Consider the following 72,089-nt stretch of genomic DNA (forward strand, 5'->3'; position numbering starts at 1 on the left):
TTAAGCTGTCTCCTTATGGGCTTCTATGGGGGAGAAAACGCTTAACGTGATATTATTCACTTTATCTGTGGAATAAGGGCTCGTTCTTTTGACAGTAGTTAGTGTTTGTTAGAAGTAAGGTTTGACATAAATTTGGGGTTTCCTGGTCGTTTTTTAAGCCACGTTAAGCGTTTTTCACGTTAAGTGTTTTAGAACGTCCCTATCTTCGCTGTACCAGTAGCGGACGGCCGGAAGTAGTTAAGGCTGTTTTGTAGAACCCGGAAGAATGTTGCGCATAACGTCTATTGATTACAATGAGACATTCGTTTCATTAAATTATACTGTTTTATAAAACGGTTAGTTCCATTCCTCAATTCTGATTGGTCAGCAGCTGTGTCGTATTCATGATGCGGCACTGCAATGACCGCTTCACTCGACGGTTTTGTGTATCATTGAACCCCCTTAGCAACCACCCTTAGCAACATAAACACAGCTGCAGCAGTTAGGGACTACGTTTTACAGCAGAAGGCAGTTAATGATTTTACTTTATGAAAATATACAACTTAATATATATAAATTAATATATATTTTTGATTTTAATATTTTTATTGTGTGGTAACCGTTTTATAAAAGCAATAAGGTACTTGAGGCCGTGCTGTATCGTGAATAAATCACGGCTGAAGGGGTTGCAGGCACTCCGCTTCGCACGGCCTCTCGTACCTTATTGCTTAATTAAACCCTGGCCATTTGCATGTGCAATAGGCTAGAATATACTCTTAAAATATTATAATTAAGCAATAAGGTACGAGAGGCCGTGCTGTATAGTGAATAAATCACGGCTAAAGGGCGTTGTTAGGAATGTTGTTAAAAATATTAAAATCAAAAATATATATTAATTTATATATATTAAGTTGTACGTTTTCATAAAGTAAAATCATTAACTGCCTTCCGCTGTAAAAAGTAGTCCCTAACTGCTGCAGCTGTGTTTACGTTGCTAAGGGTGGTTGCTAAGGGGGTTCAATGATACACAAAACCGTTGAGTGAAGCGGTCACAGCAATGCCGTATCATGAATATGACACAGCTGCTGACCAATCAGAATTGAGGAATGGAACTAACCGTTTTATAAATGTGTTTAAATCAATAGTTTACATCTTAGTTTTAGTATCCCTCCAAGAAACCTTGATTACCATCATAAGTGAAACAAATTACCTTTCTTGTGGTCGTCTAATAAATATCTGCGTTACTCAACTATTTTGCGGTCGTAGAACTCTCCGCTGCTGTATGTGGTGGCGAGGGTGGAGGAACAGACCTCCAGGTACCAGGGCTTGTTGCCATTTTCCGTGCTGCTGCTGACAGAGATGGTGTAGATGCTGTTGGTGTAGCCGTCGCAGGAGCAGTGATCGCCCTGACGGCCCCCGTTACCAGACGCCCAAACAAAGATGGAGCCGAGACCCTTACGGCCCTGCAGAGACACATGAAGGAACTGTTAGGTTACACAAGAATAAATGAAAACATGCAACAATCCTACAGTGATTGTTTAGAATAGATTATTTAGTATTAATATATATGCATTAATATTTTCAATTCAAGCCACTCCCGGTGCAAATTTGGGCCTTTTGCATGCGCAATAGGCTAGAATATACTCTCAAAATATTATAACTTTAATCTTGTAATTTCTACAAATTAATTTTTGTAATTTTGGCTCTATTCTCAAAATATTCCGAGATTAATATATATGCATTAATATATGTGCATATTAATATATGCATTAATGTTAAAAAATACATTTTTATTTTATATTTCCAGTTTTATTTTAATTTTACATTGAAGCAACAAGTTTTACATTTTAGATGTTTTTTGCATTTGTATGTGCTTTTCTCATTAATAGATTTAGCTTTTAATATTTCCATTTAGCTTTAATTTATTTTATTTCAGTTTTAGTTTTAGTAATTTTAGCACTTCCATTTTTATCTATTATTCTGTCTTATTATTTTTTTACCTATTATTCTATTTATCTAATATTCTATCTTATTATTTAAGTTTCGTTAACATTTTTCCCCAATTACTAAAAATAACAATAACAACACTGCCTCTAGAAGACAAATAACTTTTGCAAAATAATTTTTTGAAAATTTTTTGACTTTAATGTCGTAATTTTGACTTCATTGTTGAAATATTTCTACTTTATTCTCGTAATATTTTGACTTTTTCCCCGTAATTTCGACTTTTTTACTAAAAATATTCAGATTAATATATATGCATTAACATATATGCATATTAATATGCATTAATATTTTCAATTAGCTTTTATTTTTAAATTTCGAGTTTTTCATTTTTTAGTTTTTTTTTTTTGCATTTTTAATGTGCTTTTGTCATGAATACATTTAGTTTTCAATATTTCCATTTTGCTTTATTTTATTTTAGTTGTAATTTTAGTACTTTTAGCACTTCCCTTTATTATTTTATTTTTATTAAAACATTTTTTACTTTTCTAAAACATTTCAAAATGTTTAATTTTATTGTTTTCCCAATTACTAAAAATAACAATAACAACACCGCCTCTAGAGAACAAATCACTTTTGCAAAAAAAAAGAGAGACAAGATTAACCACAAAATATGTGACCCTGGACCACAAAACCAGTCATAAGGTTAAATTTTACAAAACTGAGATATATACATCATATGAAAGCTCAATAAATAAGCTTTCTATTGATGTATGGTTTGTTAGGATAGGACAATATTTGGCTGAGATACATCTATTTGAAAATCTGGAATCTGAGGGTGCAAAAAAATCTAAATACTGAGAAAATCACCTTTAAAGTTGTCCAAATTAAGTTCTTAACAATGCATATTACTAATCAAAAATTACATTTTGATAGGTTTACAGTAGGAATTTTACAAAAAATCTTCATGGAACATGATCTTTACTTAATTTCCTAATGATTTTTGACATAAAAGAAAAATCAATAATTTTGACCCATACAATGTATTTTTGGCTATTGCTACAAATATACCCCAGCGACTTAAGACTGGTTTTGTGGTCCAGGGTCACATATTCCTAAAAAACTTACAATTATTATTTAAAAATACATTATGTAAATATTTAAGCCACTAGATTTAGAAATACACAAAAACATATACTTTAGTACATGATTAGACTGTATTTTAAAGCAATTAATGTTGAATTTCCTACTAAAATAACAATATGATGAAATTTTCACCGTTACAGTGGTAAAAATGACTCACATAATGATTTAAGACTTATTATATTGCTCAGACCTAAACAAAACCATCATAAAATACTAGTCCAGATCAGCTTTAGGCAACATCTTTGACCTTCTCTTCAAACGTTGTGGTTTTCAGCCCTGACAATAACAGTTACTCAATGAGAAATTCCCGTTTGTGTGCGAGTGTGAGACAACAACCTTTTTAATTCCCAGTTCAAAGGCTTGTTTGGCCAGAGGCCCCGGCCCGTCCACGGTCTTCCCGTCATCGTCGGGGCCCCAGCTGGCACTGTAAATGTCGATGTAGTCTGGCCTTATTCCCAGAGACTTGGCCTCCACCACATCAGTCACGTCTCCATCAAGCATTCGGACACCTATGAGAAAAGTTCATCCAGAAAAACGAACAAATACAGTCATTGTGTAATCAAGCCAATGTCGTTCCAAACCTGTATTACTTTCTTTTCTCTGTGAAACTCATAATGAGATGCTAGGAATAATGTCCAAGCTCGCATGCAACATAAACAGATGGTGATTTTCATTGCCAAGATCCAAAATGCACCAGGAAAGTGTCATAAAAGTAGTCTGGTTGACTTGTGCACCCATGATCCAAATGTCACTGAGCTATTTGATAGTTTTGAATGAACTGAATTCCCAGACTAACTTCTGACAAAGATAAATTCCATTTCGAACCAATGGTGTTTGGGACCAGTGACTTTAAGCATGGTGTGACTCATCTAAAAATGTTTTTTTATATATGCAATAGAGCAAATGGAGACCGACACACTAACTCCAGACACAATCATATGCCATATGCTCACTAACGCACACAACATCTGCAATTAAAGTCTATTGTACTCTGGTGCAATAAGATGTTTCCAAATGTCTTCACAATCTGCTGTCTTTCTCCTCGCTCCATTATTGAACTACAGCTTCATTTCCTTTTCTGGCTTTTTATTCTAAAAGAAGAAAGCCTTGGTGTTTTTTTTCATGACTTGAGAGAATAGGTGGTACAAAAACTAGTATCTCTGCAAGTCATTAAGCTGTAAATGTCATCCAAAGCCTCTTACAGTAAACTTTCTACTTATTATATTTGTGAGGTTTATTTTTAATATTTACCAGCAATTTCTGAGTAGAACTTGTTTCAAAGTAATTACAACGAAATGGCAAGTAACTATTGAAGCTTTTTCCACCATGGGTTAAAAATAACAATGCATTTTTTTTCTTACAATTCAGACTTTTTCGCTTGAGTTTTAATCTTACAATTCAGTTTTTTGTTTGCAATTTTGAGTTTTCAATATAACATTTAGCTTTTTTGCTCACAATTCTGAGTTTTTATATCATAATTCAGACTTTTTTTACTTGCAATTGTTTTTGTTTGCAATTTTGAGTTTTTCTCTTACAATTCACTATTTTGCTTGAAATTTGGAGTTTTTTTCTCATAATTCAGACTTTTTTTGCTTGCAATTCTGAGTTTGTGTCTCACAATTATCATTTTTCCTCACAATTTTGAGTTTTTGTCTCACAATTCAAACTTTTTTGCTTGCAGTTCTGAGTTTTTGTCTCACAATTCATACATTTTTACTTGCAATTATTTTTGTTTGCAATTTTGAGTTTTTCTCTTATAATTCACTATTTTTCTCATAATTCAGACTTTTTTGCTTGCAATTCTGAGTTTGTCTCTCACAATTACCTTTTTTCCTCACAATTCTGAGTTTTTGTCTCACAATTCAAACTTTTTTGCTTGCAGTTCTGAGTTTTTGTCTCACAATTCATACATTTTTACTTGCAATTATTTTTGTTTGCAATTTTGAGTTTTTCTCTTATAATTCACTATTTTTCTCATAATTCAGACTTTTTTGCTTGCAATTCTGAGTTTGTCTCTCACAATTACCTTTTTTCCTCACAATTCTGAGTTTTTGTCCCACAATTCAGAGTTTTTTGCTTGCAGTTCTGAGTTTTTGTCTCACAATTCAGAGTTTTTTGCTTGCAATTGTTTTTGTTTGCAATTTTGAGTTTTTCTCTTATAATTCACTATTTTGCTTGCAATTCTGAGTTTTTTCTCATAATTCAGACTTTTTTTGCTTGCAATTCTGAGTTTGTCTCTCACAATTACCTTTTTTCCTCACAATTCTGAGTTTTTTGCTTGCAATTCTGAGTTTGTGTCTCACAATTCAAACTTTTTTGCTTGCAGTTCTGAGTTTTTGTCTCACAATTCATACATTTTTACTTGCAATTATTTTTGTTTGCAATTTTGAGTTTTTCTCTTATAATTCACTATTTTTCTCATAATTCAGACTTTTTTGCTTGCAATTCTGAGTTTGTCTCTCACAATTACCTTTTTTCCTCACAATTCTGAGTTTTTGTCCCACAATTCAGAGTTTTTTGCTTGCAGTTCTGAGTTTTTGTCTCACAATTCAGAGTTTTTTGCTTGCAATTGTTTTTGTTTGCAATTTTGAGTTTTTCTCTTATAATTCACTATTTTGCTTGCAATTCTGAGTTTTTTCTCATAATTCAGACTTTTTTTGCTTGCAATTCTGAGTTTGTCTCTCACAATTACCTTTTTTCCTCACAATTCTGAGTTTTTTGCTTGCAATTCTGAGTTTGTGTCTCACAATTCAAACTTTTTTGCTTGCAGTTCTGAGTTTTTGTCTCACAATTCATACATTTTTACTTGCAATTATTTTTGTTTGCAATTTTGAGTTTTTCTCTTATAATTCACTATTTTTCTCATAATTCAGACTTTTTTGCTTGCAATTCTGAGTTTGTCTCTCACAATTACCTTTTTTCCTCACAATTCTGAGTTTTTGTCTCACAATTCAAACCTTTTTGCTTGCAGTTCTGAGTTTTTATCTCACAATTTAGACTTTTTTGCTCACAATGCTGAGTTCTTACAATTCAATATTTTGCTTGCAATTCTGAGTTTTATCTCACAATTCATACTTCTTTGCTTGCAATTCCAAGTTTTTATCTAACAATTCATTTTTGCTCGCAAAAAAAAACAGAAGTGTGAGATATAAACCAAGAATTAGATGTTAACTTGCAATTGTGAGTTTATAATTTACAATTTAGAGAAATAAATTGTATTGTGAGAAGAAAAGTCTGAATTGTTAGATAAAAAGTCAAAAATACCTTTTATTTTGCAGCAGAAAAAAATACTTAGAATTCTAGGTTTATATAAGTTATAGTAGAATTCTGAGTTTATATCTTCAAAATTGAGAGGAAACAACCTGAATTGTAAATAACAGAATTCCAAGAAAAAAGTCACAATTACCTTTCAATTATGAATTAAATGTGATATTCTAGTAAAGGCTAAAATATCATTTTTTATAAAACATACTCCAATAATGTCTGTTTATTTTTTACGTTGTAGTTTTACATGCCAATTGCACAATGGTAACAGATAGGGTTCAAACCTATAACCTTTCAGCTACCAGCCAAGAACTTTGTTGGACTTCTGAAATGAGCAGCTTCATTCGGATAAGCGGTTTCTGCCTTAATATAATAACAAACATGTGTGTGTTTGTTTTCCTATGCGCTCATGAGACTTGAAAAGAGCCTGATTGTATAGCGTGAGGATGTGTGTGCGTGTGCGTTATTAGTTCTAACACCATATGCTCAACACGCCGAACGTGACAGAATTTTTCTTCCTTAAAACACCTCTGAGGAAACGCAGCAGGCTCAACACTTCTCTATCATTCCTCTCACTTCTAACAAGCTGCATTACACCTCAAATTGATTCCTCCACTTCTCAAACAGCACCGAGTAAACACTTTTCTGTACCGCAGAGCAGAAGAACTAATCATTTCTACATTTCTAACTGCAGTGAAAGGACGTCAAGTTCTACATAGCAGCCAAAGCGAGGCCGCTTAGATTAGAAATGTCATTAGAAGGCGATGAAGTCATTGGCTTGAATCTGACACGTATTAGCTTTGGCGGCGTTTCAGTGATTAAGCAGGGAAGGAAAAAAAACGTCAACTGCTGAGCCAAAAGACCTAAAGCACGCCTTTCATTGTGCTAATCTGTCTATATCTGGCTTGGAAAAATGACCGACTCTCTTTCAAACATCACTCCGCAAATCTTAAGAGGAATATTTGGCTGACAGGACTTTGCAATTGAGATATATTACAAGATGTGCAGCCAGCATTTCGATGAGGATCAAGTCAATCATCTGTCCAGTTCAAAATGTGCTTATTAATGGCGTTTAACCCTAAAATCCTCAGAGCATGCAGCTTAGTTAGGATATTCGAGTATCACGTTAACCTCCAACTTCAAAATCATCCGACATCATTGTTTTACCTTTTTTGTAAAAAACGTTTGACTTTCTTTGCATGTCCGCATTGAAAACACTGGGTCGAAACTTCCGCCGTAACGCGTGAGATCAACTGGTGTAAGACGAGCATTTGTGGTTAAAAAGTATATACATTTTTATTGTTTTAAGAAAATGACCAATCATTCACTAGATAAGACCCTTATTTTTTTTTTAACTCAGATTGGATTTAACTAAAAGAAGATTACAGTGCCTTGCAAAAGTATTCATTTTTTTTTTCACATTTTGTTTTGTTGCAGCATTATGTTAAACTGCTTTAAATTACTTTTTTTCCCACATCAATCTACATCTCATACACCATAATGACAAAGCACAAAACAGGTTTGTAACAACTTTGCAAATTTATTAGAAATAAAAAACTGAAAAGATCCTGTTGCATAAGTATTCATACCCTTTTCTAGGACACTCGAAATTTAGCTCAGGAGCATTCATATTGCTTCTAGATGTTACTACACTTCGAGTGGAGTTAAACTGTGGCAAATTCATTTGAAGGAGTCTGATTTAGAAAGGCACACAGCTCTCAGAAAACAGCTGAAAATGCATATCAGAGCAAAAACCAAGTCCTGAGGTCAAGATAACTGCCTGTAGAGCTCAGTGACAGACTTGTGTTAAGGCAATGATCTAGGGAAGAGTTCAGAAAAAAATCTGCTGCATTGAAGGTTCACAGAAGCATGTAGCCTCCATTATCCATAATGGAAGACGACTGGAACGACTAGGACTCTAGAAAATGTCTGCCAGCCCCCATCCAAGCTGACAGAGCTTGAGAGGTGAAAAGGTGAGGCAAAGAATGGCAGATAATTGGCAAATGCAGATGTGCAAAGCTTGTCACATCATACCCAAAAAGACTTGAGGCTGTAAAGCTGCTTCAACTATGTACAGAGTTAAGGGTATGAATACTTATGCAATGTACTTATTTCAGTGTTTTATTTTTAATATATTTGTAAAATTTGCAAATCTCTTTTTTGCTTTGTCATTATTATGGTCTATGGAGTATAAATTGATGCGGGGGAAAACTAATTTAAAGCAGTTTAACATAATGCTGCAACAAAACAAAATGTGAAACAAATGAAGGGGTATGAATACTTTTGCAAGGCACTGTATATGCACCTAGGATGCGTTGAGGGTGATTATATCATGGGCTTACATATATTTTTGAGTGAACTAGCCCTTTAAACCCATTGGTCACTAGTGAAGTCCACTATCTGGAGAAAAATCCTGGAATGTTTTCCTCAAAAACCTCAATTACTTTGTGACTGAAGACAGAAAGTCAAGAACATTTTGGATCACATGGGGATGATTAAATTATGAGGAAATTTTTATTCTGGAAGTGAACTACTTTTAAAAAAATCTAAAACTAAATCTGGTCTCACTGCATTAAAAAAAGTTGTATTAGAGTTAACTGAAAAGAGGAGTTCAGCATATCACAGTCTATCAAAACAAGCTTTAGAGGTAATGGACTATGGCAAAAAGGGCCTAAAGGACGATCTGCACCCATTAACAAAAACTTTTGGAAATGCATTCGTAAATACAAAACTTATTCTCTAGCTCCAGCTATGATTCTTGTATTACTCCATTCTAAATGCTGGTTTTGCGTTCAATAAATGATTTTTCCACATGCACCTTGTAGGTTCTGTGCACTTGCACCAGAATGACTCTAATTTCTGGATTACGGACTTTAAAGGAAAAGTTCACTAAACATTAAAGATGTTCATGTCTTTCTTTCTTCAGTCGTAAAGAAATTATGTTTTTTGAGGAAAACATTTCAGGATTTTTCTCCATATAATGGACTTCTATGGTGCCCCGAGTTTGAACTTCCAAAATGCAGTATTAAATTTAACTTCAAAGTACTCTTAATGATCCCAGCCGAGGAAGAAGGGTTTTTTTTCTAAAAAAAAAAAAAAAAAAGAATTACAATTTATATACTTTTTACTTTAAATGCTCATCTTGTCTAGCTCTGTGTGTATTCCGGTTCATGATAGTTAGGGTAGGTCAAAAAAGTACCATCTCTTTTTTCTCCAACTTCAAAATCATCCTACATTGCTGTTTTACCTTTTTTGTAAAGGGCGTTTGATCTTCTTTGCATATTCATTTTGTAAACACTGGGTTGGGTACTTCTGCAGCGATGTAGGGCGATTTTGAAGTTGTAGGTGAAAATTAGTTTTTCGACATACCTTAACTGTCTTGAACTGAAATACAGAGAGTTCACGCAGAGCTACACAAGACAAACATTTGAGGTTAAAAAGTATATAAACTGTAATTTTATTAAAGAAAATAACAGATCGTTTTACTAGATAAGCCCCTTTTTTCTCAGCTAGGGTCGTTCAGAGCCCTTTGAAACTGCATTTTGGAAGTTAAAACTTGGGGGCACCATAGAAGTCCACTATTAGAGAAAAATAATTTCTTAATGACTGAGGAAAGAAAAACATAAAACATGATCTTGGAAGACAAGGGGGTGAGTAAATAATCTGTACATTTTTGTTCTGGAAGTGAACTTCTCCTTTAACCAGGATCCAACGAAATGAGAAGAAATAGTCCTTTAAAGGGGTCATCGGATGCCCATTTTCCACAAGTTGATATGATTCTTTAGCGTCTTAATGAGAAGTCTATAATATACTTTGGTTAAAATTTCTCAATGGTAGTGTAAAAAACACTCTTTTTACCTTGTCAAAATCCATCCTTTTTAGAGCAAGCTATTCTGTGGCATGTTCCTTTAAATGCTAATGAGCTCTGCTCGCCCTGCCCCTCTCCGCCGTGGGATGACAAGCCGTAATGTTTATTTTAGTCGCATTTAGCCACGTTTAGCTGAGAAGCTTGCTCACTAGCACATTATTAAGAAAGGCCATTTGCAAAGATGCATTAAAACCCTTATACCCACTTCTGCTGCGGGTGAAGCTGTATCACAAATGTGACCCTGGACCACAAAACCAGGGGTATATTTGTAGCAATAGCCAAAAATACATTGTATGGGTCAAAATTATAGATTTTTTTTTTATGCCAAAAATCGTTAGGAAATTAAGTAAAGATCATGTTCCATGAAGATTTTTTGTAAAATTCCTACTATAAATATATCAAAATGTATTTTTATTAGTAATATGCATTGTTAAGAACTTAATTTGGACAACTTTAAAGGTGATTTTTTTCAGTATTTTGATTTTTTGCACCCTTAGATTTCAGATTTTTTAAATAGTTGTATCTCGGCCAAATATTGTCCTATCCTAACAAACCATACATCAATAGAAAGCTTATTTATTCGGCTTTCATATGATATATACACCTCAGTTTTGTAAAATGTAACCTCATGACTGGTTTTGTGGTCCAGGGTCACAAATGATTTGCATGAACATAGACGCATATGTAGATCGGGATCAGCGCTTTCCTTTCAAAAATGACAGTAACGTTAATCCTCTGCGTCTTCAGCGGCTCAGATTTTGAAAGTAAATGACGGCTGCTATGTTCACCCAACATCCAACATCAGAACCCCTCAATCGCTCAATCTGAGACATTTTTGTCTTCTCCTGCACCTGAGTCGACATAATGGCAATCGAAATCAGACTGTTTCAGCTCGGTAAGGGCAGGTCTAAGGTAAAGCGCTCATGTCAATCAACTATCGTGGGAGCGGCCTCTCAACAAGAAGCTGAGAATGACCTGATTTTAATAAGGGGATATCACTTTTAAAGATTAAAAAAATACCACTGGGTGGATTTTTATCATTGTAGGGTTGTGGTGCACACAAACTGCCAACACACATTAATGTTTGTAAAAATGTAAAAGTGAGTTTTGCATCCGATGACCTCTTTAACAGTCCAAATTAATGCTTAGACAACAACAAACAACACAATTAGCTGTTTTGCTTAATTTTTTAGCACTAGCAAAAAAAACACCTGTTGTGGGAGTGGGTCCACAAACATTATGTAGTATTAAATTATTTAAAAAAGGCTCTGAAACTCTGGTGCAGAAGTCAAATTTCACAACTTTCCTTCAAACTGCTGCCATAGTCTTCAGTGCCAACAAGTAAAATGGATGAAAGGAAATGAATGCAACTCTCACTTGGCTCCTAAACAGACTTGCATATGCTGCCCTATCTTGTACTAAACTTTCTGCATTTGGCATATGGTGCAACTGGAACAACACGGACAGAAACCCCGCCAAGTCCGAGTAAAGGATGCATTTGTCAGTCCCGCCACCTGCGAGTACAATAAAGAAATATTCGGGTCTTTCAGCGCAGCTGCGGGCCTGAACAAAACGGCCCCAGGTGGCTGATGGCATATCATGAAATCCGCTTTTTGATTAAAACTGATCGGCCTTTTCATAGGATTAATTGCTTATGAGCGCATGAATGTCGGGCGGTTCGCTGTCCACTAAATTAATGAACTCTCCGAGCAGAGGCGGACAGGAGCGCGGGCATCTCGTCGCTTTAATCCTGTGCACACATGCGGAATAATCCTGTCTCATCTGCTCCGACTGAGTCTGAAACCTGTTGCTTGATCAGGGTTTAGCCACTTGTGGCAATTGGTCAGTTTTGCAGATCCATGTGTGTGCTGATAGCCTGCTGAGGCGGGTCTGAAACTGAAATAGCATCTGACATTTCTGAAAAAATAAGGCGAGTGGGAAAGCAAGCAGACTGTAAACGTACCTCCTATGCGGGCGTTGTAGGCTATACCCACAATGCAGTGTGAGTTGTTGGCTACAGCTGCGACTTCACCGGCACATCGCGTCCCGTGCCTGGAAAGAAAAGAAAAGCAATCTTAAATCACACAAAGAATTGATATCTGAGATTTTGTGTGTTAGTGTCTGTTTGAGCTCAAGTTGGATCCGAATTGTGAACAATGTGAGTCTTGCTTCTCTTTTTATCTCCTTGTTTTAGTTTGTCCTTTCCACATCGCAAACTAATACTGTAAAAAGGCCAAAAATACACTAGGACACTGCCTCTAATTCAAGCCATAGTAATGTGTCATTGCCTATGGCCTGTATACTTTCAAAAGCTTTTTAATGTCTTTGAAAATCTCTTATTCTCACTGTATTTATTTGATTAAAAATAAATGCTGTTTTATTAATTATATATTATTACAATTTACAATCACGGTTTTTAGAGTTATGTAAAGCCAAAATCTTAAAAAAATTTTTTTTTAAATAAAACATTTACAAACATATTTAATTTTGCGAAGACAACAACAAACTAAAACTGATATAAAAATAAAAATTACGTTTTTGAATAGCACGAAGTCTCTTCTGCTCACCAAGCCAGCATTTATTTGATCCAAAGAACACCAAAAACAGTAACACTTTTCGAAATATAAATCAAATATATTTAAAATAACTGCTTTCTATTTGAATATATCGTAAAATGCAATTCATTGTTGTGATCACAGTATAATTAAAAACTTTCTCACATTATGAAATAATTTGGTGATATCACCCATCCCTAATATATTAAATATTTTATACATGAATGTTGTTTTATGTATTTCTTGTTTTTAAAAAGAAGTCTCTTATGCTCATCAATTATGCTGCATTTTACAATACAATAAATATTCAACAAACAGTTCATTTTGTAAAAAATAAGTAATAATGTAAATTATTATTGCAAACTAAAACAATTGTTTTACATATTTAAATGTAATTTATTTCTGTGATGCAAAGCTAAATTTTCAGCATCATTACTCCAGTCTTCAGTGTCACATGATCCTTCAGAAATCATTCTAAGATACTGATTTGCTGTTCAAGAAACATTTTACTATTATTATTATTATTATTATTATTATTATTATTATTATTATTATTATTAGCATTATTTAGGATTTTTGATTTATAAAAAATATAAAAAGCTACATATTTTATAGAGATTATAGAAATTAATAAGAAATTAAGTATACTTTTATTTAGCAAAGAAGTTTTAAATTGAACAAAAGTGATGATAAAAACATTTATAATGTTACAAAAGACTTCCATTTCAGATTAATACTGTTCTTCTGAACTTTCTATTAATCAAAGAAACCTGACAAATTTCTACTCAGCTGTTCCAACATAATAATAAATAATAATAATAATAATAATAATAATAATAATAATAATAATAATAATAATAATAATTATTATTATTCTTTAAGCCGCAAACCAGAATATTAGAATGATTTCTGAAGGATCATGTGATTAGACTAATGATGCTAAAAAATTCTGCTTTGAAATCACAGGAATAATTACATTTATTTTACAGTTATTTTTTTATATTAAAAAATATTTTAAAATTTAATTTTTTGCTGTAATTTGGGTCAAATAAATGCAGGCTTGGTGACTTAGAGACCTCTTTAAAAAACATAAAAAAATGGTACTGTATAATTTATTTATAAAAAATTTAAATGGAAGATATAAAGATAAAAAAAAACCTCAAAATATTAGATATTCCAAAATATATAAAAGTATTTTTATAAAATATATAAAATAACAATTTTTACATCATTACTTTGAAGTAAACTTTCTCACATCATAAAATAATTTGGTCATATCACATATTTAAATGTCATTTATTCCTGTGATGCAAAGCTGAATATTCAGCATCATTACTCAAGTCTTCAGTGTCACATGATTATGAAAGTAAATGGGCTGAACTTATGATTGCATGTTGGTAACTAAAAGCAACAAATTTCTGGACTTTAAAAGCACATTTTTTAAAACAGATATGCGAGTCAATACTTGCACCACAGTAACAGCGGATACAGGAGCACAGGATCGCTGCCGGCTGCATTAGAAGAGCATTAATTGCATTTTTATCTTGTGCATTGTTCACTCGCTCTCAGACGCTCGGTGCACTTCTTTACCAAAGTCTCTTTCAATCGTTTGTTTCCCCTCTGTCCTCACTCAATTAAGTTTATGCTCCAGGAGGCATGTTCCAGACTTCAGAAATGAATTGAACGTCGCATTGTTTTCCGGTTTCAAATGTCCTGATGAGTATTAACAAAACAGCGCTTTGAAGTTTTGCCTGAGCTCTTGGCAGAGTTCATTGGTAAACATGCAGCGTGAGCGGAGAACAAGCATTAAATCAGGTGCTTATCAAAGACAGAGACGTTTTCAATTAAATCCACACCAGCCTCAATCCCACAGGATTGGATTGGTTTCAGTGCTTCGCCACAAAAGAAAGCCTCTTCATTCTGTTGACACGCCAAACGAGTCCGACGTTACACCTTTATTTGCATGACTCCAAATATCACAGCTCTTGAAAATGCCAGTTTCAAAACATTGCTCTATTTATCATAGATCTATGTAGTGCAAAATAGCCAGCACCCTAATACACAATCAGAGTTTAAAGTACGTTTAAAGGAGACCTATTATGCAAAAATTTTGAACACAGTTGTGTGGCCACAGTGTGAAAACAACCAGCCTGTAATGTTAAGTCAAGACACTGCAGGTGAACAGGGTAAAAATAAAATAATAATAATAATAATAATAATAGTTATAGACTTACTTACCAAGTTAATTGATTATATTGATAATTGCAAACATTTTTTGTATTACACGTTTTCTAAAATGTTAGGTTTAAATATGCAAATTAAGCATTATTTAATGAAATATGTGCTAATTTGCATACATTTCTAGTACAAAAATCTAAACACTGGATACATTTTCAAAATTTTTGTTTAGATTTTTTTTTTACATATTAGAGTCAAATGATTTTACAGAGGGGATCTCATTTACTTTATAATTAAAAAAAAAAAACTTAAAGACATAAAACAATGTATTTTTTTTACAATTTTGAGGGGAATAAAATGTTGTATAATATCAAGCAAATTATATACAGTATATGAACAAATCCCTCAGTAAAAACCTTCAGAATATAGACAGGAACAAAAATGTAAAGTTTGATGTGCATAAGTGCTACTGAAGTGAAGATTTATGGCTCAGTGTAGAAGAGAAAACTCATTTTGAGAAAACAGCCTTTAAAAATATGTATTGTAATTGGAATCTATTGACACAAATAGATCAAGCGCTATAAAAGAAACACTTAACAGTGTCTTTTGGGTGTTTTATTTCCACTAGTCTGAAAAAAAAAACCACTTTATGAAACACCAAAAAAAAAAAATCTCAAACTTAACAGGTGCATGAAAAAAAAAAACAGTTTTTGCCTGCAGTGTCTCCCCTTAAAAAATCCAGCCACTCATTTTTTTTATAATCCCAATAAATCATAAACAGTCTCTCTGAACACTCTTTGATCAAAACCAATGCACTGTGTGCAAACAACAAAGTAAGCGTCATGCGTTTGTTTTCCAAATTGCCTTTCTGAAAGCGCTTCTTGGCACTCTGTAAGACTAAAACTGCTAAAACTACCATTGTTTCTGCTCGTTTTAACTTATGCTGTCTTCACATGCTACAAGAATGATCGTAAATTGGAATGTGGTAGTTAAAAATTGCATATGAAAGCAATGTGAAGTCGTCCGCTTGAAGTTGTCGAGCTCATAATCTCAAGTGGGACTTAAAAAGTTTGTGATAGCACACAAAGGCACCATGAGACCATCTATGCCATTATTTTTATCGGGCCTTGCTCCCCGTCTGTGTAATTAATAAACACGCATTTATTATGCACAGTACTATCAGATGACTGACTTTATACGTTTTTGTTTTTTGCAAGCGGCAACCTCCTGCTCTCTCTGAGATAAACTGCAATTTATCGACTGGCCGCTAGAGACAAGCTCTAAAAGGGAGTCAATCCTATAGACCCCTCATGTTAAAATGCCCTACTTTACAGCAGAAAATTTTTTTTACAGCCTGGTACAAAAAGTGGTTTTGGTCTATATAGCTAATTTTGCCCTTTCTGTCAACTGGAGGGGGGTGAATTTTTTTATAACTCATCCGGTTAAGTTATATTAAGCCGTAAAGTTCTGCATAATTAAGGGCGTGGCCACTTGAGTGACAGGGGGATTGCCATGCTGTCACCACGGTCACACTTGGTGGGCGTGGTTTCTGCAACCAGCTCCACCCACATCCCGCCTCTTTGCCCATTTTCAATTATTCGGGAGTGATGACGCGATTCCAAGATGGCGATGGCCGACTCCCGCCCACTATGAGCTTCAAAAACATTCTTTAGAAAACTACAGGTGACGTCACAGACACTACATCTATATTTTTTACAGTATATGGTTTTTGCTGGTATAGAGACGGAGTGCATTTAGGCCACGCCCGTGTAACGGAGGCCAGCTAGTAGGTGCTGTGCAGGTAAACCTCACTCCCCGATCTCAAGAGACGCACTAGCGACCGATTTCTGACTTATAGCAGCTTTTAGACATTATTCTGTGTTTTTTTTTTTTTTTATGAGACAAGGTGTACAGTAAACAAGCTAAAAAAACACAGAACTTCATTTTTATAAGCTGTCAATCTAAAAAAAACGAGTGTTTAAGGACACAAATAGTTGTAGATGTCAGGGTATTTCACATTGGGCCATTCAGTTGGATCATTTCTCCAACAAAAGGAAGGTAAGGAAAAGGTGCACTGACATAGATTAATAAAATTTCATTTTCAATAAGAAGCCATCAACTGAAAACTGCAGTGATTCGTACATATAGGTATGTTTTTTAAGTTTTGCAGAAATGTACACTGTAAAAAAATTTGCTGTAGTTCTGCAGCTGGTTGCCAGTAACTTACTGTAGATTTTTAATTTATGTTATTTACTGGCAACAGTTTGTTCAAAGTTAAATGAACATTAAACATTAACAAGTCTTTGTCTTTACAGAATAAAACTATAAAATAACAACCTACTGCAAAGCATTCTGGGAACCAGAAACCTTCATCAACCTTTTTCTGTTTTTTTTCTTCAGATTTTGTTTCCCAGAATGCTTTGCATGAGGCTGTTATTTTAGTTTTATTCTGTAAAGATAAAGACTTGTTAATGTTTAATGTTCAATTAACTTTGAACAAACTGTTGCCAGTAAATAGCATAAATTAAAATCTACAGTAAGTTACTGGCAACCAGCTGCCAGTAATACTGTAATTTCTACAGATTTTGTTTACAGTGTAGAGGCACGTTTTTTCAATGAGCCTATGTTGTCGTATTTGGAGACATCTTTATCGTTTGGTTTCTGCGTAGACTTGCATTCACCTCTCTCGTTATTTGTTGATCTTCTTCTGCATAGGTGGTGTATAGCCACACTATTACATCATAAAGTGTCACATTCCACAACCTGTCATTTTGGCAGATTGGCTTCAATATAAGCTGTTTTTAGACAAACGAGAGAGTTTTGCGAGCTCAAACGGATGTTTTTTTAGTACTCTTATATGTCAAAATATCAAAGGAATTTTGGTTTCTCAGTGTATCACCCCTTTAAAGGGATAGTTCACCCAAAAATGAAAATTTGATGTTTATCTGCTTACACCCAGGGCATCCAAGATGTAGGTGACTTTGTTTCTTCAGCCAAACACAAACAAAGATTTTTAACGAAAACCGGTGCAGTCTGTCAGCCAAATAATGTGAGTGGATGGGCACCAGACCTTTAAAAGTAAAAAAAAAAAACATGTACAGACAAATCCAAATTACACCCTGCGGCTCGTGACGATACATTGATGTCCTAAGACATGAAACGATCGGTTTTTGTGAGAAACTGTACAGTATTTATATCATTTTTTACCTTTGATACACAGCCACGTCCATCTGTCCTGAGCACGAGTTTAGCATCATGCATGTTATGTGTACATGCTCTGGCGTAGAATACGCAAACACCGGAAGCGATCTGTCGCGTGTATAGGACACTCATTGTTTACACAGTGCACAGAGATTGTGGGTATAGCGGCTATTCAAAATGGTAATTACTTGCACTTATCCTGATTGTTCAAACCGATTTAAAGCTAAAAGATTATGTTTGCTTGCGCAAACTCATCAGGGACTTTTCACCGATTTCCCCTTACGGCGTTTGCGTATTCTACGCCAGAGCGCGTTCACGTGTAACGAACTGGATGAAAAGCTCATGCTCATGACAGATGGACGTGGCTGTGTATCAAAGGTAAAAAATTATATAAATACTGATCAGTTTCGATCGTTTCATGTCTTAGGACATCAGTGTATCGTCACGAGCCACAGGGTGTAATTTGGATTTGTCTGTGCATGTTTTTGTTTATTTTTAAAGGTCTGGTGCCCATTCACTTCCATTATTTGGCTGACAGACTGCACCGGTTTTTGTTAAAAATCTTTGTTTGTGTTTGGCTGAAGAAACAAAGTCACCTACATCTTGGATGTCCTGGGGGTAAGCAGATAAACAACAAATTTTCATTTTTGGGTGAACTATCCCTTTAACACTGACTACGTTTACATGGACATCAGTAATCTAATTAATGACCTTATTCTGAATAAGACAATAATATGATTAAGCTGTTTACATGAGTTGCTTTTAGAATATTCCTTTCATGTTCCCGTTTTACATGTTATAGTACATAGATCGGTTAATGACACGCATCATTAACACGCGACGCTATCAGTTCATCTTCGTTATAGACTTTTGGATGTTTCGGTTTTAATTTGACAAAAGCATGAAGTGGCTCTGGACATATGCAACACATTTTTGTGCATGCTGTGCTGCTCCAAAGCGTCTGCTCCATACAGCGAGCGTTTCAGAGCCAGACAGTTTTTAGGAAAAAAATCACACGCAAGCACAGTCACCGAAAGCCAGTTTAGTTTGACTTTTTTTGTTTGTTTTCATTTTGAAAACCCTGTTATCTTTGCCGTTTACGTCACATTACGCCTTGGAGGCTTTCTTTTATTTATTTATTTTTTATTAATTAATTTGATTGCGCGCCCTGTAATAAATGGTTTAGTCGGCATATACCTAACACAGCATGTGATGGAGTCCATGCCTCGTCTTATTAGTTTTTGTTAATAAATGCTATATAAGCTAGTTTTATTTGATTGTTGTTATGCTGTTTAATTAAAAATAACAAATCCATCTTTTAAGAATTTGTTTTAATCTTAAAATTGATAGGTGTAGCCTATATGTAAGCAAAAGATCATGAATTCGTAAAAGTGAAAAGCATCCTAAGCATCCTAAGACGTTCCAATAGCGGAAATCCCGTTCACAAAATTAAAATCACAAATAATAGCCTACTAATGAAAAAGAACGGGTTGAATGTTAAATACGTTTCCATAAAACTATAAATTATGATAACAGACAAACTATTTATCAGCAATGAGCATTGATTAATCCCATGTTGTAGCAAAAAAAATAATAAATAAAAATGAAACCAAAGCATATGCACGTGCAACCAACTGAGAGCGTTATGCCGCGTTCCAGGAAACCCGTGTTTTTCCAAACTTCTACCCGTGAAAGTGCTACAAAGTCCTGAGTCGTGGTTTGAAGACGTGATTTACGAGCTCAAAAACCTGTCTGGAACGCAGCATTAGTGTGTATCCTCTGGTGAAAAGTCCTACGCAAGGGGAATAGTGTGATTAAGGTGTGTACATGTCTTCCATAATGCGACTAAAATAGGAATACTCCACCTGTCTTAATTCGATTTGTGTTTACTCCGATTATGACTTTAGTCGGATTAAATTAATCAAAAATATCAGTTTACATGGTTGCTTCTTAATCAGAGTATTGTCTTAATCGCGTTAAAATCGGAGTATTGTTGTCCATGTAAACGTACTCACTGTTAACAACTACCCAGAACACCCATAGCAAGACTGATACACCTAACAAACTTTAAAGTTTAAACTACACATTGCTTATGACCTTCAAAATTCAAATCAATCTTCAAGCTATTTCAGCTTGCAGGTGAGACTCTGTGAAGCCAACATCCGCTGCAGCCGCTTGCACAGAAATTAAGCATATCTGCACCTTTACAGATCAAAAATAACACTGAGATGTTCAGAACTCACTTTCTTCCACACAAGATCATTATGAAATCTCACCGGGTTTATAAAATAATCTCACTGCTCACAGGATGTGACTGCTTTCACTTACCCACCGCATGATCACTCAGCAACAAACAAGGTGTTTTTAACACAAGTGAAGTTTTTGAGGACATCGGGACTCACTTGTTTTCATTGCTGGAGTCGTATCGTGGGGTCGGGTCGTAGTCGTTTCCATTCACATCGTAGCTCGCCAGCTGGTCCTAAATGATGGACAAAACACACTGAATAGTTAAGAATTAAATAAATATTTTTGTTTCTTCACTTCCATGCTAAGCAATGATATTATAATTAATTCTGTGTCAAGTTTAGAGCTACAAAACGATTAATCGATTTAAAATAAAAGTTTATGTTTGCATACTATGTATGTGTGTGTACTGTGTGTATTTATTATGTATAGAAATACACACATATATGTATGTAAACACTAGTATATAATTTAAAAACAATACAGAAATAAAATAGCATAATTTGGTTTATGAAAATCAATTAATTAGACATAATTTTTATTATTAAAATCTAATGAAAATTAATAGAAAACACATAAATAATTTGCTAAAAATAGAACTGAATTTCAAAGGGCCTTAAAAATGAAAGTTTAAGTAAACTTTTAATAAATTGCTGTTAAATTGTGTACATTTCATGATGATTTTAATTCATTAGACATGCTTTTTTATTTATATTTTTTAACTCAACCATTAAAACGGAGCATGAAAAAATTAAATAGAAAAAGTTAAATTTAGTTTTAAACCTTAAACTAATATTTGTTTTATATTAAGTTTTAATAATTTTGTTAAATTATAGCCTCAAGAAAATCTTTGTTAAATTTATTTTTGAGTATTAAAATAACTAAACTTAAAACTTATAATAATTAAACTAAAACTGTTCCTTAGTTAACATTAGTTAACCACATTAGTTAACATGAACTAATAATGAACTGCACTTATACAGCATTTATTAACCTTTGTTAATATTAATTTCAACATTTACTAATCCATTATTAAAATTTTGTTAACATTAGTTAACGCAGTGTGAACTAACATGAACAAACAATGAACAATTGTATTTCCGTTAACTAATGTTAATAAAGATTAGTAAATACAGTAACAAATGTATTGCTCATGGTTAGTTCATGTTAGTTAATACATTAACTAATGTTTAACTAATGAACCTTATTGTAAAGTGTTACCACTGAAATTTAAAAAAATCAATAAAAATATCAATAAATGTGACCCTTGGCCACAAAACCAGTCATAAGGGTCAATTTTATGACACTGAGATTTATTAAATAATTTGAAAGCTGAATAAATAAGCTTTCCATTAATGCATAGTTTGTCAAAATAACGTTTGGCAGAGATACAACTATTTGAAAATCTGGAATATGAGGATGAAAAAAAAAAATCAAAATATTCAGAAAATCGCCTTTAAAGTTGTCCAAATAAAAGTTCTTAGCCATGCATATCACTAATCAAAAATTACATTTCAATATATTTACGCTAGAAAATTTACTAAATATCTTCATGGAACACGATCTTTACTTAATATCCTAATGATTTTTGGTATAAAAGAAAAATCAATCATTTTGACCCATGCAATATATTTTTGGCTATTGCTACAAGTACACCCGTGCTACTTAAGACTAGTTTTGTGGTCCAGGGTCAAAAATATTAATGATACTAAAATAATCCATAACAATAAGATGCATTTACAGCTATATTACATGATCTGTAACAGGAGCTCAACATAATCTTACATAATTCTGTGCCAGATCCGGATGGTTCCTCTCAATACCGTCGTCCAAGATGGTGACGACTACATTTCGACCGGTGTAGCCTCTCTGCCAGGCCGCAAGGATATTCATTTCTGAACGGCAGCGGCTGTTTTTATCACTACAGTGCTGGAAAACAGTAAGTCGTCATCAACATCAATGCTGAACGTACCTTCACTTGCAATCACTTTCAGGCACACGCATTTGACTTTGAAAACAGGAAACACTGGAAGACAGTCGGGCCGTAACGATATTCTCGGCTCTCCAGAAACACAAGTCCTTATTACTTCAGTAACCCTATGACTTAATCTGTCTGTGAGGAAATATTTCACAACTAGACCACGTGAACCTGTAAATTAAACGGGACGATTCATGTTTATTCAGCGGCAGAGGTTTGCGTGTCCTTGAGGGTCTCATTTGTGATTCTTTTCAACGCCGTCTTTGAGGACACGATCAACAAAGACGTCCCAGTGTGAAGTCAACTTCAGAGGACGGATTGAAAACAGTCTCAGATTCCTTTGTGCCGGAATATTAATCATACGAGTGCAAATAAACACAGAATATGCCTTAATAATGTCTGAAAACATCAGCTCTAATGGATTAACCATTAATCGTATAGTGTTTGATACTGATATATGGAGAACAAAAGGATTTGCATAAAACTGACAAGGTCTACAGTTCTTCAAAGACACTTTGGGAGGAAAAAATAAAAAAAATAAAAAGAGCAACATATTTTTTTCAGGGATCAAGACGACTCTTCAATCAGTAATCAATGTGAAGCTTGTTGAAATAGGAGCAGAAGCATTTCAAGAAGCAGCGCAAACATAAACAATCATTATAGAGTGAATTCATGAAGCTGTTTTTGCCTGAAAGTGTGTATGTGTGTTTATTTGTCCTTTTAGGACTTGACTTGGAAAGCTCACAAAAGATTTATATTCAGTAAACAGACCGTTCTGCCTGTGCTTTCTTATTTTATGAATCATTTAACCCCCATTTTGGTTTCTGCGATCATCATACAGCAGATGCAATTTAAAATATGGCATAAACAAATCGCTGAATCTGAGTTTGAGTCGATTCACTGAATCAGAACAGATTCACAGATTTTCTTCTCATTTTTCAACCTGTTTGCTCTCAGTAAACCAGAAGCACAGAATTAAGACAAGTAACGGGAAAAGGAAGAATTCAGGAGGCTGTGTGTACATTTAAACACTTTAACTCATCTACTCACTGGTGGACTTTTACAGAGTAGCACTATTATCAGTTTATCACTTTTATTACTTTTACAGTATGAAAACTGTAGAAGAAGAACTGTAGAGTTTATGTCTCGCAATTTTGAGTTTATATCTCATTATTCTGTTTGAATCAATTATGTGTATCTCTCATAATTTTGAGTTTACTGTATATTTCAAATGTGAGTTTAGTTCTAATAATTCTGAGTTTATATCTCACAGTTTGGAGGTTATATCTCGCCATTCTGAGTTCATATTTCATTTCTGTGTTTAGCTCATAATTTGAGTTTATATCTTGTAATTCTGACTTTATATCAATTCTGAGTTTATCCCACAGTTTATATCTCGCAATTCTGAGTTTACATCTCAATTCTGAGTTTACATCTCAATTCTGAGTTTATCTCATAATTCTAAGTTTATATCTCATGATTCAGAGTTTATATCTCGCAATTCTGAGTTTATATCTCAATTCTGAGTGTATCTCAGACATACTAGACAAAATGACTAGTAACATGGGCACTATCTTCTCTAATACATTAGAAGCTGTTGCCCCCATCAAGCTAAAAATGGTTAGAGAAAAACATACTGTGCCATGGTACAACAGAAATACCCATTCTCTAAAAAAAAAAACTTGTAATCTTGAGCGTAAATGGAGAAAAACTAACTTAGAAGTTTTTAGAATTGCATGGAAAAACAGTATGTCCAGCTGCTAGAGCCGAGTACATCCACCAACTCATAGAAAAAAAAAAAAAAAAACAATCCAAGGTTTTTATTTAGCACAGTGGCTAGATTAACAAATAACCAAACACCACCTGACCTAAATATTCCTGCACAGTTTAATGGTAATGACTTTATGAATTTCTTTACTGATAAAATACTACTTCAGCATTATTCATTACACCCAAAGAAAAACTGCTGTGCTTTACAACTATAGAGCAGGACAAATTAAATAAACTTATCACCACATCTAAACCAACAACATGCCTATTAGATCCTGTACCCACTAAATTACTAAAAGAGTTGTTACCTGTAGCAGAAGTAATAATAAGCTTCTTAATATTGTTAACTCATCGTTATCTCTAGGTCATGTCCCAAAACCATTCAAACTGGCGGTTATTAAACCTCTTATTAAGAAACCACAGCTAGACCCTAGTGAATTGGCAAATTACAGACCCATTTCTAATCGTCCATTTATTCTTGCAAAATAATAATCTCTTTGAAGAATTTCAGTTTCAGGCCCCATCATAGCACAGAAACTGCACTTGTAAAAATCACAAACGACTTGCTACTTGCGGCAGATCAAGGCTGCGTCTCATTGCTAGTTTTACTTGATCTTAGTGCTGCGTTCGACACTATAGATCATGACATACTCATAGATCGATTACAAAGCTATACAGGTATTCAAGGGCAGGCTTTAAGATGGTTCAGATCATACCTGTCCGATTGCTACCACTTTGTTTATTTAAACGGGGAGTCATCGCAGTTATCACCAGTAAAGTATGGAGTGCCACAAGGATCTGTCCTAGGTCCTCTGCTATTTTGAATTTACATGTTACCCCTTGGTAATATTATTAGGAAATATGGGATTAGTTTCCATTGTTATGCTGATGATACTCAACTATATGTTTCAACAAGACCAGATGAAATTTCTAACTTAGCAAAGTTAACAGAGTGTGTTAAAAATGTGAAAGATAAGACCGAGATATTACTTATTGGACCAAAAAACAGTACACGGAATCTCTTAAACTGCAATTTGCAACTAGACGGATGTACTCTTATTTCCTCTACAGTCAAAAATCTGGGTGTTATATTAGACAGCAACCTGTCTTTTAAAAATCATATTTCTCATGTTACAAAAACAGCATTCTTCCATCTTAGAAACATTGCTAAGCTACGGAACATGTTACCTGTCTCTGATGCAGAAAAGTTAGTTCATGCATTCATGACGTCTAGACTGGACTATTGTAATGCACTACTAGGTGGTTGTCCAGCTTCTTCAATAAATAAGCTACAGGTAGTCCAAAATTTCCATCCCCTGGTAACTAGGAATTACACAAGATTCAGTCTGGATTCAGAATACCCAAGAAGAGATGATGCCAACCCCCCAGAGGACCGCCGATGATGCCAGCCTTGAAACAACATACAGCACTACACAATTTTTCTACAAGTTTGATTGCAACATATAATCATAACTATTAGTGTTCATCAGTGGTGTTTTTGATTACACCATTACCGTTTTTAATATTTATACCATATGTACATCAACTTAACATACAGTAGTCACCACTAATAAGCCACTAAATATATTGTAGTAGCCTACATTTTTTGTACAGCTGCTTTGCAACGATTTGTATTGTGAAAAGCACTATACAAATAAACTTGAGTTGAATTGAATCTCATAATTCTAAGTTTATATCTCATGATTCAGAGTTTATATCTCGCAATTCTGAGATTATATCTCGCAATTTTGAATTTATATCTCACAATTCTGAGTTTCTCATAATTCTAAGTTTATATCTCACGATTCAGAGTTTATATCTCGCAATTCTGATTTTATGTTTCGCAATTCTGAGTTTACATCTCAATTCTGAGTTTATCTCATAATTCTAAGCTTATATCTCACGATTCAGAGTTTACATCTCAGTTCTGAGTTGACATCTCATAATTATAAATTTATATCTCACAATTTTGAGTTTATATCTCACAATTCTGATTTTACATCTTAATTCTGAGTTAATCTCATAATTCTAAGTTTATATCTCATGATTCAGTTTATATCTCGCAATTCTGAGTTTATCTCATAATTCTAAGTTTATATCTCATGATTCAGAGTTTATATCTCGCAATTCTGAGTTTATATCTCAGTTCTAAGTTGACATCTCATAATTATAAATTTATATCTTACAATTTTGAGTTTATATCTTGTAATTCTAAATTTATATCCCAACTGTAATTTTTTTAAAAATTCTGAGTTTATATCTCGCAATTCTGAATTTACATCTCAATTCTGAATTTACGTCTCAATTCTGAGTTTACATCTCAATTCTGTGATTATATCTCGCAATTTTGAATTTATATCTCACAATTCTGAGTCAACATCTCAATTCTGAGTTTCTCATAATTCTAAGTTTATATCTCACGATTCAGAGTTTATATCTCGCAATTCTGATTTTATATTTCGCAATTCTGAGTTTACATCTCAATTCTGAGTTTATCTCATAATTCTAAGCTTATATCTCACGATTCAGAGTTTACATCTCAGTTCTGAGTTGACATCTCAATTCTGAATTTACATCTCAATTCTGAGTTTACATCTCAATTCTGAGTTTATATCTAAATTCTGAGTTTACATCTAAATTCTGAGTTTATATCTAAATTCTGAGTTTATATCTAAATTCTGAGTTTACATTTCAATTCTGAATTTGCATCTCAACTCTGAGTTTACATTTCAATTCTGAGTTTACATTTCAATTCTGAGTGTACATCTCAATTCTGAATTTACATCTCAATTCTGAATTTGCATCTTAATTCTGAGTTTACATTTCAATTCTGAGTTTACATTTCAATTCTGAGTTTACATCTCAATTCTGAGTTTACATCTCAATTCTGAGTTTACATTTCAATTCTGAATTTACATTTCAATTCTGAATTTACATCTCAATTCTGAGTGTACATCTCAATTCTGAATTTACATCTCAATTCTGAATTTGCATCTTAATTCTGAGTTTACATCTCAATTCTGAGTTTACATTTCAATTCTGAGTTTACATCTCAATTCTGAGTTTACATCTCAATTCTGAATTTACATCTCAATTCTGAATTTGCATCTTAATTCTGAGTTTACATTTCAATTCTGAGTTTACATTTCAATTCTGAGTTTACATCTCAATTCTGAGTTTACATCTCAATTCTGAGTTTACATTTCAGTTCTGAGTTTATATTTCAATTCTGAGTTTACATCTAAATTCTGAGTTTACATCTAAATTCTGAGTTTACATTTCAATTCTGAATTTACATCTCAATTCTGAGTTTATATCTAAATTCTGAGTTTACATTTCAATTCTGAATTTGCATCTCAATTCTGAGTTTACATTTCAATTCTGAGTTTATATCTAAATTCTGAGTTTACATTTCAATTCTGAATTTACATCTCAATTCTGAGTTTACATTTCAATTCTGAATTTACATCTCAATTCTGAGTTTATCTCATAATTCTAAGTTTATATCTCATGATTCAGAGTTTATATCTCGCAATTCTGAGTTTATATCTTAATTCTGAGTTTATCTCATAATTCTAAGTTTATATCTCATGACAATTTCGAGTTTATATCTCAATTCTGAGTTTATCTCATAATTCTAAGCTTATATCTCTCGATTCTGAGTTTACATGTCAATTCTGAATTTACATCTCAATTCTGAGTTTATCTCATAATTCTAAGCTTATATCTCATGATTCAGTTTATATCTCGCAATTCTGAGTTTACATCTTAATTCTGAGTTCATCTCATAATTCTAAGCTTATATCTCACGATTCAGAGTTTATATCTTGCAATTCTGAGTTGACATCTCATAATTATAAATTGATAACTCACAATTCTAAATTGATATCCCCACTGTAATTTTTTTTAATTCTGAGTTTATATCTCACAAAATTTTGAGTTTATATCTTGCAATTCTGAATTGACATCTCATTCCTAAGTTTACACATCTTAATTCTGAGTTTACATCTCAATTCTAAGTTTACATCTCAATTCTGAGTTTACATCTCAATTCTGAATTTACTTCTCAATTCTGAGTTTATATCTCAATTATGAGCTTCTCATAGTTCTGAGTTTATATCTCACAATTTTTTTCTCTGAATTCTGAGAAAGTCTGAATTGGGAGATATAAACTCAGAATCGCAAGGTGATATAAAAATCAGAACAGTTGCAATTACTTTTTTACAAATCAAAGAACTTATTTTTTGAACATTTTTTGAAAGAGATTTCAGAAGCAGTTGTCTGGTGATGTCAAAGTCATGCAACCGTGGAGTAGTTTGTTTATAACCCAACTTTAGCTTCTTACTTCTGATGATTGAATTTAGGCTTTAGAAGTCATGAAAGTTGTGTTCATTTATGAAGATTTTCTTGAAGAATCATAAACTGTGGTTGGTCACAGAGCTTGTTTTCTAAATAACACTGTCCTGTTGAGGGAATTCTTGATGCTTGAACAACTATGTAAAATGATGCTTATGACTGTAATTTGGCCTGAAGGATGTCAGTGTTAGCGTTATTGTTCGTTAATTTCCTCTCAACATCACTGAACCTACAATATAAATTCATTTGTAATTCAATAGCATCAAGCTTGTTAGGGAAACAAACTGGTGCACATACACTGCTTTCACAGAGTTCGGTTTTTATGAGGCAAGGGCAATGGAAACAGCCCTGCTATAAAACAAATAAAACAACAGGAGCTTCACAAACGAGCAGGTTTAATGAAGCGCAAATCAGTAGACCCTTCCTCCAAGAGTCACTGACAGCGATTCATTTGCTAAATAACTTCATTAGCAGAATAAATACAGGAATGAATGTGTGAAATATCTACTAACAATGTACCACATGTTGGACCATTTGGGATCGTTGAAGTGGATGTAGCTCGGGTCGCTCCTGGCGTGGCGTTTGACTCGCGTCTTCACCACCTGCTGCTGCGCCCAGTCAACCTGCACAAAGAGCCCAGGTTACACTGACTCACATCAAAGTCTAAACAGTTTCAGCTCACTTTCATGCACATAAACCCGGCTGTGAAAAACGCGGCCTGTATTTAGTCATGCTCTAGCTTTTCCATTACGTGAGGCTTATAAAGGCATTGGATTTTGAGGAGAAACAAATGGAAATATGGTAGTCTGAGACATGCTTAATCCAGGAAAAAATATAGTCACACCACCCAAAATATTGAAAGATTTTCTTAATAAACCCAAGACCAATTTTAAGTCTGTCCACTTAGAAAATTTGTAGCACACCTCAAGAATTTATGATTCGGAGAATCATCATACACTAATGTTTTTTTAATTATTTTTTTATGCTCATTTATTTGATTAAAAATACAGTAAAAACAGCAAAATTATGAAAAATTATTACAATTTGAAATAATAGTTTTCTACTTGAATAGGTTTTAAAATGTAATTTATTCCTGTGATCAAAGCAAAATTTTCAGCATCATTACTCTAGTCTTCAGTGTCACGTGATCCTTCAGAAATCATTTTAATATGCTGATTTGCTGGACAAGAAACATTTCTTCTTATTATTAATGTTAAAACAGTTGTGCTGCTTCTTATTTTTGTATAAACCATGATTTTGTTATTATTAGAAAGTTCAAAAGAATAGTATTGTCACACCCCCAGACTTTCTTGTTGGTTTTTCCCATTTTCCCCCGCAGTTCTGAGTGTTTTTGGTTTCTCCCTTATTGTCTGCACCTGTGTTTGTAATTAGTCTGTCTATTTAAGGTGTGTGTTTTCCCAGTACTCTTGTCGGTCTTTAATGTTATATGGATGTTTTCCCCTGGTGTTCCTGTGTCTGCCTGTATTCCGTTGGATTTATTAAATATACGTCTTTTATTTACGTCGTTGTTCGTGTGTTCCTGCCTGCATCGTGACAAGTATTTAGTTTAATCAGACTTTTGTAGCAATGTAACAGTCAATTTGGATCACTTTTTAATGCATTGCATGAATAGAAGTATTATTTTCTAAAAAAAAAAAAAAAAACACTAACCCCAAACTTTTTAACAGCAGTGTACAATGAATACTTCTCTAGCTATTTCTTCACAATTACTACATTTGCTTAGTGGAAACATATTTCACATTGCATACTTAATATAAAACTAACAATGAATCCGTGTGTCTGAAAAATGTGCATGTTATATCGATGAATGCAGCACTGAGCACAAGATCTCTGTATCCTTCACTTGAAATGCATCGCCTGTTGTAAATAAGAGATGCGCACTAGTCTTCTAATTAGAAAAGTCACCCAGCCATGCCTGTAGATTTATCTGTCCTGCGGTAATGCCCGAATTTGTGGTTCCCCTCTGAAAAGCTTAAGTTTAGAATCACTAGCGCACTACGCTTTCTTGCTTTCATTAAAAAGGTCCAGAGGGAAATGTAATGAAAATCACATACTGCAATAATTACGTCTTTCTGTGTAACAGTCCCAGTGCTATAAATGCATGGATTGGGTTGGGTATCAAGTATGCATTCTTATTCCAAAGAGGTTCTATGAAATTAAACAAAAAACAAAAAAAGCAAAAAACATGACATTTGGTTCCATTAATAATTCTTGAATGTTTGAATCTGAAAAACTCCTGAACCACTAATGAATCTCCTGAGAGTTGTTTGGAAGCTGAATTTAATGTAATGAGAGTGAAAGACTGGGTGCCACAAAGAAAATAAACATATAACACATCTAAACACAGTGCATGACCAACTACAACTGACCATTTCTGTATCTGAATGCATTACCAGAAAAAAAGACTCAAAAACATGAGTTACTGGTTTGCATCGATCTAATGACTCACTCATTCACTCACTGATTCAGAAGAATCAATAAACTTACAGTCAAACCAAAAATTATTTAGACACCAGATATACAGTGGCTTGCGAAATTACAGTATTCATACCCCTTCACTTTTTTCACATTTTGTTATGTTGCTGCCTTATGTTAAACTACTTTAAATTACTTTTTTTCCCACATCAATCTACACTCCCTACTCCATAATGGCAAAGCAAAAAATAGGTTATTAACATTTGTGCAAATTTATTAAAAATAAAAAAACTGAAAAGATCCAGTTGCACAAGTATTCATACTGGGACACTCGAAATTTAGCTCAGGAGCATTCATATTGCTTCTAGATGTTACTACAATTCGAGTGGAGGTAAACTGTGGCAAATTCATTTGAATGAGTCTGATTTAGAAAGGCACACACCTCTCAGAAAAAGGTCTAACAGCTGAAAATGCATATCAGAGCAAAAACCAAGTCCTGAGGTCAAGATAACTGCCTGTAGAGCTCAGTGACAGGCTTGCATTAAGGCAATGATCTAGAGAAGAGTTCAGAAAAAAATCTGATCGGATTTGAAGGTTCACAGAAGCATGTAGCCTCCATTCTCCATAATGGAAGACGATTGGAACAACTAGGACTCTAGAAAATGTCTGCCAGCCCCCATCCAAGCTGACAGAGCTTGAGAGGTGAAAAGGTGAGGCAAAGAATGGCAGATAATTGCCAAATGCAGATGTGCAAAGCTTGTCACATCAGACCCAAAAAGACTTGAGGCTGTAAAGCTGCTTCAACTATGTACTGAGTTAAGGGTATGAATACTTATGCAATGTACTGTGTTTCATTTGTAATAAATTTGTAGAATTTGCAAATCTGTTTTTTGCTTTGTCATTATTATGGTGTATGGAGTGTAAACTGGTGTGGGGAAAAACGAATTTAAAGCAGTTTAACATAATGTTGCAACAAAACAAAATGTGAAAAAAATTAAGGGGTATGAATACTTTTGCAAGGCACTGTAATATCTGATATTTGATTGCAGGACACTATAGTTAATTCATGTAAGTAAGGATAGCAAAATAAAAAGTAAACTGTGAGATTTTATACCCTACATACAGTGGATTACCAGAAAAATCAATACAAATTTGTGACCAAAAATTATTTAGACACTTTAACCTGACCAAGTGTTTTTTTCTTTAGTTGCTAATGTGACCTTTTTACACCACAGACTAAACAAAATTAAGCACTGCTTGGTAATTGGTCAAAGTATTGATATTTGTGTAAATACTGTCATACTAAAGTCTGAATTTTGGTTGAATGTAATCTGTTACATACCTTTCTATCAAAGTTATTTGACATAATCAAGAATTTGTTCTGACAATGTTTAACTCTGAGTGCATCATATTTTATTACCATTTTCTAAACTATAATGAATAAACTGTGATAATGTGAGAAATGTTGAAGGTGTCTGAATAAATTTTGATTTGACGGTTTAGTTAGGATGCATTATATAAAGAACCAAAAGACACATTAAAAATGTGTTTAGTCTCTGAATACAAGAGGTCATGAAAATGAATAAAACATCAAATTAAACATCAAATTTTCATTGCTTAAGCGGTTTAAAATGGATGTATATCAAGCGTAGAATGTCACACACCAGTAAACTAAGCATTCACTTGATTTGTATGTACTATTGTGTACAATTACATGTTATGAAACAAAGTTCATTTGGAGGATTTGAAGCTGATAAAATGCAGACAAACAACTGTAAATGCACATTCTGCATTGTTGCATCAAGTCACACTGTTTGTAGACTGATCTATGGTCTCCAGAACTATATTACTTGTCTAAAGAATTGTTTGTTTTTATTTTTTATACACTAAATATACACTATCTTTTCAATTTGTGAGGTCAGTAAGTTTAAAATATGTTTTTGAAGCCTCTTCACCTCACCAAGGCTGGATTTATTTGGTCAAAAATACAGTAAAAATCGTGAAATATTTTTACAATTTAAAATAACTGTTTTCTAGTTAAATACATGTTCAAATGTAATTTATTCCTGTGTTTAAAGCTGAATTTTCAGCATCATTACTCCAGTCTTCAGTGTCACGTGATCCTTCAGAAATCATTCTAATATGCTGTTTCGCTGCTCGAGAAACATTTCTGGTTATTATCAATGTTGAAAGATCTAAAGATCTAAAAAACTTTTGTAACACTATAAATGTAATGCATCCTTGCTAAATAAAAGCATTTGTTTCTTTGAAAAGAAAAATCAAACAGACCCCAAACTTTTGAACAGTATTGTAATTACTTATTGAACACTGGTGTCTTTTATCTCAACGCAGCAACAGCAGGTTGAACACTGCATGTCAGATATGAAAGATAAAAATAAATAAAAATCAGTGTCCTTTTGTAAGGACAACAACACATCTGTTGGAAGAGCCGCTGTTTTTTAACATTCTTTTCAGGCTTGACAGCTCTTTGCTTGCGGTTACAAAACATTTCGCACCGCCTCGCATGGCCTCTGCCTGTGGCCTGACACTGATGAAATGGGTTATTGGGCATTTGCCACGCCACACCATTTGTACACATGGCCCAGGGCAGGATATGATCAGAGGGCCTCCGTCAGATGCCCTCCAATAGACCTGGACTGTTTTATTACTCCTGAGATGCCGGCTGTCGGGAGGAGATAATCTTAGCAGGAGAGGGCCGTTTTCCAAAGCCTGAAAACAGCTTGACTTTGAATGCCTGGCTGCTCTGTCAAATGAAGTCTTGGACAAACACGGCTGCTCGTCATATTAATGCGTCCGGGACCCATGCGAGTTAACGTGTAAGATGGAGAGGCTGAACGGCCATGTGAAAAGTAGGGAGGACACAACTGCAACAAAACTTAACAGCCTGGCTTATGAATATTCATTGGGTAGTCATATAATTAATATTCAACAGCTGTGCCGGTACTCCTACCTGTTTTGCTGAGGGGCAAACAATGGTGAATAGGCACTAGCTGTGGTAGGTTTGTCAGCAAAATAGTTGAAATAGTTTCTATGTGTGGCCAACTGTTTTGCCTTAAGGGGGACCTATTATGCAAAAATCACTTTTATAAGATGTTTGAACACTGTTGTGTGGCCGCGCAGTGTGAAAACAACCAGCTTACAATGGTAAAAATCCACACACTCAATTTTTTTATAATCCCAATAAATCATAAACAGTCTCTCTGAACACCCAATTCCAGATTTCTCCTTATGGTGATGTCATTATTGGGAGAAATCTCGCCCATTTGTGACGATCACTGCTAGACACAGCCCTTAGTAGGGGTGCAACGGATTATAGATGATCCGTACGGACCAGACCCCACGGTTCGGCATGCATGTGATTCATGGGTTAACTGTTAAAGGAACACTCCACTTTTTTTGGAAATAGGCTCATTCTCCAACTCCCCCCGAGTTGATAAGTTGATTTTTACCATTTTGAAATCCATTCAGCCGTTCTCCTGTTCTGGCGATATCACTTTTAGCATAGCTTAGCATAGATCATTGAATCCTATTAGACCAATAGCATCGCGTTCAAAAATGACCAACGAGTTTCCATATTTGTTGTATTTAAAACTTGACTCTTCTGTAGTTATATCGTGTACTAAGACCGATGGAAATGCAAAGCTGCGAGTTTCTAGGCTGATAAGATTAGGAACTACACTTCCATTCTGGCGTAATAGTCAAGGAAGTTTGCTGCCGTAATATGGCCGAAGCAGGCGGAGTATTATCAGAAATGAGTTCCCAGCTAGTTTAGCATTTGCACATGTGCTGCGTGGTATTACTGCTCCTGCTTCAGCCTTGTTACAGACTCCCTCCATCTGAGCCTCTGAGGACATTGTGGTTAAATTTCATTTTCAAAGGAAATGTCCTAGAAACATTTGTAAAGTCTTATATGTTTGTGACAATCATTTTACAAACGCTGAATTTTTTGCAAAGGTTGATTCTGGGACTTAAATTGTTTTGCAAGATAGCACGTGAAGGCAGCATGAGACTAGCTATGGCGTTATTTTTATTGTGCCGCGCTCCCTGTCTGTGTAGTTCATAAACGCAGATTTAGCACAGGTATATTTGTAGCAATAGCCAAAAATACGTAGTATGGGTCAAAATTTTTCTTTTATGCCAAAAATCATTAGGATATTAAGTAAAGATCATGTTCCATAAAGATATTTTGTAAATTCCTATATTAATTATATCAAAAATATTTTGATTAGTAATATGCATCGCTAAGAACTTAATTTGGACAACTTTAAAGGCGATTTTCTCAGTATTTTGATTTTTTTTTTTTTTGTGCATCCTCAGATTCCAGATTTTCAAACAGTTGTATCTCAGCCAAATATCCTAACAAACAAACATCAATGAAAAGCGTATTAATAAGCTTTCAGATGATGTATAAATCTCAATTTCATAAAATTGACCCTTATGACTGATTTTGTGGTCCAGGGTCACAAGTTTTGAAAGTTTTACTAGCTTTATTCTATTTTGCATTTTTAGTTTCAGTTTAGTTTTAGTTCATTTTGATGATGCACAAACCAATCCATTGAGGATTTTGCAATCTTGTGATTGCAACGCAAATTCAACCAGTTACATTTACATTTATGCATTCAGCAGATGCTTTTATCCAAAGCACCTTACAAAAGAGGAGTAAAGTGTACTAGTCAAAAAGTCAATGATATTTGTGATACATTTATTAGACAACTAGATTAGGAATGCAGCATTATTCACTGCACTTCCACACACACACACACACACACACACACACACACACACACACAAAACCATTACCATTAAAGTTGGAAAAGCAATACTGCATGAACAAAATACATATTCTACAAACAAACTGCTTAAGAGCCGGAGGGTTAAACTTTAGAACAGAATGGAGATACATTTTTCTTATTTTTAGGACATTTTTCCTGCAGAGGCTACAGAACACAAAATAAGTTAAACCTACCCTGTCTTCAAAACTTTTTCATCCCCCGGCTCTAAATGCATGGTTTTTCATTCTGGAGCATCAGCGAGTGTTTGAACCTTCTCTAATAGTTGCATATGAGTCCCTCAGTTGTCCTCAGTGTCAAAAGATGAATCTCAAAATCATATAGTCATTGTTGGAAAAGGTTCAAATATACACAAATACTGGAAAACCAAAGAATTTGTGGGAACTGAAGGATTTTTCTGAAGAACATCAGGCAGTTTAACTGTTCAGGACAAACAAGGGCCTCATAAACAACTATCACTAAACAAACAACAAAAAAACAGCTGTGGATCATTCAGGTAACAACACAGTATTAAGAATTGAGGGGATGTAAACTTTTGAACAGGGTCATTTTTATAAATTCAACTATTGTTTTCTCTTGTGGACTATATGTAAACATCTTTTATGTGAAATATCTCATTCAGGCCAGTACTAAATAAACAATAACATGGATTTGTATGATCCCTCTTATTTTGGTAAAATAATGAACATTTTGCAGATTCTGAAAGGGGGATGTAAACTTTTGACCTCAACTGTACACACACACACACACACATATATATATATTTCATTACTTTCCCTAAGGATTCAGATGTAGTTTTACATTTGTGAATTTCGATCATTGTACAGTCGTGGCCAATATTTTTGAGAATGACACAAATATTAGTTTTCACAAAGTTTGCTGCTCAACTGCTTTTAGATCTTTGTTTCAGTTGTTTCTGTGATGTACTGAAATATAATTACAAGCACTTCATACGTTTCAAAGGCTTTTATCGACAATTACATGACATTTATGCAAAGAGTCAGTATTTGCAGTGTTGGCCCTTCTTTTTCAGGACCTCTGCAATTCGACTGGGCATGCTCTCAATCAACTTCTGGGCCAAATCCTGACTGATAGCAACCCATTCTTTCATAATCACTTCTTGGAGTTTGTCAGAATTAGTGGGTTTTTGTTTGTCCACCCGCCTCTTGAGGATTGACCACAAGTTTTAAGATCTGGGGAGTTTCCAGGCCATGGACCCAAAATTTCAACGTTCTGGTCCCCGAGCCACTTAGTTATCACTTTTGCCTTATGGCACGGTGCTCCATCGTGCTGGAAAATGCATTGTTCTTCACCAAACTGTTGTTGGATTGTTGGAAGAAGTTGCTGTTGGAGGGTGTTTTGGTACCATTCTTTATTCATGGCTGTGTTTTTGGGCAAAATTGTGAGTGAGCCCACTCCCTTGGATGAGAAGCAACCCCACACATGAATGGTCTCAGGATGCTTTACTGTTGGCATGACACAGGACTGATGGTAGCGCTCACCTTTTCTTCTCCGGACAAGCCTTTTTCCAGATGCCCCAAAAAATCGAAAAGAGGCTTCATCGGAGAATATGACTTTGCCCCAGTCCTCAGCAGACCGTTCGCCATACTTTTTGCAGAAGATCAATCTGTCCCTGATGTTTTTTTTGGAGAGAAGTGGCTTCTTTGCTGCCCTTCTTGACACCAGGCCATCTTCCAAAAGTCTTCACCTCACTGTGCGTTCAGATGCGCTCACACCTGCCTGCTGCCATTCCTGAGCAAGCTCTGCACTGGTGGCACTCCGATCCCGCAGCTGAATCCTCTTTAGGAGACGATCCTGGCGCTTGCTGGACTTTCTTGAACGCCCTGAAACCTTCTTAACAATGCAGTGGAAAGTTTTTTTCGGGATTAAGTTAATTTTCATGGCAAAGAAGGACTATGCAATTCATCTGATCACTCTTCATAACATTCTGGAGTATATGCAAATTGCTATTATAAAAACTTAAGCAGCAACTTTTCCAATTTCCAATATTTATGTAATTCTCAAAACTTTTGGCCACGACTGTACATAGTAGTTGGAGGGGGGTTCATCTGTGCTACTGCTTAATTATGCAATATTGAGCATTGAGTGCTTTTACCACCCCGGGCTGAAAGTCACCCCGTACAGTGTTGAAAAAAAAAAAATCAAACTGCACGATCACATTAAAAATGATACGCAACAAGAAAAACTTATGCCACAACCCACCCCTAAAATAAAAATAAGGCCTCTTAGATAATAGCTAAACTGAATTTGTGAAATGTTTACAAGATTACTTGAATACTCATTCACATCTTTAGTTTTAATCTGTTTCATTCCTTATGACACATTGCTCCTTCTGTCCGCGATGACGCATCTGACACATCATAAACTGTGGAATACTGAAAATAATACCATTAAAGTCCAAGTTAAAGCTTTATTTTTTCATATTCACTACAACACAGCATACTGCGGGACATGCAGACAATGAAATACACTATAAATGCATCAGTGCTGCCACATTTAGCTGTAAATTTTAACTACCATCCCTCCGGCATCAGCGGGTGTTTATGATTCAGCAGCACAGACTCAGATCGTGTGTCAGATGGTCAGCACCGGGCCAAGTTTATGCATAAAATTTTTGAAATATATTCAATAGTTTTGTTTGAGGCCATTTAGATCAACTAAATGAGACGTTTCATGAATACAGCAGCTGTAGACTCCCATTATAAGTTTTGTTTTAGTCAAAATACACCATCATTTAAAGGTTTGGGGTCGGTAAGATTTTTTAATGTCTTTTGAAAGTCTCTTATGCTCACCGAGACTGCAATTATTTGATGCAGATGAGTTTATTCCTTCATCGGAACAGATTTGGAGAAATTTAGCATTGCATCCACACCACTCTAGTCTATCTACAAACATCTTGTGAAGTGAAAAGCTGTGTGTTTATAAGAAACAAATCAATCATTAAAGCTTTTTAACTTTAACCCATTGCTTCTGGTCAAAATATGAGTCAATAACCCGAACACTTCCTCCCACAAAATCCACTCACATATTTGTATAGAATTTTAAACGGTGCTTGATCTGTGCATATTTCTCTCCTTATTCAGATTAAACAACTTTTTCACTCTGTTATTATATGTTATGGACTCTATTTTGGCCAGATGCAATGGTTTGAAGTTAAAAACATCAAAATGATGGATTTGTTTCATACAAACATGCAGCTTTTGACTTCACATGATGTTAATTGATGGACTGGAGTGGTGTGGGTTACTTGTGGATAATTGTGATGTTTTTATCAGTTGTTTGGACTTTCATTCTGACGGCACCCATTCACTGGAAAATCCACTGGTGAGCAAGTAATGGGATACACTTTTAAGCAAACTATTTCTTCAACTTGCAAGCATTTCAGGTGTCATTCTTATCATCAGTGGAGGGTCTGGTGATGGTAATGTGGCCACAAGAGAAAAGGCTCACCTTCGGGTCCATGTGAATGAAGCTGTGAGCGCCTCTGGTGGCAAAGGTGGATCTGCGGACCACCCTGCTGTGATGGAAATGGTAATGGTGCTCCAGTCCTCCGATCTACAGAACAAACAACCATGAGACACAGCAAGGGAAATCACGATCACACATTTCAGAAAGGCATGAAATGAACTTTTAGCAGACAGCTTTGGTAGACAGAAATTGCATCTTGGCAGGAGTTAGCCTACCCAAAAGGAACCAATATCAGCACAGACTCCAGTATAAAACCTGCATGCACATGGATTGCCGTTCCAGCCTCATAAAACGGCAAAGTGAATCTCAGTAGAATGGACATATGGCACACAGTGGGTGGTGCCATGCAAGGCGAAATCTAGCTGGCACATGCCTAGTGCCCTCAAGATCTGACTGTGGTACGCAGCACATCTATCACACACACTGCCACTTCTGAGACGAACAGTTAAAGGGATAGCTTAGTATTTACTCACTCTCATGTTGTTCCAAACCTGCATGCTGTTATTTTGTCAATGTTAGTCCATAATATTCCATAATCTTCCTTTGCACAAGGAACAAACACAAATGTAATTACTTCATTTTCATAATTACGAATGCCATTCTCCTTCCAACATATTTAACCTGTCACATCACAATTGAAATTTTCCAAACTCATTTTAGTGACATCAAACTTGGAATTACATCATCTTTGAATCGGAATTTTAGAACTCTGGTGGAACATTTCAATGTTTAAAGTTGTAACTTGTGTGTACTTTAAACTTTGAAATATTCGTTTCAACATCATTCTGATGGTGCATTGATTCTAATAAGGCAAATGGCTTCTGTCTCTGTCGTGCTCTAAAAAAAAGGCACACGTGTTCCATGTAGACCATTGCGCTTTCTGCAATGATAGATTTGCGGACCTTGGTAACTGTGGCAGACTCCAAAGTCACAAAAATACACATAATAGTAATTAATAGTAAATTATTAGTAGTTTTTATTTCTGACATTTTATACAACTGTCATTGTATGGAAAAAGAGAAAAACTCTTTTTTTCCTTACGGTGGTCATTGAAGAAACACAGGTTGCCAGATTGAGGACATGTAACAGGAATGAGCCTTAAACTGTGAGTTAAGGAGCTGATTGATACACATTTTATTATGGTCCCAGAGCTTTTTAGATAGGTGGCGAAGCTTTTTAGGTTGGGTAGGTCTGCAATCTCTGACTCAGTTTGTTTGCTGGCATTTTTTAAATGATTGAGAAGATTTTTTTTCACTCAATCTGGAAAAAACAACTGCAGTACAATTCTCTGGACTCTCTAGGTCAATAATTATAAAACAAAAATGTTGAAATTTACCCTTTGGGAAGCTATAACGGGGTCGTTTAGAAAAGGGGGAATGTCCAAATTTACCCAAAATCCTATAAAGTCTAAAGGAAAACTCAAAATTTCACGAAACCTGGAGAGCACATGCAACAGGTGATTCTAAACTAGCAAGCAAAGTTTTAAGGAGATTGGACCACAGCTGGTACTATAAACATTAAAACAACATAATATTTCTATGGTAAATTACCTGGATTTGCCAAAAATGCCTTTTAGAAAATTGATTTAGGTGGTTAGAGGCTTGCTTAATAATGTCTATTTTCAAATGTGCTTAAATGCCTTAAAGCGCTTGAACCCCAATAATCGCTGCTTGCAGCTTTATTATTAAATTTGCCTTTGCCAAAAATGTGGAGAACAATCCATGCACATGTGTTTGTCTTTCAGGAAGCCTGTCTGCAAATTAACTCCACGTTTCTTTGCTCACTCACATCGATTCTCCTTGCTGTCAGGACACAATGAGCAGACCTGAGAAGTATGCATTAGGTGACAAAGTGGACCCAAAATAACCAAACTTTGCTTTTACCAAGGAAATAAAAGAGATCTCCCACTGTGATGAGACAATGAGCAAGGAATTCTCAAACCAAACCTTTACAGACGACTCTCAGAGTTTAGCTAGAGGAAATCATCTTGAAGGCTTAGAGGACATACAACAAATTCAAGGCATATTATTAGTGTAGACGGTGTTAATTTGAGCAAACACCACCTCCAGATGTCCTAAGGCCGTCTAAGAGAGAGGTGCATTCCATACAGTGCGGTCGACTTAGGAAACAAGAGCTGAACAACATGTTCAAACAATCCACAGTATGATTTCTCAAGTTCTCACGATGTAAACATGGTTAAGGAGAGTTTACTTAAGGACAGAGGGGCAATTCTGGACATACTGCAAGAATATGAAGCAATACAGTAGTCGGCCAAGAGAAATCCAAAGGCTCTTCCAGTATTTGGAAATCCTAGGTGCTTTTTGATGCTTGAAATTGCCATCATGTGTAATATCACACATGAAATTAGCATATATGAAATGTGTGCTTTGAGACATGCCTAAAACAGGATTACCCAATCAAGTGCTTGGGTTTGTTGGCCAACGTTTTTAGAGATTGTAGTTTTAGGGAAAGGAAGTGTGGGTGGTCTAATTTAGTGGCTAACGCTTTGATCCCACAAGTCTGAAGTGAGAATACTCAGGCTGAAATTGACCATTTCCAACCTTCTAAACCATTCCAAACTTTCAGAATTTAGAATTCTCCCGCCTCCATTCGAAAATAATGAATGGAATGTCACATTAGTCACTTTTATAAATTAGATCAAATTCTGCTTTTTAGGGGCCGTTTACACAACAGCGTTTTCAGCCAAAAATTGGAAACTTCTATGCATTTTGCCTGTTTGTTTCAAGACAACAGCATTTTGGAGACTGAAAACGCCACCGTTATCATTTCCATTTCAACAGCCAATAAGGGAACACGTTAACAAAATGACTAAATGACATGGTTGCAGGTAGAGTTAACTTGCTCTTCTCATGCTTGAAAACACATGACTAAAAGGATGAGCATGTTGCATTAAATACAGCTTGATTTGCATGTGCCAAACACCAAACAAGTCACAATATATTATTGGCTTCCATCCAAACCATCAAAATACAAAAGTGCAATTTAATTTTCCTATAGAGTGTTTACACATGCATCATCAATCGGCCATATTGGTGGCACTGAACATTAACAAAACCACTAAACTTTAGTGAGCCACTAAAAATGCTCAATTATTGTCATGTTTTGGGCTGTACTAATAGTTCGGACCGGGAAAACATTTGGAGTACTATAGACTGCCAAAAGTTATAACATATCAAAGAGAAGAGTGCAAAAAACTGTCTGAGAAACAAACTGAACCAGGATTTCCAAGGCAGGAATCTTGACAACATTTGTGTTTGTTCTTATCATTTCTGGTCAGGTAGGTAAAATATTAGGCTAATATCTTCATTAATATTGATCGAACGTATCTTTCCCACCTAATAACTTTAGTTTGTCAAAATAATGCGCCCTTTCACTGGTGAAAAAAAAAATGATAAAACCAGCCTAGGCTGGTTGGCTGGTTTTAGCTGGTCAACCAGCCTGGTTTTAGCTGGTCAGCAGGCTGGTTTTAGAGGGGGTTGGTCACTTTCCCAGCCTGGCCAGGCTGGTCTTAGCTGGTCAGGCTGGGAAATCACTAGCGAAAACCAGCCTGGCCTGGCCAAAACCCCTCTAAAACCAGCCTGCTGACCAGCTAAAACAAGCTATTTCCAGCTTAAACCAGCCTAAACCAGCGTAGGCTGGTTTTAGCTGTTTTTTTTTTTCAGCAGGGTTCCTGCCTACTAAGTACTTCTCTATATGATTTAGCAGTTTCCACACGTTTTTTCATGGTTTAGACAGCATAAATTGGCAGAACAATGTATTCAGTAGTACATTAACCATGCAATCCATGCTGCCGTTTACATCCGAGTATCACCAATATGGCCGCGCATCCGGGTATCTGACCAAACCGTAATACTTTTACATATTGTTGGATCTATGCAGTTTATGGTAATATTAAAACATTTAAATGTTTAATTAAGTTTAACTTTTGTACAAGAAACAGCTTTGTTGTGTCTGGCCCTATACTTTTAATGTAAAACATGAGTCCCGAATCAAAGCAACTGAGAACCACTTGGCACTCGCTTACAGCACCATCAGTCATTTTTAACCATGGGTCAATCCTGAGTTATCCTGTTCCTTTACTGTCTACATTGGTTTATCAAATAATCCTGCATATAGATTTTAGAGATTGTCAATAAAGATTTGTAAACCCTTGGGAAACGTTATCATTTGCAATATGAGGCTGACTGGGCAACAGCAGATTAAAAATATCGTTTCTTCATCACTCTAATAATCTTGTTTTCACCTTACTGTTAGATCACTTTTATATTTTATTTTAAAAGTTTCTGCCACTGTACACAACTCATTAATATTTAATTAGCCAAGCGTTGAAACTGTTAATGATTGGTTGACTGTTGCTAAACGACTCACCGTATCGTTCCAGCTCTGAGTTGTTTACATTTCGCAGTGCGATGTTCCACTGCCTACAATTTTAAAATAACAACTGCGAACCGCTGCGTGCAAATGTGGTGTAAAAGCCTTGAGCAAAGTATTTCAGTGCGTAAATATTTGTGTGATCTATTCATGACCTAACTTGTTAGTTTTTGATAATGGTCTCAAACCAGTGATGCTGTATTCTCATGGACATTTAACTGATGTGTTATCTCCGTTTTCCCTCATATATAGTGTCCAGTGAAAATAATTAAAAATGCAAAAATATGCTTACCTGACCCAAATTAGTAAAGCCATATTTTGAGGCGAGTTTATCAGCTTCTACTGATCCTCCAGGGATCCGCACAGCCCAATGATTGGTGTAAACGCGAGAAAGCGACGCTTCCCAAAGCCAAAAAGTTGACAAAACAAAACCAACGAACAGCCGCATATTGCTCATCGATAGTCCAGCCGGTTAACTTTGCGGTAAATGATTCAGGCAGGAGCGATCGCCTCCAAACTCATCAAAACACGAGCGTGTAGATGGGCATCAAACCTTCAGTCCTGGCACGCAATACATCCAAAACATCCCTGAGTTACTCCCGCATTATTGTCTCCCATTCACCGCGCTGCATCCCTTTCTATCGCTTCATTTGGGAGCTCAAGTTCAATAAAGCTGAAATATTTGTCCCGTTTCACGACAGATGGCACGCCAGCCGATGTAAGTGTTGTCATGTAAGCCTATGGCAGAACGAGTTGAGGTTAGCAGCAAGAGCTTATGGCTAGTGTTTGCGCGCACTGCACTTGGCAAAGTGTTTCAGATAGACGCCAATAAAGGCGTTTTTATCCCGTCAAGTGGCGTGCGAGTAACAGTATGAGACAAGCAGATTCATAGCTCACAGGTAATTCACTTGTGAACGAGTCTTGCAGTGTAATGACTGAAAAGAAGTGCAAGTATATTTCTAAGTGTTTAGGGATGAATCTCATCTCATGACACCTGTCAAGACAGCGTTCGTCTCATATTTCAAACGAATAGATTTAGATATTTGTCTCCACACGTAACAGCAATAGAGGAAATGAACTGGTAACTGCATTCAGTCACTGTAATCACACTGACAGTGTTTGGAAAGACAGGAACAATGCTCTGAATCCGGAGAGGTAGTGTTTGAAGAGCTCAGGTGTTATCGTCCTGTTGTCAGTATAGGATCTGATTTTTTATGTCCATAATAAATATACTAAAATGTATTTAAAATACATTTGTTTTATGCTAAGTATATTACAAATACATATTAAAATACCCTGCAATTGTACTTTTAGTATAGACTAGCCTACTAAACTGGTATATTTAAAGACTATTTTAAAGGCTAAGTTATTTTGTACTTAATGCACTTTAATTGTGCTGAAATCCAACTAAAGATATACCTAAGTATATTTGATTGCTAAAGAAATATTTTTAATATTTTGCATTTAAAGACCAATATTATCAGACCATACAGTGACATTAAAACATATTTTATGCTTAATATTAAGACGTGCATTGTGCACAAGTAGTACTCCAAACAAGTAAGTATCGAGTGATATATCAGTAAATATGTTAGCAGACTTGAAGTATATATAGTATAAAATAAATGCATTTTAAATCTATTACTTTTTTTTTTTACCAGGGGTAGTCTTGGGGGGGACAGTTTTATTGTCAGCACGAGTGCTTCTGTAATGAAGATAAACCAAATACTTATAAAATAGTTATTTTAAAGAAATAGTTCACCTTCAGGCCACCCAAGATGAAAAGATGAGTTTGTTTCTTCATCAGAACAGATTTGGAAAAACTTAGCATCACTTCCTCACCATTGGATCCTCTGCAGTGAATGGGTGCCGTCAGAATGAAAGTTCCAAAAGAAAAATCCATTGGTAATTTTTTTTTGACAAAAATGCAGCTTTTCACTTGACAAAATGTTAATTGATAAACTGGAGCGATGTGGATTAATTGTTTTTTTCAGCTGTTTGGACTCTCATTCTGATGGCACCCATTCATTGCAGAGAATCCACTGGTGAGCAAGTGATGTAATGCCGAATTTTCCAAATATGTTGCGGATTATGGATTATAGACTATTTTGGCCAGAAGCGAAGGTTTATAGTTAAAAAGCTTTAATGATGGATTTGTTTCGTACAAATACACAGCTTTTTTCTTTACTAGATGTTAATTGATGGACTGGAGTGGTGTGGATTATTGTGATGTTTTTATCAGCTGTTTGGACTCTCATTCTGACAGCACCCATTCACTACAGAGGATTCACGATGGCCTCAAGGTGGATTTTCATTACTAGGTGACCTATTCGATGCAAATGCAAAACAGAAGCATGTTCACTGGTGTTCTCGAGACTTTAAATCCCGCTGTAAATTATTTGCATGACGGCTGCAGTTGTATTGCTCATGCAAAGAGTTTGTTTGTTACGTCCTTCTTTGTTTTCTCTGTTTTATTAACTCAAGCTGCATAACAGCACTGATACAAAGTGAATTCAAAGCCAAGTTCTGTTTCAAAAAACGGTGATATAAATCTCTTTTTCTACTTCTATCCATACCATCTGTGCCTTCCCTGCAGAGTTAGTGAAAAAAAGGGCCAGGCGCACTCCATTTTCCACTTGTAAATGATCAGAATATCTCTGTTTATGAAAAACAACACCAATAGTCTAAATTTAGATTCACATTTGCCAGATTCCCCGTCAACACAGCAAAATTTGACAAAAAATACAACCCTAACGATATCCAAAAGAGCCAACTGTTATGTTGTCTTCTAGGTCTCTTCCTTCAGTGTAAATCTAAGGGATTTTTCCTCCTGTTTTATTACTCACAAAGCAAAAATAATAGATCTGATTGCTTGGAAAAGTAATAGCACAGCTCTCCTTAACCAGCTGCAAGATTTGAAGTGGCACAAACAATGCGTGATGAGTTAGACACAGGCTATAAGAGCAATAGTATAGTGATGCTCGCCTCAGCAAACATACTAATAAACCAATAGTCAACCTGAAATGAGATTTTGTTAAGTAGCCGAAGCCCATTTTAAAGGAATATAACTCTATAGCGCACGGCTCTATATATTCATAGCTCTCGTTAAACCTCATAACCTCAGAAGACGTTTATAGGATAACAGCGGGGCGCAATCCTCCATGAAATATTGTTGAGCATTATCTGTGCTGAAAGCTGTGCTTTAAATGAAAACATTTCACAGTCTGGATTTATTTCATGGGTATTATGCATGCCTGATCAGCTTCGCTCTTCATTCGGCCTCCCTGAAAATAGAAACGCAAGTTTCTGGTGAAAAAACGGCGTCGTGTCGCCAGCGGTTCGCCGTCTTGAGGTATTCAGGCGTGACGGAGTCGAGCTCATTTTGATTCTTCAAGCCGATCATTTGGCAGAGAGTGAAATATCGCCGTGGCTTTTAGCGTTGGCACCGAGCAAGTTTTTACTTGATCATCCTGAGCAATGAAGGGGAATAATTGAGCATTATGTCATTTGAAGCGTGCTGTCGTGTTCGTTCTTAAAGTTAAAATTTATCTCTGAGGGAAAGCACCGCGCTGTCACCTTTACCCAGATGTCCTTTGTGATCTGAGATGAGCCTCGTATGACATTTCATTTACTGTTAGTCATTCAGAAGACACTTTTATCCAGTGACTTAAAAATGATGAAAACACGAGCGATTTATCCTGAGGAGGCCGTAACATGAGAAATGCAAAACAGAAAGTTTCAGACTATGCATCGTTATAATTTATGACTTAAAGGAGTAGTTCACTTTCAGATCAAACATTTACAGCTAATGTACTCACCCCCTTGTCATCCAAGATGTTCATGTCTTTCTTTCTTCAGTCATAAGGAAATTGTGTTTTTTGAGGAAAACATTTCGGGATTTCTCTCCATATAATAGACTTCTATGGTGCCCCGAGTTTGAACTTCCAAAACGCAGCTTCAAAAAGCTATAAACAATCACAGCTGAGGAAAGAAGGGTCTAGCAAAACGATCGGTTATTTTCTAAAATAAATTACAATTTATATACTTTTTAACCTCAAATGTTCGTCTTGTCTAGCTCTGTGTGTACTCTGTGTAGAGATTAAAAAATATATAAATTGTAAATGTTTTTAGAAAATAACCGATCGTTTCGCTAGATAATACCCTTCTTCCTCGGCTGGGATAATACCCTTCTTCCTCGGCTCCAAAGAAGTCCATTATATGGAGAGAAATCCTGAAATGTTTTCCTCAAAAAAAACATAATTTCTTTACGACCGAAGAAAGAAAGACATGAACATCTTGGATGACAAGGGGGTGAGTAAATAATCTGTACATTTTTGTTCTGAAAGTGAACTACTCATTTAATCCGACATTTTGTGTAGATTTATTTTTTACTTAGATTTTGTGGTGCATTATATGGCAAGCCGTTTTAGCCTAAAATATACTAAGCGTCACTCGTAATTGCATTTTTACTAGCAACAATTCAATTAGAGAGCTCTACAATTCTATTCCTACTAGTAAAAATGCCAATTAGGGAGCTCTATAAATCAATTTTTACTAGTTACAATTACAATTAAAGAGCTCTCAAATTCAACTCTAACTAGTAATAATTCAGATTAGAGAGCTCTTTAATTTAATTATTACTAGTAAAAATGCAATTAAAGAGCTCTCTAATCCAGTTCTTACTAGTAACAATTGAATTAGAGAGCTCTTTAATTGGAATTATTACTAGTAAAAATTGATTAAGAGAGCTCTCTAATTGTAATTGTTGTCTTGTTTGCAAAGGATGTCTTAGAAGGGAGCATAATCTTATTGTCTACCTTTTGGAAAACCTTTGCATAAGAAGCTGATACCTTATAATGCTCACCAAGTTTAAAAAATGGATGACGTTGTTTACTCATCAGAACAGATTTAGAGAAATTTAGCATTACACCGCTTGCTCGCCAATGGATCCTCTGCAGTGAATAACACAATAACACCAATTATAGCCTTACAAAGTGTGAAGCTGCACAGTTTAACTTCCGGCTAAAATATGAGTCCTCTATCCATATTGATTTCTCAAGTGGAAAAGTTTTATCTGAATCAGGAGAGAAATATGCACAGATCAAGCACAGTCTAAAACAGTTCAAAACAAATATATCTGTGGATTTTTATGTTAAGAGGACAACACAGGATGGATTTTTTTGCCGGAGGTAATGTTATAATGGATTTGTATTTTAGCCGGAAACCACAGGGTAAAGTTAAAGCACTTTATAGATGGATTAGTTTATTACAAACACACAGCATTTCTCTGTACAAGATGTTAAAGAGTTAGTTCACCCAAAAATCTAAATTAGCCCATTATTTACTTTCCCTCAAGGCATCCTAGGAGTATATGACTTCCTTCTTTCAGTCAAATGCAGTCAGAGTTATATGCTGACGCAATGCTAACATCCTACTTCATTCGGCCGGTGCGGCTTCTGTGTATAACTGTTAGTGCAAACTAGATTAAAGTGATTACTATGTTTTAAATATGGATATCTTTCTTACAAAAATGCATAGATTCGCCACAGGAGGCCTTTATTCACTCCCTGAAGCTGTGTGACGCACTTTATTATGGATGAATACACTTTATTGGACTGTTGAAGAGAAACACCCATCCATTGCCATTATAAAGCTTGGAGGAGCCAGAACCATTTTTAATATAACTCTGATTGCATTTGTCTGAAAGAAGGCTAGGATGCCTTAAGGGTGAGTAAATAATGGGCTAATTTTCATTTTTGGGTGAACTGTCCATTTAATTGATGGATTATTGTGATTTTTCAACAGCAGTTTGGACTCCCATTCTGACGGCACCCATTCACTGCAGAGGATCCATTGGTGAGCAAGTGATGTAACGCTAAATTTCTGCAAATCTGTTCTGATGAAGAAACAAACTTATCTACATCTTGGATGGCCTGAGGGTGAGTTCCTTTTCAGCAAGTTTTCATTTTTGGGTGAACTATTCCTTTAAGTCAAGACATCTGTAAAGTATAACCAGAATTACTAGACACCATATGTTGGGTGAAAAGACACTTTAGGCTATAGGATTCGCCATTTTTCCAACTTTGCGCTCGAGGTCTATAGTTTACATGCTGCAATTTAAATTTAAAATCTTTATCCTGTATCATTTTCCTCCGAAATCTCTTTAAACTCCAAATGGGGTGGTTGCATAATGTTTTTTTGCTGCCCACAGAGCAGATTTTGGCAGGTAGAGTTGGCTTGCGCATTACTCCAGAGAGCTTGGCCAGCTGAATTTCTCATGATTTCTTCAGTGCTGGCAGGTATGTTAGTGTTAGAGGTTAACAGGTGGATATGTCAATCTTTCACTAACCTGTTTATCATAGTGCTCTTTGCACATTAAGACATTTTTCTGCATAAAGCGTCTTCTGTATGCGGCCATCACAGCTTCGCAAAGCTACTTTTTATTTTGCCGTTATATGATTAAAAACTAGATCCAATTTAGTGTGCTGGATTTCTCTGTGGTTTGACTAAACAGAGACCTGTGTTATGTCATATCTAACAGCATCTCACATCTGTTGTACATCTTGTTGAAAAATGCAGAAACTTAAGATGCTTTGATGCCAAAGTGTACTTTCAGAAGGTCACAGAAGAAACCGCTCGACTAAAAACAACTATCAGTAATTCTCTTCCACTGATCAGGATAGTTAAATATAAAACATAAATTACACAGTAGAAAGTATTATATAATATATGCATCTAAAAATATTAATGGAAAAATGTACAATTTATTTAAAAATATACTTTTATATATTATGTTATTATATAATCTCTTTATTTCTATATATGTGACCCTGGACCACAAAACCAGCCATAGAGTATTTTTTTTTTTAATTGGGATTTAAACATCATCTAAAAGTTGAATAAATAAGCTTTTCATTAATGTATGGTTTGTTAGGATGTGACAATATTCGAAAATCTGGAGAAAATCGCCTTTAAATTTGTCCAAATGAAGTTCTTAGCAATGCATATTACTAATTAAAAATTATGTTTTGATATATTTATGGTAGGAAATTTACAAAATATCTTCATGCAACATTATCTTTACTTAATACCCTGATTTTTGGCATAAAAGAAAAAATTATCATTTTGATCCATACTGTGTATTTTTGGCTATTGCTACAAATATATCCATGCTACTTAAGACTGGTTTTGTGATCAAAGGTCACATTTACATCAAATATAAATTTTAACCTACACATAGAATTTATTATATATAATTAATTATTTTTATATTAATAATACATACATTTTTATAAGTAATACTAATAGATGTTCTATACAAGTAGATTATATTTATTTTATATCATATAATACAGAAAATATCTCAAATGAAATATTAATTCTCTGACTTAATGTGTTTTGAGTATCAAATTAACAAGTCAAATTAGTAAATATAAATTAAGTCAAATAAATATATTGTTCTGGATCTATTATAAATTACTGGAATAAGTCTGATTATGCATTTGTCTTCATTCAGTGAAATACAAATGTTTCTGATGCAGAATTTTATGATTGTTCAGGAAATCAGGTTGTAATGTGTGAGAATGCTGCCACCTACTGTTTGAACATATTAGTGAAACTCACTAAAGTAAAAAAATGAATAAATAAAAACAAGTTATTAACTTGTTATATAACAATATTATATGCTTATTATACAACAGTGTGTCTGAGAGAAAGTGAAAGAATATATAGGCTACATAATTCTATCATGCACATAATTATAATAGCATTTCAGACAAATGTCCCAAATGACTCGGTGTCATAAAATGAAGTCAGTCATGCAATCTCACAGACATCTGTTTAAGTCCACAGATGTCCCTTTAGATTTCCCTAGCTTAATAGTAGAGTACATAGCTCTGTCCCTAATACAAGACTTGCATTCCCTGAATCTGAGACTTATTTGTCTTTCTAAAATTTGTCCCAGCTTTCCTTTGATTGGGGTAATTTTCAACACGCTGCATAGCACTGGCAGCATCAGTTTTGTGAAATCCCAGCACAACCTTGAGCCTTTCTTGGCACAAACCTCTCATTTCATACAGATTAGTCCTGAATGAAGTTGCAGCGAGTCGACCGCGGCACAACACCACCAGAGGGCTTCCCACAAGTTAATTAACTCCCGCAAACGAGGGGAAAATCCATAGGAAATGTCATGCAAGGTCAATCAGCGATTATAATGGACATGAGTTTGGGAATAAAAGTCTCCACATTTGTAAGCAAGCCAAACACCGAGCACTTGTGACAAGTGTTTGGTCCTTGGAGCAATCTCACGCAATGTGAAACACTGCTAGAGATTTTTTTTCTGAAAGCCTCCTGCTCCTTGGACCCTCTTTAAACTTATTTGTAGTTTGTCTGGGCAGTGGTACAAACAAGCCTGTGGTAACAGAGAGTCTCTTGAGCGGTGCCCATGTAGGTGAAATCTGCTGGCCCTTGTGTTGGAACCTGAGGCCAGAATAAATCAAGACAAATGTACTATCTGTTTCTAACCATCCTGATTTGGGATTCAAACCACTCATGCCACTCAGCCAAACTGGCTAAAGAATCAAACACTTGGTTTTTTGTTTACGCTGTTCTAGAGCTCTGAACCTTGTAAAATGGTGCTTTATTTTCACACGCACATTAATAGATGTGTTGATTTATGACTAAAATTCTTGGTGAATATTCTTGAAATCATCATAGATATCCACCTTATTTTTTTGTGTAAGAGCGGGCACAGCCATTTGTAAATTTTATGGGCCTGGCTTCCAGTCTCATCCACCTTCAGCTATTTTTAGCAGAACAAAACAGCTTGTTTTGCTGTTTGATATTGCAAATTAGTGTGTCTTACTATATTTGTATAATCTTAATTAGAAACACAGTGGTTTGTAGTCCAAACAGTTTTACCATCTGCATGTTGTTATTAGGAGTTCAAGCGCGTAGAGCTGAAACCCTATTGTAATTGTAAGTATTAGAATGGCCAAGCATCAGTGATCTTCATGTAAAACTGGTCGTGCAGACCAAACCATAAATTGTAGAGATTTGACACTTGGAGGCATAGTAGTAGTCACACAGCAGACAACGTCACCAAGGCTCGCCCCAATCGGCCTGATGGGGGCGCTACAATAATCAAAAGTATGAAATAGTTCATAACTACTAACTAAACCATCAGTTTCAGGCTCAAGTGTCTTATTTCATTGGAATCCTTGGAATCTCAAAATGTTCCTACTTTTGCGAACTAGTCCTAGGTTTTTTGCCCGAACAGAACCAAACCAGTGCAGAAAGATTCTCTGGAAAGTGAATATCAATAATTATCAAAAACAAAGTCAAAAACTCACAGTCGCAAAGGGATGCCAAAATGTTCAAAAGGGTCAGGGCCACTTTTAGTAAAATGCCTATGACTCCTAAACAGAATGAGATATCTTCGCCAATCTCAGAACACTTATGCAAGAGCTCAATCGCAGGTCACAGGACAAAAATCACGGATCTTGGCCACTTGGCGGCGCTATAAGAGGGAAAAAAAACATAAAAATGGCTACATCTACACAACCATTTGTTCCATCAACATGAAAATTGCTGTGCACGGTCTTTGTCCAAAGTGCCACAAGTGTCTATAAGGACATTTGCGTAGCTCAAAAAAACATGGCCACCATTGGCTGATTAAGTTTGAGCACCTCTTAAACATGGTTATCGGAGTCCGGTCAGAACGAAACTCAGTGGGCCTGTTTGACTCATGACCCTGAAGTTCTGAGAGAAATTTTACAGAAATCAGCCACTGGGGGGGGGGGATATCACATTTTTCAAGGTCGTAAACGATTGTGCACGTTTTTTTCGCACATACACACGATATTCGTATCATATGACAGAACTCCTCATTCCGGACAACTTTGCCACTAGAACCACTGCCGACAATTGTTTGTTAAATGATTGAGATGATGTCAAAAACCTACTTTTGCCAACTAGTCCAAGGTTTTTCACTCAGTATGTAAAAAAAAAAAAAAAAAAAAAAAACCACTGCGGTACAATTCTATGGACTCTCTAAGTCAATAATTATTAAGAAAAGTTACACTTAACCCTTTGGGAAGCTATAACAGGGTCGTTTACAAATGAGGCCTGTCCAAATTTACCCAAAATCCTATAAAGCCTAAAGGAAAACTCAAAACTTCCCAAACCTGCTGAGCACATGCAACAGGTGATTCTAAACAAGCATGCAAAGTTTTAAGGACATCGGACCACAGCTGGCACTATAACAGTCATAAACATTACAAAACATAATATATGGTAAATGACCTGTTTTTGCAAAGAAAGGCTTGCTACGTAATGGCTTTTTTAAATATGTGCTTAAATGCCTTAAAGTGCAGCTATATTTCTTCTCGTTATTTCCTTATAGCGGCTATTGAACCAGAAGCCTCACCCAGGCATACTTCCTCATTAAAGAATAAGGTGGAAAACAAAAAACGAAGCTATCGCTACTCCATGATAAAAAGGACATCTTTGTATCTCAATTATCCTTAGATAGTACATAAAGCTTACATATTAGTACGTTTTGAAGAGTATTGCCCCAGTGTGTTTTGTACTTTTTTGAGAGAGAGAGAGAGAGAGTAGGCCCAGTCCTAAAGTTTCATTTTGTTAAGTATTTCATCACTTCACGTTCACCTCCATGCCTGTTGAGAAAAGTCACTTTTCAGAGATGCTCCAGTGAGATCAAGACAGCATTACTCAGCTCAATGTACAATGCACACACTCATACGCATCAGCCGTATGACAGCCCAATTACTGAGTCTGCCCGAAAGAGCCACTCAGTGCATCTCAATGATACTATCTGACTCACAGAGAGAAAGATGGACAGAGAGAGAGATCATGAGGCCATGTAAATCCTGCTAAGTTTAACGGCAAAGCAAAAAGAGATAAACATAAAATAAAGAAATAAGACTTTAGAGGCAAACGATACAGTGATTATAACATAGATAAGGAGTGTTCTTGGACACAGGGAAAATGGCTTGTGACTGTTTGTATTTGTGCTAGGTATTCATTCAATGTGCTTTGACCTCTGGAGTGAAGGATACAGACCTGCTTAAGGATACAGTATGGATTCCTCTCTACACATTAGCAGAGTATCATTAAAGGACATTAAAGGAGACCTATTATGCCCCTTTTACAATATGTAATATAAATCTCTGGTGTCCCCAGAATGTGTCTGTGAAGTTTCAGTTTAAAATACCCCACAGATTATTTATTATATCATTTTGAAAATGGCCACTTTAAATGGAAGTAGAAACAGGCTGTTTTCATACCTGCCTCTTTCAAAGCAAATTAGCTGCTGCTCCCGGCCCCCTTTGAGATACACTTCTAAAAAGCATCTGGTTTGGATTGCCACGTCTATCACACTGAAAACATGCTTTTAAACCATATTAGATTCAAACTTATGATATAGGGTTTTCTGAGCGCACTCATCCGAAGCATGCGCACAGAAAGCGGCTGTCACATGGCATGTAAATACTAAACTTAATTGTCTTTCATGTCTTATAGGTTAAACTGTCAAATACATGCACTGGGGACTCAATTATAGCACTTAAACATGGAGAAAGTCACCTTTAGGCTGTCACCTTTAACCATGAGAGACCCACTGTAGCCAAACTGCAACACATTCAAAGTGCTTTAAACAATAAATAATAACAATGATACCCCCCCCCCCCCCAGTCTTCCACACTTGAACATAAAATGAAAGTTAATTTATTAATTATAGATAGTTCTATAATATGAAGTATATGTACAAAAATACCTAAAACCTGCAAAAACCGTAACCATCCTTCAAATGCACTTAACTTTTACTTCTTTACATTTAAATTCTAATTGCAATTTTATATTCTGTTTTGTACAGAAATAGTGCAAAATGTATGCTTTTTAGGCAAAAGTAAGAATGACAGTCCACCCCTAAACATAACCGTCACTGGGGTCCAAGCTAATTGTACCAAAATGTACAGAATTGTAATGATTTAGCCACCAATTTGCCAAACAGTAAAATAGTTAAACATTGCCATGAGATTGTGTTGGTTTCCTAATACCTAAATTACCCTTGTCATTTAATATTGCAATGCAATGCAATGCAAAAAAATAAAAAATAATAATAATAATAAGTTAATAAATCCTACAAAACATTTCTTGATGAAATCAAACTAAAAAAACTAAAATAAAAATAGGAAGAGTTACACCAGAATTGGTTAATAACATTAGTCAGTTGGTCGGCCTGGCCACGCTGGAAGACCAGCTTAAACCAACTAAGACTAGAAGGTGAGCTGTAACATGAATATGTCTGCAAGACAGACCTTAAAAACAGCTGCAGATATTCAGAGCAGAGGAAAGCATGTGCTACTCAAAGGCCAGAAGGGGGAGATGAAGGCCAGAGAAACTAATCTGCAAACGGGACAGCAAAGATCTACCAGACACTTGCTCTGTATGAAGCACTTACAGTAAGAGCCGTCACTCCCCTGTACTGTAATACAACAAATGGAGACGGGTGGGATCTGTAGCCTATGTCAGGAGTTTTCAAACTGCATTATGCAATAAACTTGAATTAACTTAGCCACACATCTTGTTTTCTCTATATCAGCACAGTCTTGTTTCCTGTGTAAGTGGGCGGTTCTTCTTTAGAATAAGTGGCAAGGTGGACCAGACCTACTGATAGTCAGAAGTTTGGATTTGAGAAACTATTTTTTGGCTGTTGTCAACTTGTTTTGGACCTTGATGTCACTAGCTGGATTCACAACACAGTGTTTTTTGTAATAGTGATCCAGGAGCCTTTCCCAAAGTTCACAGCATCTCAACAGGGTACTATTACCTAAGAGATAACAAAAAGGGGATGTAATGTGTGCATTTAAAGATTTAAAATGATAAAACAATAGATCTAGGTTTTGAAAAGGAAGAGAAAAAAAATTGCTTTGTGCTTGTAAAACATTCACCTTAAAATGAAATTTTCCTGAAAATGTACTCACCCTCTAGTTGTTCAAGAGTTTGTTTCTTTATCAGACTTGGAGAAATTACATTTGGGGCATTACATCATTTTCTCACCAATGGATCCTCTGTAGTGAATGGGTGCCGTCAGAATGAGAGTCCAAACAGCTGATAAAAACATCACAATAATCCACAATCAACACCACTCTAGTTCAACAATTAATGTCTTGTGAAGACAAATGTAGCATGTTTATAAGAATCACTTATATCACTTTTCACTTCACAAGATGGTAATTAATAAACTGGAGTGGTGTGGATTATTGCCATGTTTTTAATCAGCTGTCTGAACTCTCATTCTGACGGCACCCATTCACTACAGAGGATCTACTGGTGAGCAAGTGATGTAAGGCTAAATTTCCCCAAATCTGTTCTAATGAAGACAAACATTTTCAGTAAATTTCATTTTTGGGTGAACTATTCCTTTAATAGAACATGTTTACAATTGTAAGGAAAGATCGAGAATTTGTTTGTATATGTCACCTCATCTAATCATCTGATTTATAAAACCATTACATGTTTAATGTGGCTTTTTAAGGTCACTGTATGAGAATTCTTCACTGCTTACCCAGAATGCACAGTCCATCCTGTGCACGAGTTATAGCGACATTGACCTGATTTGGATCAGTGATGAATCCTAGTTTTTTTCCTAGCCAGGCTTTACTTGGTCTGTCGCTTTCTATATCAGATATGGAGCAGGAGCGCACAGTGGAGATGATGACATATGGCCACTCACTTCCTGTATGCAACAATTTACACTCAGAATGTTAAATGTCCTGTGTCAAATCCACCTGTCCCACAATATTCTCCACAAATATAATAATAAAATATTTTTTACACATTAAATATATAGCTGCTTTAAAGCAAGCTTTATAGAAGGTGCTTACACAGAGAAAAACAATAAAAAATATATCAAAAATAAAAAACTAAAAGCTTTTCTTTAAAAAAAAGTTTTAAGATACAATTTAAATAACGAGACTAAGCATGAGTTAAAATAGAATTCTAAAAATGGCAAAATGTAATCTAAATCTCAAGAAAGATGCAATCAAAATAACACACCTTGGCTTTTCATAATTGTGCAAACTGAGACATTTCCAAGACGCCTGTTCTCTATCATCTTTTTGATCTCTGACACCTGTGCGTTGTAAGGGGTCAGAATTGCAATATGCTCAGGTTTCACACCTGACTGGTTAATCAACAGTTTTGCCACATGGACCTGGGCAGCAACCAACAAAGAAATGACATGCAAGCTTTAATAAGGATTAATCTATATTTAATTCATACACTGAATTTTAAAATGGCTGAAGGCAACATTAGACCGACTCACAGCCTGCTCTGCCTCCTCAATGTTGGCCACTGAGTTCTCATTGCCCTCTTTTGTAGATACCACTAAACTGTCTTCTTTCCCTTGCACATGGCCAAACAGGATCGCTGTAGGATTTCCATTCTTCTTAAGCAGGTAGCGGGGTCCTCGTTCAGCTCCAGTTTTCAGTTTGTCTTCATAAAACTCTTTTGAAGGAAACCTGCAAATTTCTTCATGCTAACATATGTGCGTGTTTGTTAAACACAAAAGCAAAATGAAAACTTTGTTAGACTACTTTATTTGAGGATTTATTTATCAGTTCTTTTACCATTCTGTACTGTGTGTCCAACATTATGGCCAGATCCATGTAGCGTTCAAACAGAGACTGCTGCATGCCCATTTTTCTCACGAGGGCACACTGTACTATTGGCCGTATCTGTTGGTGATCACCCAGCAAAACAATCTGAAAAAGAAACCAGTTAGACAATGACTTTTGTTTGTAAAGATGCCTATGTCTTCCATTTCTAATGTGGCTAATCACACAATTGCAATTCAATACCATCTTCCATCTACTAGAATCTTAGACTGTTTTGTTTGGAAATGGAAATTAATGATGATGATGATGATGATGATGATGTTGTTGTTGTCATTCTAGCACTCACCTGCTTTGGATTGTAGGAAACTAAAGGGATGAAGGCCTCTGGTTCTGTTGCCATGGCACATTCATCAATGAGTATCTGCTGAAAATCCATGACCGCCAGGATTTCAGGTTTTAGTGCTGTTGAGCAGGTGCACAACACTACATCATACTTCTGAATCTCATGCTTGTGAGCTTCCTTCAACAGTTTCCTGTAGCTGCAAAGACACATTTACCACATAACCAGAATGCTGAATGCAAGGACACGAACACTGGGTTATACTAGTTCATTAAGGTGGCAGCCTCTGAAAATGCAAAAAAAGAAAACAGGAATTTTACTCACTTGTCTATTGCATCCTCTTGTAATTGCTGCTTTTCAAAGTGTTTTATTTGTTCTGAGAAAAGATTCTCAGGTTCACGAACAAGGTACATCAGTGTAATATCTCTGCAAAAAAATCTGACATTAATGAGTATATTCATACACTATTTGTTATTATGTCTGAGTCCAAATGTCCATCAACTGGCAGACAGTATCACATTCAAAGATAATTAGGTAAAGTGTAATAAAGGTATTGCTCCAGCTAAATAGACATGGTTTCATCATTCTTAAAAAAAAAAGTATATTTAGCCTCTCAAAAGTCAAGATTATTGTTTGGATGTGAATATATACAAAGTGCATTTTTAGTTTGAACAACATTTGATTTTCAGACACTCATATTTGAATATGATATATTCTGTATATATACCCAATTCAACAATTTGCACATTGAGCCACTTTGAGATCCAAATATATCTGGGACTGAAATATATAGGGTCTTAAACGAAGATACCAAAAGAAAAGATACATGAAAGGATATTGAGATACACTGCCTGACCACTTGATTTTAAGTATGAATCATTATTGCAAGGATATGTGATTTGCAGTGTCATATAGGGTTGCATAGAGTATATTTGAGAGTGAGACGAGGTTGAGCAAAAAGCCCTATTTGGCTGAGATTATGTATTATGTATTTTGTACTGACAATACTTTCAATGAGGTTAAGCTCAGGCATTGTATATTTAATATTTCTTGAGTTACAGGCATGCTAACTTGGGATAAAGTACACCAGTAAGCTATTTTCCCATTTTTTAACTGTTACCAATGGCATATAATACAACAAGGACTGCTGAAGTTAACCAATTTTACTAATGGGAAATCTCCTAATAGACAAACAGACAATCTGTAATTTGGCTCTAGATCTTTTGACCCCTGTCTAAAACATAGTGGCTCTTACTTGAGCTCATCTTTTGGTTTTTCATCACGGAGGGATCTTCGGCAAAGCTTTAGGTCACTGCCTGTATATGGATATTCATGCATTTCCATCTGGTCACAGTAGATTCTCAGAGGATTCAGGACTCCCTTGAGTTTCAACAACTGCTCTGGGACACAAGATCAATGGGGTCATGTAAGTACAGTTTATCAGGTAAATCAGAGCCTGAAACATACTCTATACATGAAACCACCAATGCTTCAAAAAAAGTTTGATGGAGAATGATGGAACTGCATTGACCAAACATTTGCACCTGCATACTTATATATAGTGGCTTCTTTATAAAAATATCAGACAAGGGCATGCACTATATATTTAGAAAGACCACCAAACCCAATTCACCTGCAACAATGTCCACAGACTTGTTGGAGGGTCCGCAGTAGAGGATGGCAGGCTTTTTTTTGGGTTTCTGATCAGGGGTTGATTGGGAAGATTCGTAAGAGGCCAGAAAGTCTTGGTTCTTCTTGAAAAACTGGTAAACAATGTGAATACCAACAACTGTTTTCCCTGTACCTGTGGATAAAAAATGGTGCGGTGTATGGCTTAAGTACACTGCTTCAGCGTTTTCCCCAACACATCTCCATGTGAAAAAAAAGTGGCCTCATGAAGTTCCACAAATTCCAGCAGCAACAACAGTATTAGTATACAGTATTTAAACAGTACCTGGTGGGCCCTGAATAACTGTGAAGGGTTTCTTCACAGCCTCCTCAACAGCTTTCTGCTGGCTCTCATTCAGAACTGGCAGGTTCAGGCCTTCATCCACTTTGTCCAAGATGATATTTCTATTTGCATCTAAGACAAGAGTGTTTTTCAGCACATCTTATTCTTCTACAAAAGTAACTATAATGTCATAATTAGTAGATTAATTAATTAATACATTCATTAATTCATTAAGTTGGCTGTTGTGAAATAAAATGACTCATTTTGTGAAATATGATTTTGTCTAGCTGTCATGTTGGCCCACTTACAGGCATTCAGTTCTTTAAGAGTCCTAGTGGCAACATTCTTCACCAAGTTATTAGCCCGTTTTAGATTTTCAATCACATGTTCCCTGAGCCTGCAAAAAGACTGCATTAGCATATGTATGATTGTGTATAAATCTGAAATGCATCAGCAGGATGAACATTACTCACAAATATGGAATTTTTTTGGGAATGACCTCAATGGTGAAGTTTGTTTCCTTGTCAAAAACCATGGGTGGGATGTAACTCATAGATCTTTTTGTGATCTGAAATTTAATTTTGTTTTGATTGTCTCCGTTCTTTTGTTTCTTTGGTTTGGTGGTTACTGCATGTGCAACCCATGTGAAAGGTAGTGAACCCTGCAGGTCTAAAATTTCAGAACCATTCAGATGTTTTCCATCATTCTCAACCTTCTTTGGTTTCTGATCTCTTAGTCTGATGCACAAAAAGCAGTTTCTAAGGTCGAACTCCAGACACCATTGTTTTTTCTGAGTCTTCGTTAAATAAAAGAACCCATGGAGATTTGTTTCATCTCCACTCCAGGTTATATTAACACCCTCTAAGATGACGCTGTTATTTTCTTCCAAAGCATTGTAAGCCGTGTCTATCTCACATAGTTGGCTCCAGATGTTCTGGTACTCATTGTAGTTCTTATAAATGGGCTTTGATGCACTGCATACTGTTTTGGAAAAACAATCAATAGGGTTTCTCGTGTGCTCCAAACAGATCTCAAAACATTGATTGACACTGAGAAGTTGAACTACAGGAACTGAAAATCCATCTTTGAGTTCAGTCCCAAGCTGCACCTGAACAACCGTGCCTGGCTTCAGCTCCATGGTTAGTTCCTTATAATGGGGTTGTTCTGTTGCCGCCTTTTCCTTTTCTTTATTCTCAGCTTTTTTCATGTCTTGGAGGCATTGCTCAATCTTAACCCAATCCTGCTTTTTCACAGCAGATACCAGTCCTTTCCACAACTCACTTGACACTGTTGTCACATTCTTCATGGACTTTGAAGGATACGAACTCTTGAACGATTCTCTAAATGAATAAACTCTCCTCTTCCAAAGAAGAGTCATAGAGTTCTTTTCCTTGTCGTATCTTGGCTGATCCACAACTTTAAGATGTTTGTACATGATGGTGATGACGTCCAACTGAGAATGTAGTGGGAATGATATTGTGAATTCATGCCCCTGAGGAGTGAGCAGGTCCACCACCGCAAGCTTAACCACATCTTTGGGTGCAAACTGAAACTTTCTTATTTTCAGCACCAAAGCATCATTCTTCTCTTCTGTGTCCATTCCACATTGGCAGAACTCATTGATTTCAATTTGTGTGTAATCAGGTTGCCCAAGGTTTTCTTTAGAAAGCATAGTGTGCAGAAGCCTCTGCAAGATAAGGTCCAGATAACGCCTCATGGGAGATGACGCCCAGGTGTAGGCGTTTAGCTGTAAATCATAGTGACCCAACCTGGAATCCGTTGAGGAGCATGACCGAAGAATGGCGGCCTTCTTCTGAATATCACGAAACTCCCGCACCACGGGGATAAGTGTGGGATGGATTTCATCTGAAAAAATTAACTGCATCAGACTGTAATAGTCCTTGCTCTGCGCAAACTCTTCAATCTTTTGAAATATGGATGTGAAGATGTTAAATGAAATGCTGTTGTGCTCTATATTTTCATATTGTGGATTGGGCCAAACTTGATCTTCACCATCAGTATCCACTTCGCAAATATTTGAAAAGTAAGGTGACATGGGAATTAGGTTCATGTATTTCTTCTTAAACTGAGTCATTTGTTCTGGGTCCGGCTCCCTCTGGCACCTCAGTGGTGTGAGATCTCTTGTGACGTCTTTAGATATGAGTTTTTCAGCTGCAGCACTGTTGTAGAGATTCATTAGTTCCTCCACCATGGCGTGAGAGCGGCTTTGCCCTGCCTGCCTATCAAACGGCCACCCACCTTCCAGCCTGAATTTTCGGTGCACTTCTGAGAAACGGTAAGCGACAGCTAAACAATCCTTCACATCAGAGAACTGCAGAGGCTCAGTGTCATCCAAGCAGTGCTTCTGAAGGATTTGGTCAGCTTCTTCGTATGACATCTGTCTGTGAGATCTAATCAGGATTTCAACAAAATCTATGTTTAGTATATTACTTGTTTTCTTGTCAACATCTACCAGTAAGGATATGGCTTTCCGAATCTTTTTAGGCAACAAACTCAGGTGGTCTTTTCTCAGGTCTTTTGAAAACATGAAGGTCATGTCTCCCTTCTCTGGGGTGTAAATTGTTTTGCCGCGCTGTCTAGCAAATTTGTCTTGCTCGCTATCCTTGGAAATGAAACTTGCAACGTCTGTTATGTGAATACCAATCTGATAGCGATCACTGTCAATTTCCCTCACACTAATGGCGTCATCCAGGTTTTTAGCTTTTGGTGGGTCAATGGTGAAAGTGATAAAGTCATACAAATCCTTCTCTTTTAAAGCCTTATCACATTCAGGATCTTGTAATTTCAATGGTGGAGGTGAATCTTTACAGCCAAGTTCAATGTACAGCATTTCATCCACAGCTTCACACTCTGAAATTAATTTTGTAACTACTCCTAAAGGGTACAGTTTCCCATTTTCCCATTTTATAACCTTGACTACTAACATTTTATTCTCAGCAATCTTTACAAATTCCTTTTTCACCCAGCGTCCACTCTCGTATTGTCGTAGTTCAACTATGCCCATGTCAGGCTTTGTTTGAATTGTCCTTATTCTGGTCACATGTTTGTTAATAGGTGCAACAAGTTTTGGGTTGCCTTCCACCATCTTGCAGATGAAGTTTAGGGAGTTTTCATCTCTATTTATTAGTCCGACGACTCTTCCTTTTAACACTTCACCTTCCTGAGGACACTGTTCTCTGTTTAGGATCTCTACACAGACTTCATCTCCAGGAAAAGACCTGCCCACATTTTCTCTTCCAGAGATTTTGATACAGAGGGTTGGTTCGTCGAGAGGCCTGGCATATGCTTGATCGTGTCTTTCCATAACAAGTTTACAGTGTTTGAAATCATCTGGATTGGTATTCAAAAGTTTTTTAATATCTTTCTTGCTGAGATCTTGATCAAATTCAGAGTCAGACTGCAGACCCTGGCTTTCAGTGATGGTTTTGCAAATGGTCTTGGATTGATTATTCTCTGCATTGCTGCTGCTAGCAGAGTCACTCTGTTCTGATACTGGGGTCACCATGTTTGGATCTGCACCTGCAACACAAATTGGGATATTAGGCACTTATTGTCAGCATGAAATGAAAAGTAACAATATCTTTCCAAGTTTTTGATCTAATAATGTTTACTCATAATGTCATAACTGGACCTTCTGGCAAAACAACAGAAGTCTAGGGACATATGCCTAACTTCTCCGATCATTTATTCCCTGAAACTCTGCCCCTATAATCTCTTGTTCATCTCCCTCCATTTCGAATTAGAAACTTTTTAAATTTCCATTTAAAGCTAAACAACTATACACTGCTGTTCAAAAGTTTGGAATCAGTACGATTTTCCTGAAAAAAAAAAAAAAAAAAATCTGTGATGCAAAGCTGAATTTTCAGCATCATTACATTACTTTAGTCTTCAGTGTTAAATGATCCTTAAGAAATCATACTAATATGCTAATTTATTATCAATGTTGGAAAAAGTAGTGCTGCTTAAAATGAGCCAGATAAAATAAGCCAAAAAAGACGTTAAACTCAGACTGAAAAGTTTAAAATTATTAAATGACCATGAGAAAGATGCAATACTAATGCCATACTAAAATTTGCAGGATAAGGCATGACCATTGGACAGCGAAATGTTCATTGGGTCAGCACGGTCAGAAAAAACAGGTAGAGAAGAAAAGACACATGTTAACTGCAAAACAATTATGAATTAAGGTGAAGAATTATAGGTGTGAAACCATCAGGAACCATTAAGTCTCCACCACTTTTGGCACCACCAATTTCCAGAACTGCAAGCTGGAATCTCCAGAAGTGCAATTTGTCAGGTTCTCAGACACTTGGGTAAAAATTACCCTCACTTAATAAGAAGAACATGCTGAGGTGTTGTGAAATAAATGAAGACTGTTTTTATAGGCTATATAGACAGACAGATAAGTTGTAAGTGACACTTGAATGACCAGCATCACATCCTTTTGTACCACTCTTTCAAGAATTTATCTTCCAGAATCTGGCTGTTATTCTTATTCAGTGAGGGTCATTTTTAGGATTTTTTTTACCAAAGCAAAGTCTCTGAGAACCTGATACATTGTACCTCTGGAGACTCCAGGTTGAAATTCTGGAAAATGGTGGCGCTGGAGACTAAATGATTCCTGATGTTTTCACATCACACCTTAATTCGTAATTATTTGTGACCCTGGACCACAAAACCAGTCATAAGGTTAAATTTGACAAAACTGAGATTTATACATCATATGAAAGCTCAATAAATAAGCTTTCCATTGATGTATGGTTTGTTAGGATAGGACAATATTTGGCCGAGATACATCCATTGAAATCAGAAATCTGAGGATGCAAAAAAAAAAATCAAAAAGACTGAGAAAATCACCTTTAAAGTTGTCCAAATTAGGTTCTTAACAATGCATATTACAAATCAAAAATTACATTTTGATATGTTTACAGTAGGAATTTTACAAAAAATCTTCATGGAACATGAAATTTACTTAATTTCTTAATGATTTTTGGCATAAAAGAAAAATCAAAAATTTTGACCCATGCAATGTATTTTTGGCTATTGCTACAAATATACCCCAGCGACTTAAGACTGGTTTTGTGGTCCAGGGTCACATTTTGTATTTAACGTGTCTTTTCTTCTCTAACTGTTTTTTCTGACCCTGCTGACCCAATGAGCATTTTGCTGTCCCATGGTCATGCCTTAACTTTGCAAATTCTAGTATTGCGTCCATCTCATGGGCATTTAATAATTTTAAAATAAAGAGTTAAATCTCTTTTTTGGCTAATTGTATGTGTAAAAAAAAACTTGCCTAATAATTATGCACACTAAGGATCTAAGGATCCATCTGAAATTGATTATGTATCAGTCTTATGCTTTCATCCTTCTCAGGTCCATACTGCCAAATCTTCATACTTCCACAACAAGTTCAACAATGCTCCAGACACACGCAACCTTTTCAAAACTTTTAATTCACTGCTCTGTCCCCCTCCACCACCTCCCACCAATTCTATAACAGCTGATGATTTCGCCACATTCTTTACAGACAAAACTACATCTATCAGTAGCCAGTTCTCAGCTCCACACATACAAGAACTAAAACTGACCACGCCCACAGCTGAAACTCCCCTCTTCTCCTTCTGTCCCCACTCGGAGGCAGAAGTATCCAAACCTCTCCTCTCCAGCCATCCGACGCCATGTCCTTTAGATCCTATCCCCTCACACCTTCTCCAAGCAATCCTACCAGCACTCGCACACATCAACACATCTCTTCTCACAGGCACGACGTTTAAGCAGGCCCGGGTTACCCCACTGCTCAAAATACCTACACTTAACACCTCACTTATAGACAACTGCAGACCTGCCTCTCTCCTTCCATTCATAGCAGAAACATACCGTTTTCGATCAGGTATCTTTATTTCTCTCACAGAACAATCTACTGGATGCTAACCAGTCAGTTTTCAGGAGTGGCCATTCAACTAAGACTGCGCTACTGTCTGTTACTGAAGCCTTGCGGACTGCAAAAGCTGATTCCAAATCACCAGTACTGATTTTGCTAGACCTATCTGCAGCCTTTGACACAGTGAATCATCAGATCCTCCTGTCCACCCTCTCGTCGTTGGGCATCACAGAGACTCCATTTCGCTGGTTTAAATCCTACCTCACTGGCAGGTCTTTCAGGGCGGCCTGGGGAGGGGAGGTATCTAAAACTCATCAACTGGTAACTGGGGTTCCTCAGGGATCAGTTCTTGGACCCCTCCTCTTCTTCATATACACTACATCTCTGGGTCCCATCATACAGGCACATGGCTTCTCCTACCATTGCTATGCTGATGACACATAGCTCTATTTTTCACTCAAACCAGATGATCCATCGGTAGCTGTGCGGATCTCAGGCTTTATCTCGGCATGGATAAAGGAACACCACCTACAGCTCAATCTGGCAAAAACTGAGCTCCTTGTCTTTCCCGCCACTCCAACTCTATAACATGACTTACCCATCCAGTTAGGTATATCAACAATTACCTCATCGGCTTCAGCCAGAAATCTGGGTGTAATCTTTGACGACCAATTGACTTTTAAAGACCACATAGCTAAGACAGCTCGATCTTGCAGGTTTGCATTGCACAACATCAGAAAGATCAGGCCCTTCCTAACAGAGCATGCAGCACAACTCCTCATCCAGGCCCTGGTCATTTCCAGGCTAGACTACTGCAATGCTCTTTTGGCCAGTCTTCCAGCATGTACAATCAAACCTCTACAAATGATTCAGAATGCAGCAGCACGACTGGTCTTCAATGAACCCAAAAGAGCCCATGTCACACCTCTCTTTATATCCCTGCACTGGCTACAGGTTGCGGCTCGCATCAAGTTCAAGACCGATTGCTGGCATATAGGACAGCCACCGGCTCATCACCTGCCTACCTCCATTCACTACTACGAATCTACACTCCCTCCAGAAGTCTGAGATCCTCTAGTGAAAGACGTCTCATTGTACCACCACAGAGAGCCATGAAATCACTTTAATGTAGTAAAGTAAACTGACAGCATTGAGGGAATGTGCCGATTTACCTAAATGGGTTCATGTTTACGCAAATCATTTCTCACCATACATATGCTTTAAAAACGAGGGTCAGTATAAATCATTTTATTTTAAGCTGCTGTTGAAAAATCGGTCTGTAACTGTTCGTGTTCCTGCTTCATCTCCACTAAAAGAAGTGAGTGTAATTTCTTTTTATATGAATCTTTGCTAATCCCCTTTTAAATAATGTTAGCGCGTTTCAAGATAAATGCGGCTAAAGTGTAACTGACACTCTCAGAGAACATGGTTATGTCGTTTTCTCTATGTAAATCCGTCTCAATATAATTCATAATCACACTTTATAATGAACAAAGCATTACGGTGATTGTCTATTTACAAACTGTGTACGTTGTAGTAAAACTACATTAAGCTTAGTGTAATAGGGTAGAGGTAGTGATAGTAGGTTTGAGGACTACAAATAAGTTGGACTACAAATCCCAGGAGTCTGTGTACTATAGAAAGGAAATCAAATCTTTGGCCTTCCTCTTTGTGGAAACATGCTAAACCCCATGTGCCAAACATAAGAAGTCTCTGTGATATGTTTGTATGCATTGCTTTGTGAGGAGATGTATAGTAAATTGTGGAGGTAAGGTTTGTGACTACTTTGATTTTAGCTGATGTGCTTAGTGGTAATGTGTTTTATGGTTTTTATTGTTTTTAGTGTGCTTACTGGAGACATAGCGATGGGTGCCTCAGAGAATTGAATAGATTTATTCAACAACACAGGTATGTTATTCAACTGAATTACTGAAATGTTACATTTTATATTTGTAAAGTTTTATGAATATTTGTGTGTTGTCTTATGGAATTAAGTGTTTTTATTTTGATGTTTTAAAAGGGAAATTGTTAAATATTTATTTTGTTTTTACAGATGATGCATGGTTGCCGTTTACTTTTATTGAACAAATTGGTGGAATAACAATGGGTTTAATAGATGACTTTACATGTTATATTGTGACAAAGTGGCTTGAAGTCAGCATGAGATTTTTTTGGTTATTTGTTTGATTTCTTTTTTTTTGCTCTGGGAAGTTTGTGTGTAGTGAGTATTGGGTTTCTTTTTCTTTACACTGGTAGTGACATTTGCTTTGTGCTGTGATGGAGTGTATAATTTGCACAGAGTGATTACCATTATATTCTGTTGGGAAACCCTGTGTTCTCTATAGTGTGTTTTGTTTTGGTTGTTTCTGTGGTTTCTTTGTCACTTATATGGTAAGACTAATAAATGTTTTATTTGCAAAGAAACAAACTGTAGTTATTGCCCATCTTACAGCTCATCCATTATTGGTTGGGTTACATTAGCTTGCTAGATGGTTTAAAACGGTGTCTGTTAATGATTGAGATGTCACGTATTTTAAATCGTTTTGGATCAGTTATAACTTTATTAAGAACGGTAACGTTAACGCAATACCTGCAAAAGTGTTTACAGCCCGCAACTGCATATGAGTAAAGACCATAACACTCACATTTATGTATTTCAATATTAGGACGGGATAAGTTAACCGATAACATTTTGCTCTCATTCAATCAGCTATACCTCAGTAAACACATCGCGTTCGTCTCTATACCTCAGTAAACACATCGCGTTCGAATTTGTGTCAGTACGCTACCCTGACATACCCTTATACAAAGATAAATCAAAGTGACATTAAGTTTACTAACCATTCAGACACGTCCAGTATAAGCCGTAATAGCCAAACTTCTTTGCAAGGGGCCTTCTTGTTTCGCTTCCAACTCCAGTTTTTAAATTAAATTTTAAATGGATGGGGTTGTACAGTGTCCTCAAAGCCCTGCATGTACCATTTTTCCCCAAACTATACATCTATACTCCCAACTGTTGTCTAGGCAACACCCCGTGTGCTATGTAATGACACGCCCCACATAACTGAAAGGTGGGGTGAGCAGAGGTTCATATAATTTAAAGGGCCATGTACTGATATCGCTTGCTGAGAACAGAGGCATTTTTTACCAGGTAAAATGAGTGTTTTTTTTTTACACTACCATGGAGAATTTTTAATCAAAGTATATTACATATTACAAAGTATATTACAAACTTTTCATTAGGACCCTTATACATTACTACCTTATACATTCTTCAAATTACAGTCCTAAAATGATGACAGAAAATTTACTTACAGTTGCTGTCCTGCAAAACATGACGAAAACTGCTTTTCAGATAAAATATGAATGAGCGCGATATAGATGCGTCAGTGGATGACGAGGTATTTCCGTTTAGTTAATTATCCCGCCAGAAGAATTGTGTGAAAACGTACTATGCCTGTATAATTTTGGAGGCTTTACGCATGCGCAGTAAGGCGAAATTCGATGTTTTCCTACGTTTCAGTGTGGATGAGAAACTTTTGGAAAACGCTTGGAAACGCTAGTGTGGACGGAGAGCGCTTTAAAACGAAAACTCCGTTTTCAAATGTATCCGGATTAATGTAGACGTAGCCTAAGGAAAACATTCTAGGATTTTCCTCCATATAGTGGACGTCAGTGGTGCTCAACGGACTTAAGGTAATTTTTTCCCATATTGAACGATAACGATATATATTTCGATATATTCTGATGATGTTGCCAGCTTTAAAATAGTATCCCAACAGTGACTAAAGCCACAAAAATTAAAGTGTTCATTAAATTACATTTTAAAGTATAATTTATTAACAAAAACAGATTACAGATTTGGCCTTAAAAATTAAAACAACTTACTAAAATAAATTTCAGAAATAAAAGTTGTGACAGAGTATGGTAAATGAGAGAAAATGTACAAAATGTAAACATAAAATTATTGTAAAAACATAATTTGTAACAATTATTTATTTATTTATTTATTTATTTATTTATTTATTATTTATTATTATTAACATAATTGTTTATTTTCTCTATTATAGGTTGAGCTATTTAAATTAGAGGCAACCACTGCATTTTGAAACAATCTACAGTATAAATAACAAAAAATTACGACACGGTTCTTTCTTAATCGTATTAAGTGCAGACAATTCAGCCATAATCAAAGTAGGCTACTCTCTCATTATTCTAATTGCAAATAGAGACCGAATATTTCAAGAATGATACAGAGCTATAGACATACACAACCTATCATAGCCTACATGCTAATAACAGCTTAGATATGTAATGTAGCCTAATTTGCGTGCATTTGGGAGTCACTCTCTAAACAAGGGGGATTAAAATTGCTTTTGAATGCGCGTGCGTTTTTTGCTTTCGGTTTCAGTTTTAACAATCGCGCCAAACTCTCAGCTGAGAGTCACTTTTCAGATAGCCAAACCACTTATATAACGGAATTCGTGCTACCTATTTTTGTCGACAACTTCAACATCTTTGGATAATAACTCGAGGTTAGTTTCACTTTCGTCGCTGATTCCACTCTCTCTTTTTTTTTTTTTTGTCGTCCTGGTGTTAAGTTTGCTTCGCAAAGTGCGGTAATAAATTAACTTTGTACTTTGACGTGCACACGCACGCTGCACGCTGACTGACTGTTGTCTCATATTTCTGCTGATTGGCTCTTAAATTAATCCATATCGAACAAAAAATGTCTAGAGTTTATCATCGTTATTAACATAAATTTTATCGCGATTCGATATGATATCGTTTATCGGCCCAGCCCTACAACCCAGTGTTTACAAAGTGAATCTACAAAGATAGTCAGATACTCTTTACAAAAATAAGGAAAAACAGCGATGTTGGACAATTTTGAAGTTGGAGGAGAAAATGAGAAGGGAGTTTTTTGACATACCCTAACTGTATTAAACCGGAGTTCACAGTGCGCATCACAGGGCTAGACGAGACGAGCATTTGTGGTTAAAAACTGTATACCACTATAACACACCTGATACAGATCATCAGCTCATTAGGAGAGAGATCCATGTACTTAACTAAGTGTGTCAGATAAGGGATACATACAAAATGTGCAGAGCAGTGGGTCCCCAGGACCAGGATTGAAAACCACTGGTCTAGGCAACACCCCGTGTGCTATGTAATGACACGCCCCACATAACTGAAAGGTGGGGTGAGCAGAGGTTCATATAATTTAAAGGGCCATGTACTGATATCGCTTGCTGAGAACAGAGGCATTTTTTACCAGGTAAAATTAGTGTTTTTTTTTTACACTACCATGGAGAATTTTTAATCAAAGTATATTACAAACTTTTCATTAGGACCCTAAAGCATTATATTAACTTGTGGAAAATGGGCATCCGATGACCCCTTTAAGAGTTTAAGCGACTGCTGAAAATACATCTCTTTCGACACTATTTGACTCAATACAATTTTTTTTTAAAAACTTTGTTCTCCTCTCTTCCTTGATCTTCCCTTTCTAGCCTGTACTCATCAAACAATGCCTGATCACTTATAAATAATTAAATACAAAATTAATAATAGTTATTAAGATTGAGGTGGTTTATTAATAAATTGGTCATATGGGCTTGGAAAAATATATGACCAGAATAT

General features: G+C 35.8%; 2 protein-coding genes across 2 annotated transcripts; both read right to left on the reverse strand.

Annotated features, from left to right (window-relative positions):
* Window positions 1-1,220: 1,220 nt before the first annotated feature.
* LOC141331687 (proprotein convertase subtilisin/kexin type 6-like) lies at window positions 1,221-44,420 on the reverse strand. The gene is made up of 8 exons (XM_073836723.1): window positions 43,904-44,420; window positions 39,202-39,306; window positions 28,996-29,106; window positions 22,165-22,308; window positions 20,538-20,614; window positions 12,165-12,253; window positions 3,406-3,578; window positions 1,221-1,442 (listed from the first exon to the last, which is right to left on the reverse strand). Exons 1-8 carry the CDS (start codon window positions 44,066-44,068, stop codon window positions 1,221-1,223), a joined length of 1,086 nt encoding a protein of 361 aa, XP_073692824.1. The 5' UTR covers window positions 44,069-44,420.
* An 11,455-nt stretch (window positions 44,421-55,875) lies between these two features.
* Window positions 55,876-66,232, reverse strand: helz2c (helicase with zinc finger 2c). Its single transcript, XM_073836724.1, has 13 exons — window positions 66,151-66,232; window positions 61,015-64,081; window positions 60,850-60,932; window positions 60,545-60,673; window positions 60,224-60,394; window positions 59,846-59,990; window positions 58,915-59,016; window positions 58,597-58,789; window positions 58,263-58,397; window positions 57,959-58,171; window positions 57,691-57,847; window positions 57,200-57,370; window positions 55,876-56,461 (listed from the first exon to the last, which is right to left on the reverse strand). The coding sequence occupies exons 1-13, from the start codon at window positions 66,230-66,232 to the stop codon at window positions 56,331-56,333; spliced, it is 4,779 nt and encodes a 1,592-aa protein (XP_073692825.1). The 3' UTR covers window positions 55,876-56,330.
* Between the last annotated feature and the right edge of the window lie 5,857 nt (window positions 66,233-72,089).

Source organism: Garra rufa, chromosome 3, assembly GCF_049309525.1.
Source record: "Garra rufa chromosome 3, GarRuf1.0, whole genome shotgun sequence".
NCBI lineage: Eukaryota > Metazoa > Chordata > Actinopteri > Cypriniformes > Cyprinidae > Garra > Garra rufa.

What these genes read in the sequence shown, in the direction of transcription:
- helz2c (XM_073836724.1), bottom strand. Translation starts at nt 66,232, where the DNA reads ATGGCTGGAGAGGAGAGGTTTGGATACTTCTGCCTCCGAGTGGGGACA. An exon ending in GTCTGTGGACATTGTTGCAG is followed by an intron (nt 59,991 to 60,223) that starts GTGAATTGGGTT and finishes CTTGTGTCCCAG; the next exon opens with AGCAGTTGTTGAAACTCAAG. An exon ending in TTGAGGAGGCAGAGCAGGCT is followed by an intron (nt 57,848 to 57,958) that starts GTGAGTCGGTCT and finishes GTTGCTGCCCAG; the next exon opens with GTCCATGTGGCAAAACTGTT.
- LOC141331687 (XM_073836723.1), bottom strand. Translation starts at nt 44,068, where the DNA reads ATGAGCAATATGCGGCTGTTCGTTGGTTTTGTTTTGTCAACTTTTTGG. An exon ending in TCATTCACATGGACCCGAAG is followed by an intron (nt 29,107 to 39,201) that starts GTGAGCCTTTTC and finishes CTCTTTGTGCAG; the next exon opens with GTTGACTGGGCGCAGCAGCA. An exon ending in TTGAACTGGGAATTAAAAAG is followed by an intron (nt 1,443 to 3,405) that starts GTTGTTGTCTCA and finishes GTGTCTCTGCAG; the next exon opens with GGCCGTAAGGGTCTCGGCTC.